This window comes from Saccopteryx bilineata, chromosome 5, assembly GCF_036850765.1.
Source record: "Saccopteryx bilineata isolate mSacBil1 chromosome 5, mSacBil1_pri_phased_curated, whole genome shotgun sequence".
In the NCBI taxonomy this organism is placed as follows: Eukaryota; Metazoa; Chordata; class Mammalia; order Chiroptera; family Emballonuridae; genus Saccopteryx; species Saccopteryx bilineata.
In genome coordinates, this window is record NC_089494.1 from 232,572,558 (window position 1) to 232,644,646 (window position 72,089).

The window sequence follows — 72,089 nt, forward strand, 5'->3', positions numbered from 1 at the left end:
AGAGAAGAACCCACCTGCTTTCCCACCCTTTCCTATCCCCTTTCTCTCTATCTCTCACTTTCCCTCCTGCAGCCAAGGCTTCATTGGAGCAAAGATGACCTGGGCACTGAGGATGGCTTCATGGCCTCTGCCTCAGGCTCTAGAATGGCACCGGTTGCAACAGAACACTGCCTCAGATGGGCAGAGCATCGCCCCCTAGTAGGCATGCCAAGTAGATCCCAGTCGGGCACATGTAGGAGTCTGTATCTCTTCCTCCTTGCTTCTCACTTCAGAAAAATTTATTTAAAAAAAAAAAAGGTATGATATATGTAACTTGACCAGGCTGTGACATAGTGGATAGAGCTTTGGCCTAGGATGCTGAGGACCCAGGTTTGAAACACTGATTGTTGTCTTGAGCACGAGGGTGCCAGCTTGAGCATGGGTCCATAGACATAACCCCATGGTTTCTGGCTTGAGCCTGAGGTCACTGACTGGGCTGGAGAACCTCCTCCCCTCTGTCAAGGCACATATGAGAAGCAAGGCACAGCTAAGGTACTGCAACTATGAGTTGAGGCCTCTTATCTCTCTCTCTTCCTGTCTGTCCCTCTCTCTCACTAAAAAAAAAAAAAAAAAAAAAAAGAATGTATGCAATTTTTTTTTTGTGGGTGTGTGTTTTTCTGAAGTTGGAAACGGGGAGACAGTCAGACTCCCATACGCGCCTTACCGGGATCCACCCGGCATGCCCACTGGGGGGCAATGCTCTGCCCATCTGGGGCGTTGCTCTGTTACAACCAGAGCCATTCTAGCACCTGAGGCAGAGGCCATAGAGCCATCCTCAGTGCCGGGGCCAACTTTGCTCCAGTGGAGCCTTGGCTGCGGGAGGGGAAGAGAGAGACAGAGAGGAAGGAGAGGGGGAGGGGTGGAGAAGCTGATGGGCACTTCTCCTGTGTGCCCTGGCTGGGAATCGAACCCGGTACTCCTGCACGCCAGGCCGACCCTCTACCACTGAGCCAACCGGCCAGGGCTGCAAATTTTTGACTGTACAAGGTAAGCACCCCAAATTCTTCAGCTCTATATTTCCCTTCAAGTCCTTTCCTGGTTCTGGTGTCTCTCTTCAACATTTACCAGACTCTTAGTGTCAATGCCATATTTCTAGACTCGAGTGTTACTCATCAGAAAGTTTATCATAGATACTTTAGCCTGAAAGTTAGCCTAGAAATCCTTGGAACTAATACTTTTTCTTGTTTGTTTCTTAAGTGAGGAGACTAAGTCTAGAAAAATACAGCACTTTGCAAAGATGACAGAACTGTAGGGTTAATAAAAATGGTTGGAGTGGGGAAACGGTGAAGACTAAAACCTGAGTTCCAGAGTCTAAGCTGGTACTTTTACTTTTCTATGCTTTATCGCTTCTTAGCAGACATCAACATGAACCTTTCCACTTTCTTTCTAAAATAAATGTTGATAGATTGTAGGTGTAAGTCTGAGTGTTTAGTACTCTATTTCCATACAAGTTTTTTTTAGAATATTAATTTTGAATGCATTAATAGTTATTGTTCATTTTTACATCTACTTTACTTGCCAGTTTATTAAATCAGCAAATATTATTTATTGAACATAATGTGCTTACTGAGTATGTACAGAAATATATACAGCGTGTGGCAAAAGTAAGTTTACTATTATGAGTATGTGAAACACAGTTTATTATTGCATTATTATTTTTAATTATAATATTCTTTTCTGTATGAAAAACTGTAAGTGTACTTTTGTCCATACCTGTATTTTATTAATCTACTTTTTAAAAAATTTAGTGTTTTAATTACTCAAAGATATAAATTCAACTAACCGTTTAACATAAATTTTCTTATCTTCAAACTCAATTATAAAAGATTGAAATATTTCAGACTCATAGCATATATAAATGCTGGTCAGAGTGGTAAAGACTTTACAAATATTTTCTTATTCATCAAAATAAGTGTATGAGATCAGTACTAATATTATTTCCATTTCATAAATGCAGAAACTAAAATTCAGAAAGGCCAAATAATTTATTCAAAGCCACATGTAGCTTAGTAAGATGTAGAAACACAAAACCTCTCGTTGTGGTGGAAATATCAACTCCCTTTGGTTTATTTCCCCAAAGAGAGCTGATTATTTTCTACAATCTAATATGTTTACTGACTTAAATGTCTGTTGCTAGTAGCAACAACATGAAATAGAAACTGCTTTCTCTAAAGACATTATATTATGTTGAAAAATAGAAGAATTTAAAGAATTTTAAAAATGTAATTTCATTACATAAAGAACTCATACAGAAAAATAAATTCTTTGATAAGCAATTATAATCAACTGGCTCTCAGATCCAAGCCAGTAAGGGAAAAGGTGTAAATTAGGCATATGTCATCCACATTAGCCAATCAAGTTTGCAAATATTTCAACAAGATCAATTAAAAAGTAGAAATGGATACATGAATCATATTTCTTTAATGCCTCTTTTCAAAGGAGTCCTCAAACTATGTTATCCAATTTGTCAATTATATAAATTTTTAAGATATAACACTTTATCTTTACAGGCACAGATTTTCAGTGGAACTTTCTATTAGGTTATAAAGATGTTTGATAAAATATTAAATGATGAAAGATGTAGCAAAAGCCATGGAGAGAGTTCTTCACATTTTGTGGATTTTAGCTTCAGGCTTCAGAAATTGCTTGCTATACTAAGGTTGTTAAATGAGGCATGTTCAGCTGTAGTACCTCCTTTACAATTCCACCCATAGAACCATCCAGTGCTTTTATTAAAAATAATTTGCAATTAGAAAAAAAAAAATTTAGTCTATTGTCTCCTCTGACATTTTTTTTTTTTTTGGTTAGGCAAATAGCTCTGGTCTCTATAAACAATATTTTTTTCTGTTAATGTCTGTAGATGAAAAGAAACACAATGCACAGTAGAAAGAATGAGCTGATGCAGTGGTGTGTGTTGCAGTGAAATACAGCAAGTTCAGGTACAAATTCATCCTGATTTTTGTACTCATGATCACTTACGTCCTATAATTGTTTCATAAAGGGCAGAGCTTGCAGGCAGAATTGGGGTTTAGCATGGGTTGAATATATTTTTTAAAGGACTGCTTTATATTTATATAAACTTTTTAGAGCTCCCTCAACTCTTAAATATGAGAGCTAATAAATCTATACACAAAAAAATAAGGAAACCAGAAGAGAGAGAGAAAGCTGTTGAGAAAAAAAGTATATAATTTCTCTCTGTGATTCTGGGGGGGGGGGCATATTATTTTTCTTTATGGAACAGGAAGGAAAAAATTAGACTGATAAGATTTCCTGTGTCTGGGGAAAATAATGTTATTCTTAAAATCAAATCAGAAGTTGAAGAAAAATCTCAAATAATAGTGCTATATAATTACAAGTGCCATTGCCAATAATATGATAAGCTGTGGAAACTTGCCTTTTATTTAACACTCCGGTGAAATGAAAGCTTATATTATCTACCTCAGCAGTGGGCAATGTTTCAGCTCTGTTTTAATATTTTCTTTTTTAGGAATCAAAAAAATCATGAAAGTAGTATTCACACATACACATGCTGTTAAGACCTTAATAATAGAAAGTGACTCAAAGTTAAAAATATAGTAGTGAATATACTATAAAAATGAATAATTTGTAACTAACTTACTATTGAAATGCCTGTATCTAAATAGTGAGCAACTGTTTTTCAAATACATCTTTTTAAAAATTAACAATTTATCTCATATAAGCTCACTAAGACATGTACATAATTAATGTAATAGTAATAACAGTCTCCAGTATTCACCTTTAGCAGAGTGAGCAACTGACAATGCTCTACTTGGTGTGGGATAATTGACCATGGAAGAAGTATGTTGAAGAACACAATTCATATAATCATATAATCATGCAATGTTGTCTCTTACTCTCCCATCAAATGCATTTTGTAATGCCAATGTTTCTACTAATTTAATGAAACTGTGGCAGAATCTATGTATTTACTGGTAAACAATATAATAACCAAATAGACTTTAAGTCTCAAATCACTGTTTATTTTCAGATATACAACTGTTCAGTATCAATCTTATTTCTATGTGATAACAAAAAATTTTAAAAACTCAAATGATCACTTGTAATCAATAAGCATCAAATAACTACCAAATTTTTCAAATAGTATGGATGACATATATCCTAAACTGTTTAACATTACTGAGAAAAATTCAAACCCATTTAAGTCATATATATATACACCATGCTGATAAACTAAAAGTTACATGGTTAATTCTCTATAACTTACTCTTCAGAGTCAGTGCAATTCCAAATAAAATCACAGCAGGTTTCATTATTGAAATTGACAATAAATTCAGTAATTAATTATGAGGTTTATATGTAAACGCAACTGGCAAAGAAAGAGACAAATTTTAGAGAATATTTAGAGAACTTATTTAAAAGTATCAATAATTAAGGCAGTGGGAACAAATAGAGTGGGACAGAGAGATTGCAGAGAAACAAGAAGATAAATTGAGCAGACCAAGAAGTTCAGAAACAGACCTACACACATGCATGTAATGGGTTAACCTATGTGCCATTGAATGCAATGAGGCAGCAATGATCTTTTCAATGAAAAGTTCTGAATCTAATGGAGTTTCAAATTGAGACAAAAGGTAAACCTTTACCCTTATTTCATGTCATACAAAATATAAATCCCAGGTACTCCATGGAGATAAATATGACAGTAAAATTATTAAGCTATTAAAGGTAAAAAAGGTAATGTCTTCATGAACTTGAGGTAGCATATAATTTCTTCTTAAACCACTTATAAAAATCAATAATATATTGTAAAAACTAATGAATTAGACACCATTAAAATTGGTTGAAATTATTTTTTATCAGATCTCTTTAAATAGTGAAAATATTCAAAGAATGTGAGAAGATATTGAAGTACAGAAATCTGAAAAAGAACTCATATCTGCAATATGTAGTTTTTCAATAAATCAGTTGAAAAAGGATAAACCTTCTCCTCATGCAAGAAAAAATGGGCAACATATTTAAAAAAGACACTTTACAAAAAAGTATATCCAAACGTTCTATAAAAACATCAAAGAATGCTAAATTTCTTTAGTCATAAGGGAAATAAATATTAAAAGGGCAATGAGATGATCCTACAATTACAAGAGTGGTTACAAAAGAGAAAAATACTAGTAATACTAAGTGAGGTTGAGATGTGTACAGTTGCAACTTTCAAACATTGTACTTGTGATTTTTAGACGAGATCAGGGGCGTTTAGGGTGGTATAGCCATAAACATTGTTGTGATTTTTAACTCTTAAAATCCTTTTGGAGCCTGACCTCTGGTGGCTTAGTGGATAAAGCGTCAACCTGAGAACACTGAGGTTGCCAGTTCAAAACCCTGCACTTGTCTGGTCAAGGCATATATGGGAGTTGATGCTTCCTGCTTCTCCCCTCTTTCTCTCTCTCTCTCTCTCTCTCTCTCTCTCTCTCTCTCTTTCTCTCTCCCTCCCTCCTCTCTAAAATGAATAAATAAAAATAAAAAAATACATAAAAATTTTTTTTGGAAATCTATTTGGTAATGCTTATCAAATGTAAATACAAGCATAACTAATATCCCAGCCATTCTACCTTTAACCATTCTACAACCCTAAAGTAATGTTGCCAAGCGTTTACCAAAAGACTTGCAAAAGAATTTTCACATCATTATTATTTATACTAGCTATAAACTAAATATGTTTTAATTGGCTATTAACAATATATTAATAACTTTGTTGTGGAATATTCATACAATTAATACAATACATAAATGGATAAAAATAATTTATTACTACATACAATAAAAATAATAAATCATATTGATAAATACCATCTCTCATTTATAAATCTATTTCTCCACTAATTTTTAAAAATTTTTAGTCACACTTTCTTGTTCTTGACCTGCATAAGAATTTTTGATTAGATACCAATATTGCAAATATTATATTTTTAGTGCTTTGATTTGTGTCTTCCTTTAAAGAGTATATAATTCTTTGTTTTGTTGGAGAATCAGGTTACTCACTGAGTACTTCAATCATTTGAGCTCATTTTAAAGGCTTGGTCTAGAAAAACCTTCACTTCAAAGTAGTTCACTCCCATTACTAAGTCATGACTTATCTGGGCTCTCTAAGAATTTTCTGAGTGATGCCCAAGGGCGTTCACTCTGTCTGGTCAGGTATTAAACATCTTCTCACCTTATACTGAGTTCTGGAAATTTTTCAGTTTATAACAGTTCAGTTTTTCTTTTTCTACCTTTGGATAATTTTACACTTTTCATGTTCCATCCAGTTGTCAGAAAATCTCTAGAATTCTTTTTCTATATAGATCCTCCATAGTCAGAACACTATACTGAAGTTCCCAAGCACCTTAGTTCTCCTAACTGTTATTTCTAATCCCTAAGCTCAGTGAGGTTCCCTTGCTTGTTTGGGATTCCCCTTGTTGCACTGTGGTTTGAAAAATGTCTTAAGGAGGAAAACCAAGATAGTCACAGGTCTTACCCAATTTGTCTCACTTTTCTCAGGGATCATTGTCTTGCATTGCTTGTTGTCTAATATCTGAATTCAGTTGTTTTGCTTTGTCTTGTTTGCTAGTTTTATTAAAGGAGGCTTACTCTGGTTCTATTTAAACCATTATGGCCTTTAGGGTAAGTCCTCATCCTTATTAATAAACATTTTAAATTGTTTAAAATATTTTAAACATATGAAAGTTGTTTAATGTTTTATTTTTGCAAATCAGATGTCTAGTTGATTTCTACTTGATATACCTCAAATAACTGGTTTTGAAGTACCCATAAGATACTCAGACCTTGTGACCTATCTGTCCTTTGTTACTTGTTATTTTTTACAAAGTTACTAGCTTCTTCATTTATTACTGCTCTTATATATTTCTCACAGAGAAACAATGGGCCAAATTCAATTTGTTAAAGATTTAAAACTGTCCAAAGTATAAACTGATAATTAATATAATAATAATTTATATCAATTTTACCTGTAGGCAAGGTAAATAATATTTTCAAAGGAGTATGACATAATTTATGCACACAAACTAAGGTTTGAATCCCAGCTGTTCTTATTAGCAAGTTTTAATCCTCTATAAACCACAATATTCACCTCTCTAAAATGAAAATACTAATCCCTCACTTGATGGGATTAGAAGTGATAAAATATGCACTTAGTAAACAGTCAGTATTATGAAAACACTTAATTATTTTTTTCCTATTAATTCCACTTTTATTAAAAGTTTTTTTAAAAAAAACTATGCTACTCAATTTTTAAGTACAGAATAAGAAAACAAAGCCAGTTTTTATTCCTATAAAATGAGGTTTTAAATTGAATTTTTGGTATCTTATAGATACCACAATAATCAGGGACTTAAAATACATTACAATATTTTTGTCATTAAGACTTCTGTAGGCCAACAAATCAAATTCATAGACTGTGGATAACTCAGTTAGCTGTGGATAACTCAGTGTCGTTTTTGATCTACTTCATGTGTCTTGAATCTCTGCTTCAACAACTACTGTGTGTCGTGAGCATAACAAACAAGACCACTGATACCTCAATTTATTGATAATGTATATGTTGTCAAAAAGATGAATTACAGTATGAGATGAAAGGCCTTGTTTTCAAGGTTTCTAGAAAAATGTGGAATCAGCTACTTTATTATACTGACACTTTCTTTTATTAGCCACATGGTTCAATAAATTAAAACATTCTCTAGTGCGGTGGTCCCCAACCTTTTTTGGGCCACTGACCGGTTTAATATCAGAAAATATTTTCACGGACTGGCCTTTAGGGTGAGATTGGATAAATGCACAAAATAAAGTTATGCGACCTGAGTAAAAACTGTGGTATTTTTAAATATAATTGTTGAACTTACTAGACAAGTGTCAAGAGTGAGTCTTAGACGGATGTAACAGAGGGAATCTGGTCATTTTTAAAAAATAAAACATCGTTCAGACATAAATATAAATAAAACGAAAATAATGTAAGTTATTTATTCTTTCTCTGCAGACCGGTACCAAATGGCCCACGGACCGGTACCGGTCTGTGTCCCAGGGGTTGAGGACCACTGCTCTAATGGGCTACACAACCATTATATTAATGCAGGTATAGAAGTATGATCACAAAAGGCAAAAACTTCGGGAAAGTTGCCTAATATATGTAAAACTAGAAAATGTTAGAGACTATTTAATTTTAACTGACATTTTACTCTATCTTAGTTATATGGTTTATTTTAATATAGAAATAAAACTGTAAAACAAAACATTGCTATATCAAAAGATATAAACATAAACTTCCTTAGCACTCTGCTAAAATCTTGAAAGATTTCCAGATCAGCCATTAGATAGGTTGATTTGTGGATATATGAAAAATGTCTTTTCCCTGGTCAAATGTCCTGAGTCAGGGCATACAGGAGAAACATCCATTTTCTTCTCTACTTTTCCCCCCTTTTTCTTGTCTCTCTCTTTCCTCTCCTCCCACAGCCATGGTTTGATTGGTTCAAGTGCATTAGTTTTGGATGTGGAGGATGGTTCCATGGAGCCTCCACCTCAGGTGCTGAAAATAGCTTAGTTGTTAGCATGGCCTCAAATAGGCAGAGCATTGGCCCCAGATGGGGGTTGCTGGGTGGATCCTGGTCAGGGCACATGCCGGAGTCTGTCTCTCTTTCTTCCTTCTCTCACTTGGAAAACAAGAAAATGAAAATATTTTTAATTTAAAAAATATGATGTATCTTAAATCCCTATTCAATAAAATTATCAATTTTGCTGTAATAATTGTTATAATATTGTTGGCATGATTACTAGATATAAAAGGCATAGGTTTTTTTTCTGAAACCTTTTTTCTAATTATCAGCATTTTAGAGAATAAATCACCCTCATTTTTCCCTGTAATGAATATTAAAAGTGCTTTTATAAAAAATAAAAAATAATTTATTTGTCTCATTTGAATCAGGTAAAACTTCCGATGACCCAAAGGGAAAAGAAAAGAAGAAAAATAAAGGAATGTTAGAATGGGTATTATGAAAAAGACAAGATATAACAATTTCTTGGTGAGACTGTGAAGAAAAGAGAAACCTGTGCCCTATTGGTAGAAATATAAATTGGTTCAACTACTATAAAATAGAATTAAACAATTAAAATTGGTCCCTGGCTGGCTGGTTCACTGGAGAGCATTGGCCTGGCATGTGGAAGTCCCAGGTTCAATTCCCGATCAAGGCACTCTGGAGAAGCACCTATCTATTTCTCCACCCCTCACCCTCTCCTTTCTCTCTATCTCTCTCTTCCCCTCCTGCAAACAAGGCTTAATTGAAGCAACGTTGGCCTGGGCGCTGAAGATAGCTTCATGGCCTCCGCCTCAGGAGTTAGAATGGCTCCAGTTGCAATGAAGCAATGCACCAGATGGGCAGAGCATCAGCCCCTGGTGGGCCTGCCCGGTGGATCCTGGTCAGGCTCATGCAGAAGTCTGTCTCTCTGTCTCCCTGCTTCTCGCTGCAGAAAAATACAAATATATATATATATATATATATATATATATATATATATATATATATATATAATTACCCTATAATTCAGCAATCCCACTTGCAGAAACACATCCATAAGAAATGGAAACAGGTTGTCAAAGAAATATATACCCTCCCATATTTACTGCATCATAATTCACAAAGGCCAAGATATGAAAACAAAAGTCAATGGATGAATAAAGAAGATATATGTTCACACACACACACATACACACATTTACATGTAAAGATAAGCATTGACATAAACAGCAGAATATTAATCAATCATGAGAAAGAAGAAAATCCTGCCATTTGCAGCAATAGTGGTGGATATTGAGGACATTATGACAAGTGAAATAAATCAGAGAAAGACAAATAATGTAAAAATCACTCATATGTGATATTCATCTAAAAAATGAATTTCTAAAAACAGAGATAGATGATAGATTACCAGGGAATGGGAGATGAGGAAATATAAGAGATATAATTTAAGGGTACAAACTTGCAACTAGTAAAGAAATAAGTCTTATAGATCTAATGCAAAGTATATTGATTATAGATAACAATATTGCATTATAAACATCAAATTGTCTATAGAACTAGGTATTATTTACTCTCAGCACAAAAATATAATAATTATATGACATAATAAAGCTGCTAGCTAATGCTACAATAGCAGTCATACTCAAATCAACACACTGTATATCTTAAATTTACACAATGCTATATATATATATAATTATACAATTTTATATATTTTTCAATAATAAAATAAATTTGCACAAGCTTCTTGTAGTCTTTAACTTTTTATTAAATGTCTCTCTTTTTTTTCCTTAAACATTAGTACATATCTCTTATTAACCCATACCAATTACTTGTCTTCTGGTTTGTTAAAACAATAGATCACACAACGTTTGCCACAGTAATGTCTGTCAAAGTGGCTGACCATAAAAACTCCAGCACCACATTCATCTGAAGGGCACTCCCAGCAATGGCAACTGATTTTACCATTCTCATCCACTTTATAATATTTCAGAAGAGCCAGCTTAACCTTCTTTCTCTTATGCTTATTCTTCTTGGGAGTGGTGTAAGACTTCTTCCTTTTCTTAGCAGCACCACGAAGCCTCAACACAAGATGAAGAGTGGACTCCTTTGTTCTTTTTTCTTTTTTTTGCATTTCCCTGAAGCTGGAAACGGGGAGAGACAGTCAGACAGACTCCCGCATGCGCCCGACTGGGATCCACCCGGCACGCCCACCAGAGGCATGCTCCACCCACCAGGGGGTGATGCTCTGTGCCCCTGGGGGTGGGTCGCTCCGCTGCGACCAGAGCCACTCCGGCGCCTGGGGCAGAGGCCAAGGAGCCATCCCCAGTGCCCGGGCCATCCCTGCTCCAATGGAGCCTTGGCTGTGGGAGGGGAAGAGAGAGACAGAGAGGAAGGAGGGGGGGGAGTGGAGAAGCAAATGGGCGCCTCTCCCACGTGCCCCGGCCGGGAATCGAACCCAGGTCCGCCGCACGCCAGGCCAACGCTCCACCGCTGAGCCAACCGGCCAGGGCCTGGACTCCTTTTGAATGTTGTAGTCAGATAAAGTACGCCCATCCTTGAGTTGCTTGCCAGCAAAGATCAGCCTTTGCTGATCAGGAGGAATTCCTTCCTTATCCTGGATCTTGGCCTTTACATTTTCTGTTGTATCCGAGGGTTCGACCTCAAGAGTGATGGTCTTCCCCGTCAGGGTTTTCATGAAAATCTGCTTCCTGATGGCGACTCCACCACAGATGGTGGATTGGAAAGCTAAATTTCTCTTTTTTAAGTAACATTTAAATAGCTAACTATTTATTCCAATGTTATTAATTATAACATCATCATTGTATCCATGGCTTGAGAGATTTTCTTATATGTATTTATGTTCTTTCTTCATAGTACATAGATATTCACATCAAAAATATGTAATTACATATATACACATATATATATATATTAATATATATATATATATGTGTATATATATTAGCAAAAGAAAGAGAGACAGACAGACAGACAGGAAGGGAAAAAGATGAGAAGCATCAACTCATAGTTGTGGCACTTTAGTTGTTCATTGATTGTTTTCTCATATGTGCCTTGACTAGGGGGCTTCTGCTAAACCAGTGACCCCTTGCTCAGTGGGCCCAGCAACCTTGGGCTCAAGCCAGCGACCTTGGTACGACGTCTATGATCCCACACTCAAGATGGCAACACTGTGCTCAAGATGGTGAGCCTTATTTCAAGTCAGTGACCTTGGTGTTTTGAATTTGAGTCCTCAGTATTCCAGGCTGCCACTTTACCTGCTGCACCACCACCTGGTCAGGCATAATATATTTTTATACTGAAAGATATCTCATAATTTAAGTATCTATAATATGACTGAACATGTAGCTTCCCCTTACTTTTTATTTGTATAATTCAATCATTTGAAATTATAAATATTAAATCTAGTAATGGGTAAAATAAAACTAAAGCTCACTCTGTCTTGCGTAAATCACAACTACATATTCACAATAACATTGAACACAAGAATTAAACTGTTCAGGTATACATTAAGCCTCATTTTCAGACACTCATTCAGATATCAGTGTATATTACTTGTGCTGACACACATTATATAGTTTTGTATAAAACTAATAAAATATTTCTGAACAATCCATAAGTTGTATTTGTTAGGAAATAAATGAGTCTTCCTTGCCAATAGTGAATATATAGCAATAGTAACATTTATAACAAAGAATAACTTAATATCAGTTTACTTCTGATAGGAAATAATTTCCATCCAAAAAATGACTCATACCACATAAAAACAGACTATCTGAAATGAAGATAGGTGATTAACTTGATTACTAATTTGACTAGGACTTATAACGATCTATCTCTATTTAGAAATGAAATGAGATCTGTGGGATTCTCAAACACAAGAAGCAATGAAGTAGGTATTCTAAAATGGATTAAACATTGCAAATAAATGTACATAGACTTTGCAATTAATCATTGGAAGGCAGATGACATGATAGTCATGACTTAAAAGAAAAATGTATTCTATTTTTTTGTTGTTGTTGTTCTTTTTTGTGTGTGAATTTTTCTGGTTAGAAGCAGGGAGGCAGGCAGTCACACAGCCTCCCACATGAGATTAACAGGGTTCCACCCAGCATGCCCATCAGGGGGCAATGCTCTGACCATCTGGAGTGTTGCTTCGTTTTAGCCAGAGCCATTCTAGCGCCTGAGGTGGAGATCATGGAGCCATCCTCAGTGCTTGGGCCAACTTTGCTCCAATGGAGCCTTGGCTGTGGGAGAGGAAGAGAGAGATAGAGAGGAAGGAGAGAAGAAAGGATGAAGAAGCAGATGGTCACTTCTCCTGTGTGCCCTGGCTGGGAATTGAACCTGGGACTTCCACACATTGGGCCTACGTTTTACCACTGAGCCAAGCAGTCAGGGCCTGTATTCTGTTTTTATAGGTAACATGTGCCCACTAACAATATCAGGCCCAAATATGAACTGAAGCAACGGTGTTAATCTTATAGGGAGGTGTGAAAAGAATATATATTTTTTCATACAACGCTAGTTTAAAGTAGAGTTGGAGCTGCCATTTCAGAGAAATAGCTTTGCATATCTTCTTCCTCAGAATTTGGAATATTAAAACAGGGTGATATGACCCCTGGAGTGGGCTTAAAGCAACACTGTGTCCCCAAGAACTGTTTGCAAAGATAACAAGTAGCAGATATAGCTGCTGGACTGGTGACTCCCAGATTGATAATTAAAACATTCTTTAGAATTAGTGTCACTAGGTAAGTTTATCTGTACCAATGGAAATGCCTTTCTCTATTGATGTAATTATTCCCTTTCCCTTTTTCATAAATACCCCTTACCTTTGTTTCCTAATCAGAACACCATTGGGGCTTCTGCTTGAAATCAGTGCTTCCCAAGTTCTTCTTCTTATTATTTTTATCTCAAATAAAGGCTTGTTGCCTCTTCCTGTGAACTTTATTTTTAGGTTAACCATCTACTTCTTTGTTGTTGTTGTGGGGAAGGAAAAGAACAAGCAAGTTAGGCTTCTGTTCATTCTGAAAAAATATAAAAGATTTTCAGAATGATATCAAATGTTTAAGCAATGGGGTGTGGAGATTCAGCTCTCTCTAATGGTCTAGTATAGAAATTATGATGGGGGAGCTGTCAAACAGAAACAGTTGTACTATGGATTGTCTTCCATTTGAATTATATTCTCATATGTGAGTATTATCACATAAATTATGGTACCACAATGACAAGTAAATAATAAGAAAACTAGCTAAATAAAACAGACTAACTAACTTAAGCTTTGTCCAACTGTCAGATTAAAACATTATGTATTAAATTTCTATTGCTGCAGCAGCAAACTACTACAGATGTAGTGGCCTAAAACAACACAGATTTATTCTCTTACAGATGCTATAGGTCAGAATTTAGTGTAGGCTGGGGTGTCACAGAGCTGAAAACCCTGAGTGGACAGGATTACCCTCCTTACTGGAGGTTCTAGAGAACAAGCTGCTTCCAAAGTTATTGAAGGTCTTGGCCAGCACTTTATTCCTTTTGATTGTAGGGCTGTGGTCTTCCTCCTCACTGGATGTAGTCAGAGATGTGTTTTTGCTCCTAGATGCTGTCTATACTTTTTCTCATGCTTTTTATGTACCCCTCTCCAACAAGAGTAGATCAAGCTTCTCTTATGCTTTAAATATCTCTGGCTTCAGCTACCTCATCTCTTTGACCTCAGTTTGGAATGTTCTCTGCCTTTAGAGACTAATGTGATTAGATCAGACCCCATGAGATAATGCATGATAAACTCTCTCTTTTAAGGATTATACCCTTAATGACAACTGTAAAACCTTTTTTGCCATATAAAACAACATGCTTAAATTCTATGAATTTTGGTGTAGATATCTTTGTAGGTCCATTCTTATCACCTATAGCAAAGTTCCTAAATGTGTGTTTTAAAGTAAAATGAAATGATCCAAATTACTCATATCAAATTTGAGTACATGTAAAATATATAAATATACATATACTCATGTTAATTTATGTGCACATGTATTTCCTCAAATATCTAAGTCAGTGATGCTAATTTTAATTTTTCTACTTCCTAGTTGATTCAACTTTACAATTTATTTAAATGTGTGTTTAAAAAATTAAAACATTTTAAGAATTCAAATATCGTTTAATCAGTGATTTTAATTTAAAGAATTACCAAAGCAATCTTATCAAAATATCAAAGAACTCTCACAATGTCCACATTTAATTTTGTTCCCATTCAACATAGAAAATAATGTTCCATTTTTCTACTGAAGTATACATTAGTTGTTCCTGAATTGTGGTTATATGTTACTGCTTAACAGGGAAACAATACTGTTTTAAAATAGGCTGTATTACTCTGCATTTCTCTGAGGGATAGTCTAGAAAGAAATGCAAATCATTCTAGCTACTGTAACGCTGCCTACATCAAACTCGAATTATAATTTTGTTGCAGTTGACAAACTACTCAAGGTACCTGCAGAGTACAGATAAAGTGCTCTATTGACTATGGATAATGCATATTAATCCAAATAGCCCTAAACTTCTACCATTTAGAGAAAGCACACCTAAATCTTCCTTTAAGAATAGGCTTTGTAGAACAATTTTTCTGGTTTTAATCATTATCACTGGCTATTTTAAAATTTACCTAGAAACTCATATTGTTACTCTAAAATACTTATCCAGAATTTTTACCCATCTGAGATTACCTTAGGTCCAGGAAGGGAGTAAATATGCCCTGCAAATGTGTCATGTTAGAAGATGTTCTAAGTATCAAATCATGGATAAAAATATGAAAACTTCTAATCTGCAGAATTGTAGCTGGTAGAGAGCTCAAGTTAAGTGGAAAATTAACCCAGTATGAGACATCACATCTTTCTTTAAAAAAAAAAAGTGTCAAGCCTGACCAGGCAGTGGCGCAATGGATAGAGCATTAGACTGTGACATGGAGGACCTAGATTGGAAACCCTGAAGTTGCTAGCTTGAGCTCTAGCTCATCTGGCTTGAGTGGGGGCTCACCAGTTTGAGCGCAAGGTCACTGGCTGAGTGTGGGATCATAACACATGACCCTATGGTCGCTGGCTTGAGCCCAAGGTTGCTGGCTTGAGTGCAAAGTTGCTGGCTAAGCAAGGGGTCACTTATTCTGCTGTAGCCCTCCCCCACCTCGGTCAGGCACATATGAGAAATCAATGAACAACTAAGCAAACTAAGGAGCAACAAAAAATTGATGCTTTTCATCTCTCTTCCTTTCTGCCTGTCTGTCCCTATCTGTCCCTCTATCTGTCTCTCTCTCTGTCTCTGTCTCTCTCTCTCTCTCACACACACACACATACACACACACACACAAAAAAAGTGTCAAAAATAAGAATATAGCTTGCCCATTCCTAGAAAAACATATATGGTTTCTATACTAAACTTTCAAACATATTTTAAGATACTATGACATTATGCCAGATGGGTTTGTTTGTTTGTTCTGTTGATTACAAATCATGTATGATGTGATGGCAAGCACTTGTGGCTTAGAACACAACTGACAATCTAACAAGTAATATGATGCCAACTACCATTTATAAATCAATGTTAGCTCTAATTCATTGATATTTACAGTTGGCAAAATTGTTCTTACAATTTAACTAATTATTCCTATGTATTAAAGGTAAAATATTTATGTAAGTTACATAATGCTCAACATTATTCTTAATACTTAAACATTTTTTGAATTAATCTATAAAATGAAATAAAGTCTTTATAAAATTAAATACATTTTATCTGAAAGAGAATTCTAAGAATAATTCCTAACAAATACATTTATAAGTCTCACATACTATTTTATGATTTATAGTCAAAGTGAGATAAAAATTATTTCAGTTACTATGAAATAAATAAATTTTCTTATATCAACCTTGAAAACTATGTTAAAAAATATAAAAATTTTTATATAAATCAAAAAGTATCCACGAATCCCACCAATACATAAAAATAACACTTTTGGCAATGATTAGCCATTCTTATTTCCTACTCAAAGATTTTATATTAGGATGGAAATATTAATTATGGTTTATAATAAACTATCTTTCATTAATAAATATATTGTAATTGTCAAACAGGTACATATTAAGTGTAATTTTTTTTCACTTGACTTGAGGCAACACTCTTATTAAACTTATTACTTTTAGTTCCTGCACTTACTTATTCCTTTGGTTGGTTTAAATCTTTACCCAAATAATTAATGATTCAAAAATGTAATGCTTTATTTAAGCTTCATATTGGTTCTTCTTAAGTTAAAAACAACAACAACAACAAAAACTAGCAGTCTCATTTTATTCCATCAATTTTCCAAGAATAAACTTTCTATAAGTGATCACACATATTGTAGAATACAAAAGTAGATTTTAAAAAATTAATTTAATTCTTATTTTTGTTCTAATCTATTTTGAGAACTAGGACAAAACAGAAAAATAAGTTCATGAATAATTGCAGGAGAGTATTGTTACATATAAATTAACTAAGTATATACTCTGATGTTCAATTTTTATTTTCATACTTGTATATGAGAAAAATCCAAAGTAATCATTAAGAATTTTTATAGCTTTTATTCTTTGCTGCATAATTTGAGGGTCATTTAGAGTATTTGAGTGACAATGAATGGGCTCCCTATATCTCCATCTAAAAGGTAACGTTTTATTTGAAGTTAAATACTGTTAGCTCTAATCATAGGGTATCTGTCATTTACAATTTAATCAACTCAAATTTGTAAAATAGATTATTTCAATGAATTTTGTTTACAAAGAAAAAAAATATAAGCTAATAGAATTTTGTGAACATAACAAAGGGCTTCAATATTATAAATACTGTGTCAGTAAGAACTGTACTGAAATGATTATTTTCCAGTATGTGCCAGGGTTTCTACAAACAGTGACAACACTTTCTCTGTTCATCTGACCATCTTTCAACACTATCTCTAAGCTTTTAGGTTTCAGTTCTCCTTCCTTTCTGTTATATCACAAGAAAGAAGTTGCTTAATTTATTTTCGAACTCTTTCCTCATTATTATTAAGGCATATCTAATCGATAAAAATCTTTAACAGACATCTCCATCATATCATATATAATTAGTTGAGACAAAAATACATTTTGAATACTTATTAATGTTTGGCATCAGTGAAATATTTCATTAGATCATTATCCATGACACAGTGTCTAAAATTATTACTCCAGAAACACCAGTGAATTACAAGCAAACATAGAAGACTCTTCAAAATGGTAATTTCTAATACTATTCTTTCTGTTCTTTCTACAGGTATGATCTCCATCATTAAAAATTATTTATCATAAACATTATGAATCTTTTCTATAGCTTTTTTGCATATTAAGTTAGGTCCAAAGTGTTTATGGGTGTTATTTTACAATTACTTTTTCTTTAAAATATTTTATTTATTGATTTTTAGAGAGAGAGAGAGAGGAGGGGGAGGAGCAGAAATCATCAACTCCCATATGTGCCTTGACCAGGCAAGCCCAAGGTTTCAGGTCGGCAACCTCAGTATTCCAGGTCGACGCTTTATCCCACTGCGCCACCACAGGCCAGGCTACAATTACTTTTTCTAAATATTTATACAATTAGAAGTATCTCCCACAATTTTCTAATTTTAAAATTTTCTAATTTTAAAAATGTCTATAACCTTGGTATATAACTATATATTTTTCATTGTTGGAAATTTAAAAGAATTGGATCTGATTTAATATTAACAAATATTTTGTTTTAAATTTAAGGCATAAGTCTCATGTTTTTTCATGATTATATCTATTTATTGGTGAGAGATACATATGTATTCATCATATATAAAGCTATTTGTTTTAAAAATTTAACTCACATGTTTATAGTGACTGAAAAGTCTCATGAACTACAATTATAAGCAGTAGATCCTGGAGAGCTGACAGTGTGGTTACAGTTTGAGTTCTAAAGCCTGAGAACAAGGAGAGGTAAAATTATACATTCTAGTCTTTTTCCAAATTCTGGATGAGAACAATGTTCCAGCTCAAAGACAGGCAGTGAGTGTGAATTATTCTTTTCTATTACATGTTTTGGTTTTTTCAAGCATTCAGTGGATTGGATGAAGCTCACTCACCTTGAGGAAGGCAATCTAATTTACTCAGTCCTAAATTTCAGACATTAATCTTATCCAGACACACCAAGAATAATGTATAACCAACTATAAGTGCCCACTGTGGTACAGTTAATTTGGCATATAAAGTTAACCACCACATGCATGGAAATCATTGGAAAATGATTTGACTATGTGGTCTGGACTATAGAGAGAACAAAATTGGAGTACTGAGCTCAATAAGATCTAGAGAAGAGTGTAATTGAATCTATAGGATTTGGCATAAAATGTGAGGATCTTTGTTTCATATGTTAGTGTTCATCAGAGAATATCTCTATACAAAAATATGATTGGAAAAGCCAAGACAACAAACTGTAAATAACTATTAAAATAAACTCTTTAAGATAGTATAAAAGACAGTATATGGTATATCAGTGTTAGAAATCAAAAACTTTTATTTATGCAAACAATGGAGAGAAGACATAATAAAAACTCCAGCTAAAATAACAATAAGAAGTTGAAATATTAGAGAGAAACTTAAAAAGAAATATGCTAAGTTTTCTAAAGTAAAACTTTAAAACAAAAAATTTAAAAACTGAGCAAATTGAAAAGTTTATTTTTTTGGTTGTTATAATTTATAAATTATTTCCACCAAATTTTTAATTTTCATTGCCTCACTCTTCATGTCATAGCATCATCATGACTGTTCTTTCCCATTGTTTTGACATCCTGATTGCTGTAGTGACATATTTGCCCTTCTACTAACATTATTATAGAAAAATACTTGGGCTAGACACCACTCAAGGAGTATGAGCTTTTTTGAGAAGGGAAATTGACTTCTTAAAGAAAAATAAACCCCAAAGTATCATAATATTATCAGAATACTAATAATTAAGTCCAATGAAAGTATGTTTCAAAAAAATTTATGAATATGGCTTTAGCCATATCAACTACTTGATGCCCTCAGACACATAAAATCAAACAAAGTTTTAAAGGACATCCATCTACACGAAAATTAAAAGAACCTGGGCCTCAAATTTTTTACTTCTTAGAAGTAGGATATGTATGCTGGCAACCAACAAAAAGGATGTAGGTGCCAATTCATCCTTCAGAAGTGGCTACATAGGATGAAAGGAAAGGAAAATTTTTCCGTGAAGTGAAGCCAAGAGCTTTGGGAAACAGTCCCAGTAATTAGAACTGAATGCCTAAGCAAGTGATATCCACTACACAAGAGTTTGGGTTCTTGATAACATTTGCCCAGTATTTCAAAATCAATTTACAATAGTGACCACTGAGTGTCTGATTATTTTTTCTTAAAACGAGAGTGTGTATTGTGTGTGTATTTTTTTCCTGTACAATCCTTTTATATATGGTATGTGTAGTCTAGATAATTTATTTTTTAGTTCGTAGTTCTATGTACCAAGATGTACTGTATTCAGGCTCCATGAAAACTATAACATCTTAGATTTTAAACCTGATGCCATGATTATATGAGATATATGGTGTTGCTGGAATGGAGATGAATGTGTTTTGCATGTGAGAATGACATGAATAATTGAAACTAACAGGGTAGGATTGAATGCTTTGATCCAATATTATATTATTCTTGCATTCACATCATTGGCATATCCTTAAAGTGGTCATAGAGTACTTCCCTACCTTTTGACTTCTAGCTTAACTATGACTTGCTTTGGCCACTGCCAAAGTGTGCTAGTTCTAAGGTCAGAAATTAAGTGATCTTTTACTTTTCCACTTGCTTTGTTGTACTTCACGCCACTGTCCATGAATGAAACATATCATGGCGTCTTTGTCTGTTCAGATTGTTATCACAAAATATAATTGACTGGGGGACTTATAAACAACAGAAATTTACCTATGAGTTTGTTTCTGTTTTGTTTGTTAGTTTATTTTGCTCATTATATTCCACATATAAGTGAAATTATATGGTATTTGTTTTTCTCTAGAAAAGAAACCTACAAATACAGACAATAGTGTGGAGATTTCAGGACAGAAACAGAGTAGATGGAGGTGAAGAAGGGGGTATAGACAAATGATGGAGGAAGACTGGACTTGGGGTAGTGAACACACAATGCAATAAACAGATGATGTATTGTAGAACTGTGCGCCTGAAACCTGTATGATTTCATTAACCAGTGTCACTCCAATAAATTCAATATAAACTTAAAGAAAAGACAGGTTTAGTCTGTAATCACTGAACACAATCTTAAAGATTCATAAAAATACATGATTTTTGTTTTAAACAATCAAGAGTAAGAGTTGCCGTATATCGCTTATATGACAGCCTTTCATAGAAATGTACAAAATGTCATTAAAACACAGTAATCCTTATTTATTTTTCAAAAGGAATGTAATCTTAAAAAATACTAACTTAAAAAATGGTGTCAGAAAACCCTGGCCGGTTAGCTCAGTGGTAGAGGGTCAGCCTGGCGTGCAGGAGTCCTGGGTTTGATTCCTGGCCAGAGCACACAGGAAAGGCACCCATCTGCTTCTCCACCCCTCCCCCTTTCCTTCCTCTCTCTCTCTCTCTCTCTCTCTCTATCTCTATCTCTATCTCTATCTCTATCTCTATCTCTATCTCTATCTCTATCTCTATCTCTATCTCTCTCTTCCCCTCCCGCAGCCAAGGCTCCATTGGAGCAAAGTTTGCCCGGACACTGAGGATGGCTCTATGGCCTCTGTGTCAGGTGCTAGAATGGCTCTGGTTGCAACAGATGGGCAGAGTATCGCCCCCTGGTGGGCATGCTGGGTCGATCCCGGTCGGGTGCATGCAGGATTCTGTCTGACTGCCTCTCCGTTTCCAACTTCAGAAAAATACAAAAAAAAAAAAAAGTTGTCAGAGAAACTTATGCTAATAATGATAGGGTAAAAAAATGAGCAAGTCACTATCTAAATGAGTTCTTCAGAAGAAGAGTGAAATGGGTAAACTAGCCCATAATATTATACATCCAAGTGTAATTACTCCAGTTATTAAAAGTATGAAATTACCACACAAATAAGCAGATAGATCAACAGAACACAAACCAAAGCCCAGAGATGAATGAAATATATACAAAAATTAAAAGTATAATTAAAACATCTTAAATTAGCAGGATAATTAATTTTGTACATATTTGTTAGACTTATTCAATTTAAAGTTTAATTCAAGTCCAACTTTATTTTTTAATTTTATCTCTGGATACTCTATCCATTGTCTAATCTGGGGTATGAGGTATAGCAGTCCCCTACTATTGTGGTCTTATTGTCTATTTCTTCCTTCATATGTGTTAATATTTGTTTTATATATTTAGATGCTCTGAAGTTGGGTGCATAAGTATTCATGATTGTTAGATCCTCTTGGTAACCCTTTTATCATTACACAGTGACCTTCCTTATCCTTTGTCACAGCTTGAATCAAAGTCAATTTTGTTTGATAGAAATATAGCTACCCCTGCTCTCTTTTTGTTTCTACTTTGCATAGTATATATTTTTTTCCATCTCTCTAATTTGAGCCTACATATTCTTAAAGGTGAAGTGAATCTCATGTAAATGATATATATTATAATACATAGTTGGATATTGTTTTTTTATCCATCTAGCAACCTTATTATTATTTCAGTTGAAAAATTCAATACATTTATGTTTTAGAATAATTATTGTTAGGTTGGCACTTATAAATAACTTCTTATTATTTTCTGTTTTTGTAATTTTCTTACTCCTTTCCACCTCTCTTGCTGCCTTCTGCTGGCTAATCTCATAGCATCTTCTGTACCCCAAGTCAAACAGCTCATGACTCAGTACCCTGGACAGCATGGAAAAGACATTGCTCTTTCACACTGTATCCAGAATGTCAGTGGAATCTTGATGCTCACTCACATGCTCTCATTTCCCTGAGTGAGAAATAATGGGCTAAAATGGGTTGTTGTTTTTTTTTTTTTGGCACTAATTTGTGTTGCCCTAGGGGAGAAATTGTGCAGGGAAAGTCTGTCTGCCTACCACCTGAAGCATGGGCATCAACAATTTATGGTGGTTGATGTGTTCTGAGTCTCTATGGTACTGAAGTTCTAAACAGACTACAAAAAAATCAACACACTTTGGGTTTTCTTTTTTGATTTGTGATTGATTAAACTCCATTTATTTGAATAATATACTTGTACTCATTGAAATTAATTTTCCATGGATCCTTAAAAAAACAAAAGAAAATCAAAGTTTAAACTATGTTATTTTTTATGTAACAGTCTTATTGGTAATTGACCTTAAACATATTTAGATTATCAAAAATAAAAAAGTATTTTTAATCTCGTTTTTGTATTTCGTGTCTGTATAACTATTATTGACTCCATATAGATTGGAATAAGAATGGTAAATATTCTTTATAGGGTCCCATTGTCATTGATTCAGTACATTTATTAGAATTTAGACAATGTTCATTTCTTTTAATGCATTATGCTGCTAGAATATCATGTTAGGTATTATTCAGTGTGTTGAGGGTGATATTCTTTCTTTTACTCACTTTGAAAATAGAAGAAATAAATGATGCTGAGACTATAACACACATTCCCCAATGTGTTTCTTCTGACCAAACAATTAATGAGCTGTCCAGGTTACTCACTGCATGCATAATTATAACATTGACATATGATGTTTAATTCATGAGTAAAATCAGGATATGTCCCCTGGAATACAGTGATACACACACTTTGGCCTTCAAAGTAATCTTTACAAAAGACTCCGAAAATCCTAAGGCTTCTGCACTAATCTTATATGGAATGCACCTATCACATTTGAAAGGGTGTTCTGCTTCAGGGCAAAATATATTTTATCTAATGCCATAAAAGAACTTCAATACAAACACTGGAGTGAAATACTTAAATAAACACAGAACAATAAATGTCATAGATTATGGATATGCTTTAAATGTCTATATATAACATTAAGATGTGACCTTAAATTGTTAAAATCAATTAGTTCACCTCATTTCTACATTTTAGAACAAGACACATCTTGAATATATATTGGGTATGGGATTTTAATTACTTTGCCTCCAAGTCAAATGCTATGATTGTAATTTTTCTATGGTAAATAATGCTATTCTAAGTTATATTTATATATATTTATATTAAATTATCAATATATTTATAATCCTTAAAATATTATATTATGATAGCAGATAAATTTGTCTTTCCATTTATGCATGTATCAGTTAGGATACTTACAGTTATAAATGACAGCACTGAATTTCAAACCAGCTTAAATGAAGTCAATAATTTCTTTGTATTATGACAGAAATTACTACCAAAACTTTTAGACTTATGATGATATTTTTGATGACAGTTAAAGAAGAATAAAAACTAAGATCCTTCTTTAGCATCCATCTTAATTGCTCTAAATACCTCTGCTTCTGTTTAATTTATGTGTCTACCTCTGACCTAATCTTTGTGGATACAGTGATTAGCCAATCTGGCCTGACCTGTGGTGGAGCAGTGGATAAAGCATTGATCCTGAATGCTGAGGTTGCTGGTTCGAAACCCTGGGCTTGCCTGGTCAAGGCACATATGGGAGTTGATGCTTCCCATTCCTCCCCCCATCTTTCTCTCTCTCTCTCTTCTCTCTTTAAAAAAAAAGTCTTAAAAAAGTGATAAGCCAATCTGGGTTTCTGGATTTCAGGTTCATCTTTCTATGCATGAGAGGTCAGAGTTCTATAACAAATGAGTGTGTGGCTCTTTCAAAAAAACAAAAAAAACAAAAAAACAACAATCCAAAAACAATGTGTTATTGCTTAAATGAGATTTAAAAAATATAATGTGCAGAGTGCTGGTATTTATATAAATTTACAGCTTGATGAAACATAGCTTTTATTACTACTGCTTCTTAACATGCTTCATTATGTTAAAAGGCTTCCTTGACTTTTTCAACAAAACATCTCGAGTTAACATATTGCATTATGGTTGAGAGAGACTTAATCAAAACCATTTTTATTCTTAGTCACAAAGCTAAGCTTCTTGAATGATAGCAATGGACAAGCTTTAGATGAAAAAGAAGCAAAAGCAGTACTTGACTGTATAAATAAAAGATTAACATGAAATATCAAAAGAAAAGATTGCTGAACAAAATTAACCATTCAGGGAGATTAATTTACATTGTACAAGTGTTTTTTCTTTTAAACTCTTTGTGTTATATCATGGAAATTTTCTTTAAAAAAAATAAAAAAGTTGTGTATACTTCACTTTATTGTTGTAGAGTTTTTAAAAAAATAGATATGGTTGTTTACTCAAACTCTCATCCAGAGAATGATAGACTGTTACAGACCCTAGGACCCTTTTGAACAATTTTAACAAAATCAAAATTATATATACATTATGTTTTGTTAATGTGAATTGTATTTACAGTCAATGGTTAATTTAAAAGATGTTACCTTAAATTATATTTGAAAAGCTAAACACAAATATAAAATAATCTTTTTAAAACAATCTTCTAATTGCAAAATAATAGCTATGACTTTCTCAATATGCTATATGATTTTCTTTTTGCCTGCTTACTGAGCATAATATTTGACTATAATAATAAAGTGCATTATAAAGATGATTTCCATAATTAGATGCAATGTGGCTAGTTTGGAAACCAGTCATAGATACAGCAATAATCACAGAGTCCAGAGCACTTAATTTAACATTAAAATATTCTAAGTCTTCACATTTAATCTAAACTGAATTTATATGGTTAGAGTATACACATGGCATTTCATTCATTAAACTTTTCATTAACTTTAATTTTTAAATATTTCCCCTGTCTTATGCCAAGAGGTCTCTGTCCAGACTTCTTCTGTAAGCCAATATTCATACCACAGCCATGATTTATAATGGACATGTTCTAACTAAACTATTGTAACTGCATTGCACTTGACAGTGTCAATGTGATTAGAGCTGACAAGGGCTAGTGTACATGCTGTGTCTCCTGATGGAAATTCCTATATACTGCCAGTGTAGCATAACCTTCCGCTTAAGTATAGATCTGTGGGAAAATAGACATAAATATAAAATAAAATGAGATAAGGAAAATGGAATAAAAGTTGAAATAGAAAAGAAACAGGAACAAAAAAATCTTTAATGACTTAAGACAGGAAACACCAAGCATATGATTTACAGAGTTCAAAGTCTGACTGTAGCTATAAAACCACATGGATTGCATAAATTATATTAATTACAGGTTACATTAGTCTAACTTAGATTACAAGTAAATGGAAGGTATATGTTTGAGCAGACTTACACAATGTCAATATTTATGCTATAAAAGCATTTCCTGGCCCTGGTTGGTTGGCTCAGTGGTAGAGAGTGGCCCTGCATGTGGAAGTTCCAGGTTCAAATCCCAGTCATGGCACACAGGAGAAGCATCTGTCTGCTTCTCCACCTTTTTCCCTTTTCTTCCTCTCAATCTCTCTCTTCCCCTTCTGCAGCCAAGGCTCAATTAGAGCAAAGTTAGCCAGGGCACTGGGATGGCTCCATGGCCTCTGCCTCAGGTGCTAAAATGGCTCCAGGTCACATCTGAGCAACTGCCCAGATGGGAAGAGCATCGCCCCCTAGTGGACATGTAGGGTGAATCCTGGTCAGGCACATGCAGGAGTCTGTCTTCCTGCTTCTCACTTCAGGAAATAAAAAAATAAAAAAATAAAAATGTAGCAGCATTTCCTTAAAGAAGAATACAAAAATGAAATAATTTTAAACTCTTTAAAATGTGCCTTTACTTATGGCTTAAATAATGCTCTCAGACATAACTCTTAATTCTGTGTGTGTGTGTGTGTGTGTGTGTGTGTGTGTGTGACAGAGAGAGATAGACAGAGAGAGGGACAGATAGGGACAGACAGACAGGAAGGGAGAGAGATGAGAAGCATCAATTCTTCATTGAGACACTTTAGTTGTTTCTTGATGCTTTCTCATATGTGCCTTGATTAGGGACACGGTGAGTGACCCTTTTCTCAAGCCAGCAACCTTGGGCTCATGCAAGCGACCATAGGGTCATGTCTATGATCCCATTGCTCAAGCCAGCAACCCCTCACTTAAGCTGGTGAGCCCACGCTCAAGCTGGAGACCTCAGGGTTTCAAACCTGGGTCCTCTGCATCCTAGTCCAGTGCTCTATCCATAGTGCCACCACCTGGTCAGGCATAAATCTCAATTCTAAGTTCTGAAAGAGCTTTAATATTAAATGCAATATCAAAAGACCCTTTATCAAGGCAATCAAAGTTTTATATCAAAGTCTTTATATCATAAATATTTTGTAATTTGATAAAATTTTATTATATATCATTTAATATAACTGTCTGATAGAGAGAGGGAGGATGATCATGAGAAGGATATCATATACTTATGATAAAAGCTAAGTTTCCTATTTTACAAATGTTCTAAGAAAATTCTGTACAGATTTTGTTTCATTCTTTTTCTTCAGATCTCCCCAGAGTTTCCTAAAATACCACTAGCCCTGTATTTTCCTAAAATATTGAAATTTTTGTTTTAATATTCTAAGAAGTTTGGAACATACTACAATAATAAAATAATATTTCTTAGAACATGTCACTGAATAATAGAGATATAATTTAAAAATAAAATGGCTTCAGGCTTTAATGTTGGTATTAAAGAAAATTCCAGATATTTACAGCACAAGACTTACGAAGGTAATAATTAAATAATGCATCCAGTCTTGCATTACATAAAATGTTTTCATTCTTCTACTATTATCATAATATTTCTGACAGCATAATGTAATAAATAGGTTATAAAAGTTGGCATCAGAAAGATCTGTTAGTATCTCACTACTGCTATTTGTTGAATTCATGAACTTTGGTCAAGTTACTTATGCTATTTGGAATCTTTCTCTTCAAATACAAATCATAGTTAATAAAAACTAGGCTATATGGAAGATTAAATGTGAAGGGGATAGTATGTAAAAATGTGTTTATTTCCATCTCTTTTTTTTCTTCAGTGAAAGATGGAGTCCTTGTAAATCTTTTTTTTTTTTTTTTACAGAGACAGAGCGAGAGTCAGAGAGAGGGATAGGTAGGGACAGACAGACAAGAACGGAGAGAGATGAGAAGCATCAATCATTAGTTTTTCGTTGCAATACCTTAGTTGTTCAAGGATTGCTTTCTCATATGTGCCTTGACCATGAAGCTACAGCAGACCGAGTAAACCCTTGCTCAAGCCAGAGAACTTGGGTCCAAGCTGGTGAGCTTTGCTCAAACCAGATGAGCCCACGCTCAAGCTGGCAACCTCGGGGTCTCGAACCTGGGTTGTCTGCATCCCAGTCTGACACTTTATCCTCTGTGCCACTGCCTGGTCAGGCAAGGCCTTGTAAATCTATAAAAAGATATACCGTTTTACTTTATGTGGCATATAGCACAGTCTTTAGAATTATATTTGTGCCATGTCTTCCATCTTATTATTGGGCAAGGAAACATAATCAAATCTGATGTGCGGTGTAAGATAATGAAAAGCATCTGCCTTGAAAAACCAAGGGAAATATTAGGAATAATAAGTCAAAATATTTATATGAATAAATAAAAAATACCTCCTACCCATCATTGGAAGACTTAAGTCATAGGATTCACCTGCAGAACTTGTTATATATGAAGATTTGGACCTCACCCAAGTCTCTTAACTGCATATGGAAGGAATAAGTAGCTGAAAGTGCTTACTGATCAACTCTAAAGCAGGAGGACCATAGAGGTGTGGGAGGTGGGGCAGAGTCTCTAAGACATATGCATTAAAAAAAAAGCTGTAGTGCCTAGTTATACTTATTCTGTTGTTTCTGACTCCTGGTATGGTACTGAAATGGTTAAAATTTAATTTGGAACAAAGGTTATCAAACATTGGTATGCAAACTAATCATTTGAGGGAGCTTATAACACCTGAAACTACTCCCAAATTGCTGAATAAAAGCCCAAGATATATACCTGAAACCTATATAATTTTATTAATCAATGGCATCCCAATAAATTCAATAACAATTTTTCTAAAAGCACAATACATTTATTTTTAAAAACATTGAGTGAACACCTAATATTTTTTGAGGTTCTGAAATAAATTTGATACAAGTATATATACTGGTGTACATGGAACATTCTCAAGAATTGACCATATGTTGGGCCATAAAAATAATATCAGCAAATTCAGAAAAATTAAAATTGTACCAAGCATATTTTCTGATCACAAAGCCTTGAAACTAGAATTCAACTGCAAAAAAGAGGAAAAAAATCCCACAAAAATGTGGAAACTAAACAACATACTTTAAAGAAATGAATGAGTCAAAGAAGAAATAAGCACAGAGATCACAAGATATATACAGACAAATGAAAATGACAATACGACATCAGAATCTCTGGGATGCAGCAAAAGCAGTGATAAGAGGGAAGTTCATATCACTTCAGGCATATATGAACAAACAAGAGAAAGCCCAAGTGAACCATTTAACTTCACACCTTAAGGAACTAGAAAAAGAAGAACAAAAACAACCCAAAACCAGCCTGAGAAAGGAGATAATAAAAATCAGAGCAGAAATAAATGAAATAGAGAACAGAAAAACTATAGAAAAAATTAATAGAACAAGGAGCTGGTTTTTTGAAAAGATCAACAAAATTGACAAACCCCTGGCAAGACTTACAAAGGAAAAAAGAGAAAGAACTCATATAAACAAAATCCAAAATGAATGAGGAGAAATCACCACGGACATCGTAGATATACAAAGAATTGTTGTAGATTACTATGGAAAACTTTATGCCACTAAATTCAACAACCTAGAAGAAATGGATAAATTTCTAGAACAATATAACCTTCCTAGACTGAGTCATGAAGAAGCAGAAAGCCTAAACAGGCCTATTAGTAGAGAAGAAATAAAAAAAAAAACATTAAAAACCTCCCCCAAAATAAAAGTCCAGGCCCAGATGGCTATACTAGTGAATTCTATCAAACATTCAAAGAAGACTTGGTCCCTATTCTACTGAAGGTCTTCTAAAAAATTGAAGAAGAAGCAATACTTCCAAACACATTTTATGAGGCCAACATAACCCTCATACCAAAACCTGGCAAGGACAGCACAAAAAAAGAAAACTACAGACCAATATCTCTAATGAATGCAGATGCTAAAATACTAAACAAAATACTGGCAAATCGAATACAACAACATATTAAAAAAATAATACATCATGATCAAGTGGGATTCATCCCAGAATCTCAAGGATGGTTCAACATACGTAAAACGGTTAACGTAATACACCACATCAACAAAACAAAGAACGAAAACCACATGATCTTATCAATAGATGCAGAAAAGGCATTCAATAAAATACAACACAACTTTATGTTTAAGACACTCAACAAAATGGGTGTCTTAAATCCATTTTGAATAGAAGGAAAATATCTCAACATGATAAAGGCCATATATGATAAACCATCAGCCAACATCATATTAAATGGCATAAAACTGAGGACTTTCCACCTTAAATCAGGAACAAGACAGGGTTGTCCACTCTCTCCGCTCTTATTTAACGTGGAGCTAGAAGTTCTGGCCAGAGCATTCAGACTAGAGAAAGAAATAAAAGGCATCCATATTGGAAAAGAAGAAGTAAAGGTATCACTTTTTGCAGATGATATGATCCTATACATCGAAAACCTGAAAGACTCCACAAAAAGATTACTAGAAACAATAAACCAATACAGTAAGGTCTCAGGATACAAAATTAACATACAAAAGTCCATAGCCTTTCTCTATGCCAACGATGAAATATTAGAAAACATATTCAAAAAAATAATCCCCTTCACGATTGCAACAAAAAAAATAAAATACCTAGGAATAAATATAACAAAGAATGTAAAGGACCTATATAACGAAAACTACAAAACATTGTTAAGGGAAATCGAAAAAGATACAATGAGATGGAAAAATAATCCTTATTCGTGGGTAGGAAGAATAAATAATAATATAATCAAAGTGGCCATATTACCCAAAGCAATATATAAATTTAATGCAATTCCCATCAAAATTCCTATGACATTCTTTAAAGAAATGAAACAAAAAATCATCAGATTTATATGGAACTATAAAAAACCCCGATTAGCCAAAGCAATCCTAAGGAAAAAGAATGAAGCTGGGGGTATTACAATACCTGACTTCAAACTATATATATTATAGAGCCACAACAGTCAAAATAGCATGGTGTTGGCAGAAAAAAAGACACTCAGACCAATGGAATAGATAGAAAATCCAGAAATAAAACCACATATATATGGTCAAATAATTTTTGATAAAGGGGCCAACAACACACAATGGAGAAAAGAAAGCCTCTTCAACAAATGGTGCTGGGAAAACTGGAAAGCCACATGCAAAAGAATGAAACTCGACTACAGCTTGTCCCCTTGTATGAAAATTAATTCAAAATGGATCGAAGACCTAAATATAAAACCTGAAACAATAAAGTACATAGAAGAAGACATAGGTACTCAACTCATGGACCTGGGTTTTAAAGAGCATTTTATGAATTTGACTCCAAAGGCAAGAGAAGTGAAGGCAAAAATAAATGAATGGGACTACATCAGACTAAAAAGTTTTTGCTCAGCAAGAGAAACTGACAACAAAATAAACAGACAGCCAACTAAATGGGAAATGATATTTTCAAACAACAGCTCAGATAAGGGCCTAATATCCAAAATTTACAAAGAACTTATAAAACTCAACAACAAACAAACAATCCAATAAAAAATGGGAAGAGGACATGAACAGACCCTTCTCCTAGGAAGAAATACAAATGGCCAACAGATATATGAAGAGATGCTCATCTTCTTTAGGTATTAGAGAAATGAAAATCAAAACTACAATGCGATACCACCTCACACCTGTTAGATTAGCTATTATCAACAAGACAGGAAATAGCAAATGCTGGAGAGGCTGTGGAGAAAAAGGAACCCTCATTCACTGTTGGTGGGACTGTAAAGTAGTGCAACCATTATGGAAGAAAGTATGGTGGTTCCTCAAAAAACTGAAAATAGAACTACCTTATGACCCAGCAATCCCTCTACTGGGTATATACCTCAAAAACTCAGGAACATTGATACGTAAAGACACATGTAGCCCCATGTTCATTGCAGCATTGTTTACAGTGGCCAAGACATGGAAACAACCAAAAAGCCCTTTAATAGAAGACTGGATAAAGAAGATGTGGCACATATACACTATGGAATACTACTCAGCCATAAGAAATGATGATGACATCGGATCATTTACAACAAAATGGTGGGATCTTGATAACATTATACGGAGTGAAATTAGTAAATCAGAAAAAAACAAGAACTACATGATTCCATACATTGGTGGGACATAAAAACGAGACTAAGAGACATGGACAAGAGTGTGGTGGTTACCGGGGTTGGGGGGGAGGGGGGGCAAGGGAGGGAAGGAGGAGAGGGGGAGGAGGAGGGGGAGGGACACAAAGAAAACTAGATAAAAGGTGATGGAGGACAATCTGACTTTGGGTGATGGTTATGCAACATAAGTGACTGACAAGATAATCTGGATATGTTTTCTTTGAATATATGTACCCTGATTTATTGATGTCACCCCATTAACATTAATAAAAGTTTATTAAAAAAATTATATTTAATAATGTGGCACTCAAATGAATAAAAACTGGTAGTACCTTTGCTGTTTCAGTAAAATGGTTTCCACCTTTAAGTAATTATTGTGTATCTCTTTTTTTGTTAAAAAGTATGTAAAATAGGTAAAAAGACACCAGCTTTTGTTAGTGCAACCTCAAATTAGGGCACAGAAACAAGTGGCAACCTGCTTACCCCTCCTGGCGAGTGATATAAGTAGTTTGAAATCTACACAATTGCACTGACTGCTGGTATTCAGGGAGATTAAAAACAACTGTTTCAGTATTTTTATTTTTTATTTTTTTGCATTTTTCTGAAGCTGGAAACAGGGAGAGACAGTCAGACTCCCGCACGTGCCCGACCGGGATCCACCCGGCAAGCCCACCGTGGGGCGACGCTCTGCCCACCAGGGGGCGATGCTCTGCCCATCCTGGGCGTCGCCATGTTGCGACCAGAGCCACTCTAGTGCCTGGGGCAGAGGCCAAGGAGCCATCCCCAGTGCCCGGGCCATCTTTGCTCCAATGGAGCCTTGGCTGCGGGAGGGGAAGAGAGAGACAGAGAGGAAGGTGTGGCGGAGGGGTGGAGAAGCAAATGGGCGCTTCTCCTGTGTGCCCTGGCCGGGAATTGAACCCGGGTCCTCCGCACGCTAGGCGGACGCTCTACCACTGAGCCAACCGGCCAGGGCCTGTTTCAGTATTGAGGAGAGACTTAGGAATTCTGTGATGTGTGTGTCTCTGTGTGTGTGTGTGCACTCACATGTGATTATAATGTAATATTTATATATTTGTAATTTTGTGAGGAACACCTGAGGCCCTACTATATGATAGTTTCACTTAACTAATGAGTAAACCTGAGCAACATCAGTGTTTCAGTATAGCTTTGCTTATTTCAACTATTCATTCTATATTTAATACCCTGGGTTAGAAGAAAAACATAATAAATAATACTAAGTATTTTTAAGAATTACTTAGAAAAGCAAGGTAGCCTTTTTTGCAAGATATGAAAATTAAACTATGAAATCAAAGCTTCTTAAATAGAATATAGATTCAAATAGAACTACCCGCTGGCGCTAGCTGCAGATTCAAAACTGATGAATAATATTCTCGCTTTCACACCCCCACACCCCCTCCATGAACTGAACTGGGGTCTCAAAGGACTTTGGAGGAGTGGCCCCGCCATTCCCTGTGGCCTTGGCCTCTGGCGTGGGAAGGCGAGGTTGAGGCCAGCTGAGCTGTCCTCTGCTCCCACCGCGACGCGGCCCGCGCAGCCCCGCCTCTGGCCCCTAGTCCCAGGCAGCCCTCCAGCCCAGGAAAACCTCCCGGGGCTGTTGGTCGACAGTCCAACATTTTTGCCCAGTTCCGTCGGAACTCTGCGGCAGGGGCCTTGTCTCACTTTGGTCCTCGATGCCGCCAAGACCCCGGGTTTTCAACACTGGAATCCCGCTTCTGGCCCCAAAGGGACCTGACTCCTGAGGATCCAGCTCTATTAGGCTCTTTGCACTAATTGCCAGAATGTCTGTTAATGCCTGCAATTGCCCAAACGGCAAGCTAAGTGGGCTAGAGGAGGAAAACAGAGTTTGACGAAAGCAGAGAAATAGCTAGAAATTGTAGTTTTGTGTTCAGGGAGTCACCTCTTTACTGACGCAGTTCAGGCCTACATTCCCCCTGTTCTCCTGACACACACCCTGGTTGAAGAATAAAAGTTATTGGAATGAATGAATGAGATTTTACTTGACTTGATGTCCTCAGCTTTTCCACTAACTAGTGATATGGCCTTAAAAGTTACTTCTTTTACGGGATTCAGGCAATGGTTTTCAAAGTGTGTGGGGCGAGGGGAGAGGGGTAGACAGTGTCACCTCTAAGGGATGTTTGAAAATGCCCCATGACAGAATTGTTCCTGTAATTCAGTAATAGGAGGGGAAAAAAAAAAAGAAATAGAATATAGATGGTTTTGATAAATTTAGTTGTGACTCACTCTACATGCTCTATCTAGAAATTGATAGACACTATTTCATAAAGTGACAGTTAAAAAGATAATATGTGGTATGAAAAAGGGAACAGGAAATATGTGATTCTGGGTGTAAACATAATTTAGGAAGAAGCCAGAAGCCTGTCAAAAAAATGTTTCCATGTAACCACAGGTGATGAAGGTACCAGCACATCATTTGAAGCAACCAATTTTGTGAGCAAAGATTAGTTCAAGAATTAAAGAAGCATTTTGATTTGCATAATGTGAAGTTAATAGGATAGGATGCATCAGTTGAATACATAACTGAGGAAGTGTTTCCAACCAAAAAATACAAAGGGATGAGCCCTAGGCCGAATACATTTCAGTTAAGATCAAACCATTCAATAATGGAAGAAAATCTGTTTCTAAATATACATTTGTGTTGCTTGTAGTAAGAACACACAGGATACAACAGCAATTACAATTATTTACTGTTACTGTTTTAGCTTTTTCAATCAGTTTAAGTTCCTAATTGAGATCACTCTTATAATGATACATTTATTATAGAATACAGTGTATTTTATTAGAAAAATAAATGTTCATTGCAATATGAACTAAATCAGTTAATCTTAGTACTTTCTACCCTGCTGTTTTGAACTTAATGAAAATGTTCATAAAATAATATAATATTTTATTAAAGGGTTTATATATTTTTGTATTTTTTTCATAAATTTGGAGATCTATAAAAGGCTTATAAACAGTTGCTCACAAAGGTTCAATTTTAATGTCTCTCTTTTAGCAAACTTGATATGCAAATATTGTCAGTTCATTTTTTTTAAGATATGAAAAACTAGCAGACTTTTACCTTAAACAGTATGTCATTTTATGTGACAGTTTACACATAGATAAAGGTGACTTCCAGAAGGATGCAGGAAGCTTTGGGTTCCGTTGTTGCATTATACATGAGATTCTTCATTAACTTTTGCTACTAAAGAATTTCGCCAGTTTAATGATTATTTGAGTTCTGTAGTTAATTTTTCTCTGAAACATGAAGGTGTATATACCTAGTCTTGCTCTGCGGAGTGTGTTTCAACCTCTAGATGGTGTATGCCAATGTCGGCTACCCTGTAACAGGGATCCCCAAACTTTTTACACAGGGGGCCAGTTCACTGTCCCTCAGACCGTTGGAGGGCCAGACAATAAAAAAAAAAAACTATGAACAAATCCCTATGCACACTGCACATATCTTATTTTAAAGTAAAAAAACAAAATGGGAACAAATATAATATTTAAAATAAAGAACAAGTAAATTTAAATCAACAAACTGACCAGTATTTCAATGGGAACTATGGGTCTGCTTTTGGCTAATGAGATGGTCAATGTCTGGTTCCATATTTGTCACTGCTAGCCGTAACAAGTGATATGACGCAATGAAAGAGGTGCCCCTTCCGGAAGTGCGGCCGAAGTGCGGCGGGGGCCAGATAAATGGCCTCAGGGGGCCACATGCGGCCTGCGGGCAGTTTGGGGACCCCTGCTGTAACAGATATCCCCGGAAACCTCAGTGATTAGAGAAAGCACAAACTCATTTTAAGTTCAGTGTGGTGTCAGGTGTTTCTCAACCAAAGCCAACTCCCATGTAGAAACTTAACTATTGAAGCCACTCTCATCTAGTAACTCTTTATTTGGGAGGTAAAGCCTTCCCCGTTACTGTTCCAGCAAGGGTAGAGTGACAGAATAAAACTCTCTAATGATTTATTTTCTGTCTTAGTTTAGAAATGACACATTTCTTCCATTCATATTTTAATGACCAGAAATGCTCACATGACTCTACCTAATTAAAAAAAAAAGTTAAACATTCAGTCTCTTTTGTGCAGACAAAGAAAAATAGATATAATGATGAGCGCTAGTAATCTCTAATTCAAAAAGTTAATCCAAATTTACAACATTTTTGTTTACTATAGTAAAAGTTGTCAAATGCTAGGGCAATGACATTAAAAATCACATAAAACTGTTATTTGTAAAACCATTTAGTTTATTGACCAGAATGAATCTAATAGTTTTGCAAAAAAAAAAAAAAAAAGAGGGGAAATATCCTATTTAAAGAAAATAGTGGATAGTACGATTGACTTCTAAATACATAAAAACTTCCCACACAACCTCCAAATCAATAAAACCGACTATGACTTATACACAGAACATAATGAAGAGATGCAACTTGCTTAAAACTCCAGTTTATATGTTTAAGGAACAAAACATCTAAAAATCATTAGAGCCTACTTTGTAGCCCTTTTCTGGGTACATAAAGCAACAAAGTCCTTATCATCCTTGAAAGAGACAGTCTGACTCTGAGCTACAAGAACTGAAACATGTCAAATGCTTGTTGATCCAGAACAATGGCTGTTAGGGGACCAAAAGGAAAGGACTGAAACAGGTGTGGAGTCAGAAGTAAGGAGCAGAGAAGCCTAATTGCGGGGATGATAGAGGCAACATGAACACACCGTTATTGGAAGCTTGGTGGTAAAGGGAGAGAGAAAAAAAAATGAAAAATACAGAACCTCCAGAAACAAAAGAATATTAAAATATCAGAAGATTCTTTACACTTCCCCAACCCCTAACACAAAAAGGAAAAGGCAGTAAACAAAGTTCCATGTGCTATCAGAATATTATAAGCTTGAAATAAGAATCTTAGTAAGCCATTCAAACCACTGAACCTCACCTACATATAATTAACTATACTTAATGTTTGATAAAAATTAAAGTTACTTAAAAATATACAGAAAAATTTACATAGCATCCACTTCAAATTTACTAAAATAAGAAAGCAGAAAATAGTAGTTAAAACCTTTCAGCAGATGAAAAAAATATGCCAGCAAAAACTATGAAACAGAGAAAAGTTATAATAAAACACTCTGATATAAATTAAATAACATTAAACAAGCAAAAGTAAAAACAAAATACTATGAATCAGAAATTCAGTTCAGAATATAAATGGATCATAAATAAGCTTTTAAAGAAAATACTAGAAAGCCTGACCAGGCAGTGGCACAGTGGAGAGAGCGTTGAACTGAGATGCCGAGGACCCAGGTTTGAAACCCTGAGGTCACCAGCTTGAGCGTGCAGGCTCATCTGGTTTGAGCAAAGTTCACCAGCTTGAGACCAAGTCGCTGGCTTGAGCAAGGGTTCACTCACTCTGCTGTAGCCCCCCGGTCAAGGCACATATGAGAAAGTAATCAGTGAACAACTAAGGTGCCGCAAGGAAGAATTGATGCTTCTCATCTCTCTCTCTCTCCCTTCCTGTCTGTCTGTCCTTATTTGACCCTCTCTTGTCTCTCTGTCTCTGTCACAGATAAATAAATAAACAAAAAACAAACAAAATAAAACCAAAACCACAATAACATATCACTTCACAACCATAAAGACAGCTAATATGAAAACAAACAAACAAGAAAACCCAGAAAATAACAAGTGTTGGCAACGATATATAGAAATTGGAAGCCCTCTGTATTGCTGGTGGGATAGAAAATGGATCAGCTTTGCGGAAATGGATATTGAAGTTTCTACAACAATTAAAATACAGTTAACATGTGATCCAGAAATTCCACTTCTGGGTACATGCCAAGAAGTACTGAAAGCAGGGGCTCTAACAGAATTTGTACACCCTTGTTCACAGCAGAATTTTTCACCGTAACCTAAAGAAGGAGGCAAACCAAGTGTACAGATAAACAAAATGAAGCATATACATACTACAGAATATTATTTAGCCTTAAAAAGGAAGACAAGTCAGTGTAGACACAGATGTCCTTTTTAAACATGATAAATGAAATAAGTGAGTCACAAAAGAGCAAATGCTGTATGTTTCTACTTATATGAGGTACCTAGAGAACCCAAATTCAGAGAACAGAAAATTGAATGGTAGTTTCCAGGGTGAGGTGGAGTGGGTAATAGAGACTAATTGTTTAATGGGTAAGGATTCAAGTTTGAGATGACAAAAAAAAAAAAAAAAAAGAAAAGAATAGAGATAGAGTGTTATATTTTAAAAACAATATATACATTTAAGACCACTGAAATTGTTGCAGGAAACAACACCGATGGAGGATAGTAGATGCTCAGGCAGCTTAATAAAGGAGGAAGAATTTATTGGCAGCCAGCGGAGCATGTGGGTTAGTAGCACCAAAGCACGAGCTCCTGAAGTTAAATTTCTTACATCTTATATACCATTTACAGTCTCCATGTAAGGGCAGGCGATCCATTTGTCTGAGGTCCTACATGCACCTCATGACTCAAGGTGGGGAGGGGTAGTTTCGGTGGGACGGCAAGGGTGAAGAGGTTTCTGGACCACTAGTCTTATCTATTTTCAGATTCTGTTTTTTCTTATGAGTATTGTAACAGTCTCTAGGAGATTAGTTAGATATATCTATAGGATGTGGATAATCTTTAACTGGCTGATTCAGTCATTCCTGCAGGCACCTTCTCCTGCGTTCTTCTGGTTTCTCCCCTCTCAAAATGTATACTTAAAAATATTTAGCATGGTCAATTATTTGTCATGTACTAAAATAAAAAATGCAAAATCTAATTTATATATAGAGGAGCTATAGTGAAAAAAATTAATTAAATAGACTAAACTCATGGAATACTATTTCTAAAAGATTTTCTAAAAATATCTATAAGAGACATAATCTTTTCAATTAAATTCTGGCAAAACAACTGTGTTTCAATGTTGAATGTATTAATTATATATTTTTAAAAATGGAACAAAATTTAAGAATAGCTTTGTAAACATTTTTGATAAAATGAAAATCAAATAAAATCTGAGTCAGCAGAAGGAGAAGAAAAATAGTATATTCTCTCTAGTAGTAAGGAGTCAGAGAATTCATGTAAAACTTTTGCTAATAATTCAAATATTAGAAATATAGAGAAAAATTATAATTTTTAGTATTAAATATTTGTCTATTTAAGGAATGAATTAATGTAATTGAACAGAATCTCATGCAAAGTGTTGAAACACACACACAGAGAGAACTATAAACATATAAACATAAAGAACAGGCAAAGAAAAAAAGGGAGACATATAAAGGAAAGTAGAAATTGACTAAAAGAAAAAAGATGTAGGAGTATTAAATACACCAAAAACTAGTTTTTGTTAAAAAAGAAAAAAGCAAACATTGACAAGAAAGAAGAACTCAATCACAAATATAAAAATAAGAGGGAAATGAGAGGGAAAAACACATGGAAAACTAATATTAAGTGATGAAAAATATTTTTTAAATCATGATGGAAAAGCAAGCGGGAAAGTAATATTGAGTAAAAGGAAAACTTTTTTAATCAGGAGATAAAATTGTGCAATATTTATAAGTAAACATGAAAATTTAGATAGCAATAAATAACATCTAAGAAATTTATTGGTGTATATTAGAGAAATTTGTCACAAACACCTCATTAAAAAACACGAGACTAGGCTGTGGCTGGTTGACTCAGCGGTAGAATGTCAATCCAGCGTATAGATGGCCTGGGTTTGATTTCCAGTCAATGCACACAGGAGAAGCCATCATCTGTTTCTCCACCTCTCCCCCACCCCTTCTCTCTCTTTCTTTCTTCTCATCCCACAGCCATTACTTGAATGGTTTGAGCAAATTGGCCCCAGGTACTGAAGATGGCTCCATGGCCTCACCTCAGGTGCTATAGCTCGGTTACTGAGCAACGGAGAAATGGAGCAATGGAACAACAGCCCCAGATGGGCAGAGCATTCTCCCACAGGGGACTTGCCCGGTAAATGACAGTCTGTCTCTCTTCCTCCCTGCTTCTCACTTAAGGAAAAAAAAAAAAAACTAGTTTAAATGGTCTCAAGAAAGTTTTATTGAACCTCGAAGATTAGTTAATTCTTAGTTTACTTGACTTGTTTTCACTGTCTAGAAGACCAAAAATCTAGTTCTATTCCATGTTAGACAAGAATATTTGACAACTAAACCTTATATAAAGATTGCATAGCCTGACCAGGCAGTGGCACAGTGGATAGAGCGTCGGACTGGGATGAGGAAGGACCCAGGTTTAAGACCACTGAGGTTGCCAGCTTGAGTGCTGGCTCATCTGGTTTGAGCAAAGCTCACCAGCTTGGACCCAGGGTCACTGGCTTGAGCAAGGAGTTACTCTGTCTGCTGAAGGCCCCTGGTCAAGGCACATATGAGAAAGCAATCAATGAACAACTAAGGTGTCGCAATGAAAAACTAATGATTGATGCTTCTCATCTCTCTCCGTTCCTGTCTGTCTGTCCCTATCTATCCCTCTCTCTGACTCTCTCTCTGTCTCTGTAAAAAACAAAACAAAAACAAAAAAAAAAGATTGCACAACATAGAAAAACACACATCAATTTTATTTGTGAATATCAAAGCAAAATTCTTAATAGAAAAAAATAAACAGATTCTAAATGTACATTGAAAATACAGTACTTATTCTATGATGTTTTGTTGATGAGCGCCATTCTGACTGGTATGAGGTGATATCTCATTGTGGTTTTAATTTGCATTTCTGTAATGATTAGTGATGTTGACCATTTTTTTATATGCCTATTGGCCATCTGTATGTCCTCCTTGGAGAAGTGTCTATTCATTTCTTTTGCCCATTTTTTGATTGGATTGTTTGTCTTCCTGGTGTTGAGTTTTACAAGTCTTTTATAAATTTTGGTTATTAACCCCTTATCAGACATATTGTTGAATATGTTCTCCCATTGTGTAGTTTGTCTTTTTATTCTGTTCTTATTGTCTTTAGTTGTGCAAAAGCTTTTTAGTTTGATATAGTCCCATTTGTTTATCCTATCTTTTATTTCACCTGCCCGTGGAGATAAATCAGTAAATTTATTGCTGCGAGAGATGTCAGAGAACTTACTGCCTATGTTTTCTTCTAAGATGCTTATGGTTTCACAGCTTACATTTAAGTCTTTTATCCCTTTTGAGTTTATTTTTGTGAATGGTGACGAGTATATAGAGAAAAGGGAACTCTCCTGCACTGCTGGTGGGAATGCAGACTGGTGCAGCCAACTGTGGAAAACAGTGTGGAAATTCCTCAAAAAATTAAAAATCGAACTGCCTTTTGACCCAGCTATACCACTGTTAGGAATATACCCCAAGAACACCATAGCACTGCTTCAAAAGGAGAAATATACCCCACGTTTATGGTATCACTGTTCACAATAGCAAAGATCTGGAAACAGCCCAACTGTTCATCAGTGAACGCGTGAATTAAAAAGCAGTGGTACATATATACAATGGAATACTATAGGGCCATGTAAAAGAAGGAAATCTTACCTTTGTGACAACATGGATGGACATGAAAACTGTTATATTAAGTGAAATAGGGCAGGAAGAAAAAGAAAAATATCATATGACATCACTCATTTGAGGAATCCAATGAACAATGTGAACTGAGGAACGGAATTGAGACAGAGGAGAGATCAAAGGGACCAGAGGAAAAGAGAACAGAGGGAAAGGGGATGATAGGATGGGATAAAGCTGAAGGGAAGGGGGGAGGGTGCTATAAGAAGGGGGACAAGGGGGATGTTGAGTGGAATATGTGGGAGGAGGGATGCATTCCGGGCAACACTAGAATCTATGTAAACACAATAAATTAAAATCAATTAAAAAAAAAGAAAAGAAAAGAAAAAAATACAGTACAACTATAGCAACTAGTCAATTGTTATTATAGTTTGGTTTTATGGTCACCAAACGTCTGTTTTATCTTCCTTCCCACATCCCCTTCTCAAGTGATGCAACTCTATCAGCTAGTTATTATATCCAAATCAAATTTTAAGATTTCTATGTGATTCACAATCATTTTTTAAATATATTTTTTAAAGTTTCAAAAAAACTGTTCAAGGATTTATTTCCTCATTTTAGAAAAGAGAGAGAGAGAAGGGGGGAGGAGCAGGAAGCATTAACTCCCATCTGTACCTTGACCAGGCACGCCCAGGTTCTCAAACCTGTGACCTCATTGTTCCAGGTCGATGCTTTATCCACTGCGCCAGCAAAGGGCAGACTTTTTAAAAGTTTTTCTTATAAATTTAACTTTTTTAAATATCTGAAGGTTGTTCTTTTCTCTAGAACAGTGTTCGGCAAACTCATTAATCAACAGAGCCAAATATCAACAGTACAATGATTGAAATTTCTTTTGAGAGCCAAATTTTTTAAATTTAAACTATATAGATAGGTACATTGTTATTAACTTAATTAGGTTACTTCTAAGCTGGCCAAAGAGCCGAACTCAAAGGCCAAAGAGTCGCATGTGGCTCGTGAGCCGTGGTGTGCCCACCCCTGCTCTAGAATAACCTATGTATGCTAAAGAAAACTTATTTGCCCCCATGTCTTTTAACACATGCCCAATATAAATGGCATAGCAATAATGAAATAATTGTCATTAAAATAGTTACTCAGGAGGAAAAGAAAGAAGAGAAGGAAGGAGGGAGCCGGGGATAGAGGTTGAAAGGAGGAAGGAGGAAGAAAAGAAGGAAAAAATAGAAATACAAGAAGTCATTGGATATAGCAAGACTGTACAACATAGAAAAATACATATTGATTTTATTTGTCAATATCAATGCAAAATTCTTAACAGAAAAAGGTAAACATACTAAAAGTCATTTAAAAATACAGTATATACAACCATAGCAACTAGTCAGTAATTATTAACAGTTTTGGCTCAATACAGTTCTGGGCTCAACGTGGAAAATCTTTCAGCCTGGTATGGCTGGATCCTGACTGCTTTGTGAGGGTGCCTCTCCTGTACACTGTTCTCCAAACTCTTTACTGCCACCCCGAGGGACAGTTTCATTCCATTGTTATCCGAATCCACATTTGAAGTAACTGTTGGGTGCATGCATTATTTGGCAGCTGCCCAGTTTTTATGGTCTACTTTTTACTGATTCAAGTTTGGTGGTATAGTGTTAAGATTGAAATAAGCAATGATATTTTTTAGTTGGCTTTGGTCTATTGACCAGGGCAATTCCTTGAAAATTTGTAGAGCTTCTGATCTATTTATTTCCTGTTTATTCTATATACCTGATGATGGCAACCTCCTGGTGCAGGCTCAGTCTTAGGAAAGGTCTATGTACCTAGCCCATGGGGAGAGATAGATAGCATTTTCTCAGGTCTCTGGCACTCTTCCTTATGGCAGCAAATTGTTTTCTGTCTCTAGTGGGTTTTAAGAAGAAGATAATTTCCTGCCCCTCCCTATGTAGTAGTGAAGTTTTATTTTAAACCAGTATAAGTATAAAATCTAAGTATAAAATCTTTTTCTAATTCTAATCCTAAATCCTGTTTTGTTTATCCCCCCCCCCACAGGTTAGTCTCTCTCTCTCTCTCTCTCTCTCTCTCTCTCTCTCTCTCCTTTTCATGCTGAACACCTTTGAACACCTTGAGGTTATCTGAAATAATACGCTTATCTATTATTAAAAAACTTTTACTCTGAGCTTTGCACAAGGCTATGTTATTGTGTTATTTTGCCTTCCTGAGAAGTCTGTTGCTCAGATCTAACTGTTGGAAGTTCAGAAGCAGCTGTTTTTTCCAAACGTTTCAGTCTCCAAATGTGAGGATTATTTGTTTGCTTTCATTTTATTTTGGAAACTGCTTAAGTCTTTTCTGAACTCGTATCTTTCATGAAATATCTTTCTGGAAGCATACTATAAAAGCCAATATACACTATCTCTTTAATTTTCACATTTCTTAGCACTACAGATCAGTAGGCATGTGGTCAGTCTACTAAGTCATCAAGGGCAACAGCTTTGAGGCATTGCCACTGCCTGAAGGGTGACATGTTTCTGAGCTCTGATATCAATTGCTTTAGACACTACTATCTGACTGCTAAGCCAATCTCAGATGATGTATGATCATAAAGGCATCGTCATACTTCAAAGCACCACTTCTATATTAAGAAAGTGCTGCTGTTTTATAGCAGACAAGAATATGTAGTGGCTCAATCCTAACAGAAGTTTATTTCATGCTCATATGAAGTTCAGTTAGTATTCCTGATCTATTGGTTCTTCTCTTCTGAGAAATGACAAAACATCAAGTTCATTCTGATGGCTGTGCCATCTCCTCCAGTTGTCTTTCAGAGTCACTGTACTCAGGAGAAAGAGAACTATGCATGGTCAATTTTTATGGCCATTCACATACTGTTGGCTCAGAGCTTTTCATTGGTAGGTTATTGTTACCTTGTCCTGAGTGTTAGACCTGTGATGGCTGGAGGGTTTTCTCTGTGTTCCTGGTTCACCTTCAACTTTCAGCTGCATCTGCCCAACATTGCCTCAGAGCTCTTCTCTTTTCCTGCTCATGCCCTGCAGTGGAGCATTGATTTAGTTTGTGACTCCTGCTGACATTATAATGATGGCAACCTACTGGTGCAGGCTCAGTCTTAGGAAAGGTCTATGTACCTAGCCCATGGGGAGAGATAGATAGCACCTTCTCAGGTCTCTGACACTCTTCCTTATGGCAGCAAATTGTTTTCTGTCTCTGGTGGGTTTTAAGAAGAAGATAATTTCCTGCCCCTCCCTATGTAGTAGTGAAGTTTTATTTTAAATCAGTATAGGTTCTAAGTTCTGAAGGTTTTTATAGACCTTCCCTAGACACAAAGAACTTTTACTTTTACTCTTCTGGAAGCTGTACCCATTTGTTTACTTTAATTCATCAGCAAAGATAATTTTTTTATCCTAAGACAGATTTTGCTTTTACCACTCATGTGAAGGCTTTAAGCTTAAAAGGGTTTACTGCTCTCACCTCTACCTCACAGGCTAAAGAGGTTAAATATTTCCTTTCTCTGAGAGGATGGTCCAGGGGAGCAGCTTGGCCATGAATCATCTCAGACTTGCTTGTATCACTGGGGACTTCTTCTACTCTCCTCAGTCTTTTTCCTGAGCTTCTGGAGGAAGCTTAGAGCTCCCAGTTATAGAAGACTGATGGGCCAGCTCAACTCAATCTTACATAATTCATCAACATTTTTGCCAACTCCTCACATGCTTCTGTTGAAACCATCAATTTTTTTCTCTGCTCTGACACAAATTGAACAAGTTTATTTGCCCCTTTTCCCTTGGGAGAGGATTGTCAATATGAAATTCAGTTCCTTTGCTGTCTTTTGATAATGAGTATTCCATACTTTCAAGAAAAATTATGTTATTATAAGTCCTTTTGTCTTTTTTGTTTTTAGTTGCTAGGGTGTCACATTCTCTTACTTTCTACATCTTATGTGAAAGCAGGATTGTACTGATGTTTCATTGTTGTCTTTGTAATTATGCTGTTAGCTCCATAAAGGTTTTATCCATTACTGTAAATTGATGTATGTAACACAGTACCTGGAAAACAGTAAGAATTAGACTCAGTTGAGATGAACAAATATGAAGTAAATTAACTGGTGTATATAATATTCTAAATGGTAAATAATATTTAATTATATATACACATAACCTCTCTTATTTTCTCCTAAAAGCTACATACTTTTATTTTATTCTCATATCACTGAATTTTATGCCTTTATAGGATTTGTCACATCATCTGTGTTTGTGTGGCAATGTGGATGTAAACACTTGGCTAATGTTTATTTCTCCCATTAGACTGAAAGAATCCTAAGGATATATTTTTAGTTTATTATCATTTTACTAATGCCTTGAACACTATTAAATGCAGGCCCTAAAATAATTGTTGAATAAATAAAAAATGAAAGACATTAAATAGGTGAGATCAGGGAGATAGAAGAAAAATTATGAAATAATACAAATTTTTTATTTCAAAAAAGTTTAGGCAACTATATTGGAAAGGTGTGTTTAAAAAATTCATTTCAAATTCTTTGTTGCATAAAAGAAGAAATTAAGGGCTGGAGAAATTAAATGACTGTCCCAAAGTCACAGGACTCATTAGTGGCTAAGTCTGGTATAGAAACTAGGTCTCCTGGCTCTAACTCCATTATACAATTGACTTGAATGCTCTGAGAAAAACACTATAAAACACTGGTTAATGGATGTGAAAATGTCCATGTTGAGAAATAGGGGGAAAGAAAGATAAACTTCTAAAATATGTCTTAGCCAAACAGATGGTCATGTTGCAGCAACTGTCTCAGGGAAGTTACGCTCAGAAACGGCAATGTATCTCCAGGTCTTACAGTCCCCATAGACAGTGATTTCACAGTGTGTCAGGCCCCACAGTAACCAACATTGCAATATTTCCTTCTGAAGGAAAGATAAATGCAAAATAGCTCTACCTTCATGTTCCAGCTGCTGATTTCTTTATTGCGCCCTTTAAAACATTGGTAAGGAAAAAAAGAAAAAGGTTGCATGAATATTCTGCCAGCCATTCCAGGTATTCATAAGTTCAAAAAAAATCTAGTTTCTGCTAATATCAATAGTAGCAATAATAGCTAATAATAACCATTTCTAAATGAACTGAATGTAATACAAATTGATTATTATTTAAATACTTAAAATCATCAATCAATAATAACAAAATACCAAGATTTTCTTTTTTTTTTTTAACTAAATGTTGGAAAACATAAGCTTAGAAAATGTAAAGATCTCAGAGAGCTAGGAAGTGGTTGGGCTGGAATTTAAATCTAAGTTGTTCAAAGTGACTACATATATAGATAACTTAGGAATAGAATGTAAAAAGTAATCAGTTTGAGCTCCAAACTATTATTCAGACATCTTTCTTAATTACTTGATTGTTATGTCTGAACTTCTTCTCATGAGAAAAATAAATTTACAATTTTTTTAAGAATATGTGAAACCATTTTCTAAGAAACTTTATTATGGTTCTTAAACTCTCATCTCTAGCAGCTTTGTCCAGTAGAAATATAATTAGAGCTACCCAGTTAATTTTCCCATTTTTGTTAGCCATATTTTTAAAAAGTAAAAAAAAATGGTAATGTTAAATTTTGTAATATAATTTATTTAATTTAATGTATCAAATGTATTTTCAAATCAAGAAAGGACTATAAATGGAATTTTTAAAAAGATTTTATTTATCCATTTTTATGAGAGAGAGAGAGAGAGAGAGAGAGAGAGAAGAAAGAGATAGAACAGGGGGAGGAGCAGGAAGCATCAACTCCCATATGTGCCTTGACCAGGCAAGCCCAGGGTTTTGAACCAGCAACCTCAGCATTCCAGGTCGACGCTTTATCCACTGTGCCACCACAGGTCAGGCTTAAATGAGATGTTTTACATTTTTTCATAAGTCTTTGAAGTTTCTTGTGTATTATTTTGCAATGATCTCACCATATTTTACTTCTCAAGTTATTGATTTCTAATATATTATTCCCACTAATGTATGTGACATTTGTATTGTAAACATTATTGCAACAACAGTTAGGTGTCTTTAAAATGCAGGCGTTTGGGAGAAATATCAATATTTAAATATACAGTTGTAGGAGATTTACCAATAAACTCTGCTTGAATTGTGTTTCGATCTGAATATTAGATTTTTCACTGCTATGTTTTCAGAATAAATTTTATTCCAGGTATTTTTCATCTTTCTTTTGTTCTCATATATTTTATAATTAAATAATAAAACTGATTTTGAATGTTTTCCTTCTCTTTTCGAGTACATAGCAGGTCATACTAACGATGCTGTCTTCTAGTAAGTATAATTATTTCCATTACCTGGTGTCTAAGTTATTTTCTGTGTCACTATTCACTAGGAACTGTGTATATTGACTTTGTTACCACTTGTTTGTTTTACATAACATTGCTTCTAAGCTTGCTTAATCATTACACTGTATATCATATTTATTTCCATGCTGTGAAAGTTTTTTCTGTACTTCTATTTGCTCTAATAATATTTTTTTCAATCACTATAATTCTTTCATAAAGTTTATTGGTAATTATCTTCTAAAATCTACTTTTCAGTAGTTTTTAATATCTTTGGTTTTTAAATGAATCAATACTGTGTATGAATCATGTATTTTTACATCATATTGTTGTTTGAATATATTTTGTCACATCCTCATAATCACATTGAATTTTTCCAAAAAAAGAAGAGTTGATCTTCTTTAGTGAGAGAAGGGGAAATAACAACAGACTCCTACATGCTCCCGGATCAGGATCAACCTGGCAACTCCTGTCTGGGGTCATTGCCTAACCATCTGGGCCATCTTGAGCCATGTTTACAATCAAGCTATTTTTAGTGCCTGAGATAGAGGTTCCATGGAGCTATCCTCAGAGCCGAGCCATGTATGTGGGAGAGGAAGAGAGAGAGAGAAAAGTGAAAGGGTGAGAAACAGATGGTTGCTTTACCTGTGTGCCCTGACTGGGAATCGAATCCAAGACTTCTACACACTGGGTAGATGCTCTTTTACTGAGCCAACTGACCAGGGCCTAAAAAATATTGATTTTTTTCTAAGCAGAGAAGAGCCGTATCTTTCAACATTCTGGTATGTACTTTTTACCAAATGATAAACATTTAATTAAGAAGAACCTTAGCCTGACCAGGCAGTGGCACAGTGGATAGAACATCAGACTGGGATGCAGAGGACCCAGGTTTGAAACCCTGAGGTCGCCAGCTTGAGCGCTGGCTCATCTGGTTTGAGCACAGCTCACCAGCTTGAACCGAAGGTTGTTGAATTGAGCAAGTGGTAATTCACTCTGCTGTAGCCCCTGGTCAAAGCACATAAGAGAAAGCAATTAATGAACACCTAAGGTGCCGCAACAAAAAATTGATACTTCTCATCTCTCTCCCTTCCTGGCTGTCCTTATCTGTCTCTCTCTCTGTCTTTCTCTCTGTCTTGTCACACACAAAAAAGAAGAACCTTAAATCACAAATAAATACCTCTAATAATATAGTTATTTTTATGCCAAATAGTATTTTTGTGACAATTTTTTATAATTGTCAAAATTATTTCATAGCAATAAACAAACCATGCAAGGTAGAAACTATATTATTGATTAGTAGTGACTGTGTTAAGATGCTGAAACAGTCAAATCAAGTTTTACTCAAAGGCAAGTGAAAATCAGTTCAGTAATTTTTAAATTTATTCTATTACCATTTTATGTTTCACAAGTAAATAGTCCATCTTGTGAAATGAATGCTGAAAAATTCAGAAGTAAAAATTCTGACCAGGTGGTGGCGCAGTGGATAGAGCCTTGGACTGGGATGTGGAAGATCCAGGTTTGAGACCCCAAGGTCACCAGCTTGAGCGCTGGCTCATCTGGTTTGAGCAAAAAGCTCACCAGCTTGAGCCCAAGGTCTCTGGCTCGAGCAAGGGGTTACTCGGTCTGCTGAAGGCCTGTGGTCAAAGGCACATATGAGAAAGCAACCAATAAACAACTAAGGTGTTGCAACACGCAACAAAAAAACTGATGATTGATGCTTCTCATCTCTTTGTTCCTGTCTGTCTGTCCCTGACTATCGCTCTCTCTGACTCTCTCTCTGTCTCTGAAAAAAAAAAAAATTCTGAGTCTATAAGACTGTAACTATATGAAATCATTCATTCAACTTTATGCTTTTTTTTCCATTTGAGCATTTATTTTCTTTTTACTTTTCTTTGTTTCTTTTCTTTTTCCTTCAATCTCTGACTCTAATGTCACAAATCTTAAACTTACCTAATCTTACACTCTTCTCAAAGAGTCTTCAAAAGTTTTCTAAGTTTACTATCCTTTTTTCACTCATTATTTTAGAAGAATCCATTACATTTATATATTCACTTTCCACAGAACTAAAAAAATAAATAAATAAAAGTGACATGTCATAGTAACAAATGCCCTTCATCTTGCTGAACACAGTGAACATTTATCATAGATACAGTTAACCACATATCCCACTATAACTATAACTACAACTCTTTTGTGTGTGTGTGTCTTTTCACTAAAACACATTTATAGTGTTGTTATCATTTTCTTTTCTCTCATTTTGTCTTGATCCTATTTTAATAAGAATTTTAGCCTCATTAGTACAATGAAATATACTTTGTCAATATTAACAATGATATTTGTGTACATATAGATATATACACAAGTCACAGAGTCAAGTTTTAGTCTTCATCTTATCTACCTAAGTGTAGCAAATGAAGCACATACTTAACTTGGCTTCTCAGATGTTACTCCCAGCCCTCTAATAATACTAGCCTTCTCTCTTAATTGGTTTGCTTATTTTTCCAGCTTCTTTATATATAATAATATTCTGTCAGGTTGCATGACTGTACATATTATTTGTATGGTAATGATTGCCTGTATTTTCTCCATAAATTCAAGTTTATACTCAATTATTATTTATTGTCCTCACTTGATTATGTTATAAACTTCTTATACTAAACACATTTTAAATCAAGTGAAGATCTTTCCAACTCTTGTCCCAAAATGTTCTATGTGTAGGCTTAATCATCTCATCTCAGTAAATTTCTCCAGTCTTCATCCAGGTACTCAGCACAGAAAACATTATTCAATTTATTCAAATCTAAAAACTTGAATATAAAAAACAATGAGTACAACCAGTTAGGTCTATAAGAAAACTTTATACAAATATAAACCCTTGAAAATGAAAGTTGCTTGTAGTTTGGTAAAAAAACAAAACTAAACTAAAACATACCCACTTAATTTTTCTCTTCTGTAACACAAACTAAACAAGCAAAACTTTGACCTAAAACAATGAAATATTACATGTTAGAAATATTCATGTTTCCCGTGATAGAAAAGTTTTGAAAAAATAAAAATAAAAAAAAAAGAAAGAAAAGTCTTGAGACCAAATATGGGTTTATATAGAGAATAATGTTTTGGGCCAAGATGATATAAATAAAAGGTTTTTCCTTTGGTAATGCTGTAGTTATTTTGTCTATCTCAAATTCAGTAACATTGGATTAATTTCAGATAACTATAAATGCAATTCTGTCTTCCATGTGTAAATAAAGATATTACAAAAAATTATCTAAATGCATCATAAGACCTAAGCTCATTAAAACAACTGTAACTTAAAATTTATTATAGCTTACTTATAACAGTATAACTTTATTTAAAACTTTAAATAATAAGAAAAGTCAACAAATTAACAATATTTAAGAAACCAAACAAATGGAATCTATTAGGTAGCTACAAAATATTAATTTCTGTATTTTTACAACCTGTAGTTCTCACTCTGTTTCTATTCTACTTAATTATTTCTATGTAATTATAAAAACAATTATATGAAACAGTTATGGAAAATCATTGGAATCTGAGTTATTATGTTTCTAATCAAGATGAATAAATAGTCAAAAAGCACCATTTCATATATTTGAAATAGTGACAAAATATAAACTGGCCAGAATTCTAATTTTCCAAAATCTCCAACATTAACATATTAATAATTATTTGAAAAAAATTTCAAAATTTTCTTATTTAAAAATGTTCATGGAAATTCAAAACTTTAAATACCTAATACTAGTTTTTTAGAGTATTTTTTACCGTGATTCTATTGTAGGCAACCTCTAAGAAAGTCCCAAATAATTCCCACATCCTGGTTTTTAAGTCCTCGAAAATCCACTCCTCTTAACTGTGGCTTGGTCTTAGTGATTCATTTTACATATTAATAAATACAGCCAAGTTATGGGATTTATTTCTGAGATTAGATTAGAAAAACTCTGCCTTCTGTCTTGCTTTCCTTCTTCTACTTTGTCATTCTGAGGGAAGTCATTTGACATATTGTGAGTTGTTCTATGGAAAGGCTCATAGGGCAGGGAACTGACATTGCTGGCCAGCACCCAATGAGGACCTAAATTTTGCCAGTAAGTCTGCTTGGAAGTGCAAACTTGGATAAGATTTCAACCTCCAGGCTTGCAGCCATGTGAGAAACCTTGAGATAGATAACCTTTGCCCAGATTACTGACCCAGGAAAAATGAAATAATTGCATTTGTTGCTTTAAGATGCTAATTTTGGGGGGGGGTAACTTGTTATGCAGCAATACATAATTAGTATAACTTCCAGCAGAAATAAAATTTCCATATCTGCCTTTAATTTATTAATTCAAAATAAACATGTTTGTAATGTTTCAGATAGTGTTATTTTATATTGATTACATTAAATTTCCTTGTATTTGTTCCATAGCACTGAGTTCATAATCAATAAATATCATTGTTATTTACTAAACCAAAACAAACAAACAAACAAAAATGTTATTTAGATGAGATGAGGAGGGACAAGTTTTACTTTCTAGTAGAACACAATTTTTATCTATGACATTGGAAGGGTTGAATCACTTTTTATTTAAGAACTGATATTAAGACCCTGGCTGGTTGGCTCAGTGGTAGAGCATTGGCCTGGCGTGCAGGAGTCCTGGGTTCGATTCCCAGCCAGGGCACACAGGAGAAGCACCCATCTGCTTCTCCACCCCTACCCCTCTCCTTCCTCTCTGTCTCTCTCTTCCCCTCCCTCAGCCGAGGCTCCACTGGAGCAAAGTTGGCCCGGGCGCTGAGGATGGCTCCATGGCCTCTGCCTCAGGCACTAGAATGGCTCTGGTCACAATAGAGCGATGCCCCAGATGGGCAGAGCATCGCTCCCTGGTGGGCATGCCAGGTGGATCCCGGTTGGGCGCATGCAGGAGTCTGACTGCCTCCCAGTTTTCCAACTTCAGAAAAATACAAAAAAAAACCAAAACTGATATTAAACTTAGAGAGTAGATAAGTAAAAAGTTTTAAAAGAAACACTCAGTGATACTATTAAGAAAATAATTTCTAGGGATGAATTTGTACTGCATTTAGGATGGACATAATAAATACCTTTGTAATTAGAATTTTTATTTTATTTTCTCAACATATCATGGTTTGTGTAGTTTATTAATTATTCATGTATTAAATAAGGATCAAATAAGCCAACTTTTCTTTTGTTTATTTTTTATTATGTTTGTTTATTTGCTCTTATTATAACTCAGCAACTAAGAATTACTACACATTTCCTGGCTTACAGACTTAGAATTTTGTACTTGTTATGATTATGTCTTTTTGTTCAAATTCATGGCACTTTAAAATAGCAACAATTAAAAAATGATGAATACATTTTACAAACACAATTTAGAAAAGTGGGCTAAAATTATTCTCTGTTTAAATCTTTCTGGGTCCTTGATTAAAACAATATGATTGGAGACTTTTTCTCTAAGTATTAAGTATTAGAAAAAAAATTAGGCCAAATTGAAGCAGTAGCAGTGAATGCACATAGGCAACATAAGATTTAATTTGTTTCTTGGTAAACACAACTTCCTACTTTTTATTTCTGATATAATTTTTAAAAGGTTACTTGTAAACACTTCTTATCATTAATAACTATGGGTTAGGATTTATTTTCTTTTAAGTATGTAAAACTGAAATATTTATCTTTTAAGATATTACTGCTAAATTAAAAGGAAATGACATTTAGATGACTAAGAAGGGAATATTTTCAGTGAGACCTGGGTAGGATTCATTTTAGAATATTTCACACAGAATGCAGCTGTTGGTGATAGCCTAATGTGAACACATGGCATTTAATTTCTATGAAAGCTTCAATAGTCTGAGTAAAATGTGGTTATGAGCAAAGTAATAAAATATAAGTGAAATGGCATGACGATAGTGCTCTACTGGGATTTAGGCGCCCACAGTGGAAGGGGCTATTCCAAGAACATTTTTCTCATTGGCAGTATTCAAAGGCAGCTGCTGTGGTTACTTTCATAATGCTCATGAGATTTCCATTTGATTACAGAAATGATGTCTGTCCTCCATTGTTAGACCTGAGTCATTGGCCCTACTGATGCTGAGCTATTTGTTTAATTGCTTTTGATGGGGAAAAATAAATTCTTCCTGAGAAAAGCCCAATGAAAAGCTTTAGCACACCCTTATAATTTAACCCAGCTTTGACTGCACATAGCCTTTTTCCAAACTCATTCTTATTTGTATTCTCAATATGATGGATGGCAACAGTTGCAAGCTCATAATATCACTGTTCTTATCATGCCATGGTCTCTTGTAAATGCTGTCCTTTTGTGAGGTGACCTATTATATCTCTCTGTGCTGTCCAATTTTTTTTCTGTAAAGGATTGATAAGGTAAATATGTGCCTGTTATTTTTCCTTCCAAGAGTAGTTGCTCTTCATTTTTTTTAACAAGCAATAGAAAATTCAAGACATTCCTATCATAATAAAATGGAAGATTCACTAATATGTTAACCTCTAAAGTGAGATTGTAAGCATCTGTGTACACACACCTTAAATATTTATGCAGTGAAGTGCACGTGAACTATGGAGTCAGTAAAACTGACTGGAAATGCTGTTTTATCATTTTTTAGCTGATGAACTTGGGCAATATACTTAATATTTCTGAGTCTCCATTTATTCATCTGTAAAATATTGATAACACATACATTAGAAGTTACAAAAAATTGTCTAAGGCTCACAAATAATCTTTAATAAAAATAATAATGTGAAAAATATAAAACATTCTCATGTATTACAATCCATTAATTTCCTATTGCTCATGTTCATGGTTGCGGGTGGCTGAAGCCAATCACAGCTGTCCTCCAGGACAACACCAAATTTTTATTGGATAATGCATAACATACACATGTCATTGTATGGCTCTCACTGAATCACATTTTTATTTATTTTATTTTATTTTTTTATTTTTTGTATTTTTCTGAAGTTGGAAACAGGGAGGCAGTCAGACAGACTCCCGCATGCGCCCGACCGGGATCCACCCATCATTCCCACCAGAGGCGATGCTCTGCCCATCTGGGGCGTTGCTCTGTTGCAACCAGAGCCATTCTAGTGCCTGAGGCAGTGGCCATGGAGCCATCCTCAGCGCCTGGGCCATCTTTGCTCCAATGGAGCCTCGGCTGCAGGAGGAGAAGAGAAAGACAGAGTGGAAGGAGAGGGGGAGGGGTGGAGAAGCAGATGGGCACTTCTCCTGTGTGCCCTGGCTGGGAATCGAACCCAGGACTCCTGCACACCAGGCCGATGCTCTACCACTGAGCCAACTGGCCAGGGCACATTTTTAAATATATGGCATTCATGGCTCTCTCTCCCCTGCGCTATCCACTGTGCCACTGCCTGGCCAGGCTAATGTAGAAGTTTTAAAAAGATATTCAGCAGAATAGGAATAGTGTTGGAGGAAAATATTATATGATCAGTGTTTTATTCTTCTGGGTGGCCTCCTCTTCTTATGCTCCTCACTTTGTGTTCCTCTGCAAATCTCCTCTTTTATTCGCTTCTCCTTTTCTCTCATTTCTTTCTCATTTCAATTTTACTCTTTACATTCAGATTAATCCCATCAACTTTCAATGCCTCAATTAGCTATATACTGAATATGTAGATAGATAGATAGACACTTAGAGTTAGATGTATAGACCCATCCAGTTCTTTTCTAATTTATGAACCTATAGATCTAACTAGCGTCTCCATTTAAAGGTCTTCGGTACCTCTGAAACAGCATGAGTCAACTGAAATCCTTTTACCTGAATATACTATATTGTGAATAGTATCACTCTGACTCCACTGCCAAGTAAGAAAAATTCAGTTCCCCTTGTTTTATTCCTCTCTCTTTTTTTTTCCCACAGCCAGTAAAACAATCCAGCCCTTTAATCATCCAAATCCTACCACTCAAATATCTTTTTGAATCTGTTCATGTTCCTATCTCTCCCCCATCTTACCCAACATTGCCACTATCATGATTTTTCTATCACATCAAGTATAAATTCCTTGAATTTATACTTTCTCTTATTAATAAGTCTCCCTACTTTGAATTTTGTCAATGTCCACATATTCTCTACACGAGACCTATTTTTAGTGTGTTTTTTTAAATTGTTGTCTGTTTGTTTTGAACTTAAAAAGAGATCATTATTGGAATTTAATATCTCCAGTTAATATACTCTGACCATTAATAGAGAAAAATTGGTCAAAACTCATATGTAAACTGATTTCCAATGATTCTCATCATAAGGGATACCACAAAGCCTATTAAGAAGTTGTTGCAAGGTGGGAAGGGGTGATTGTGGGAAAAGAATTCGAGTATTTGAGGTACTCAGTTCTCCATCCCTGACTCAACTGAATACTTTGGCATTTTTCTGTTTTATATATCATAGTTTATATTATTTTTATAGAAGGAAAAATGTAACAATGTTTGAAAACCATTATTACGTTATTCTTCTATATAAATATTTTTTCTTTCTAATCAATACAAATGTGCTTACTACAGAATATCCTAATAAATTTAAAAAGCATGTTCAATACCTCCAAAATTAAAAATTCTTTTGAAAAAAAATTTTTTTTTTCTTAGTAGAATGTGGTTTACACATTTACTTGTTTTGGGCCTTTCTGTTTTCTGATGAGGAAGTTTAGCAGACCCAGAAACAAGTAAAGTTTTCAATCAACTTAAACAATTAAAAAGTAATATAACTTGCTAAATGTATTTGTAATAAATAACACAAATATATATTATATATATTTTTTACAGAGATTGAGAGTCAGAGATAGAGATAGATAGGGACAGATAGAAACAGAGAGAGATGAGACACATCAATCATCAGTTTTTCGTTGTGACTCCTTTGTTGTCCATTGATTGCTTTCTCATGTGTGCCTTGACTGTGGGCCTTCAGCAGACCGAGTAACCCCTTGATCGAGCCAGCAACCTTGGGTCCAAGGTGGTGAGCTTTGCTCAAACCAGATGAACCCACACTCAAGATGGCGATCTCGGGGTCTCCAACATGTGTCCTCTGCATCCCAGTCCGATGCTCCATCCACTGCACCACTGCCTGGTCAGGACACAAATATAATTTAAAAAAATTTTTTTTGCACAGCATACACTCAAAATAGAATAGGAGCAACTGACTTTTTAGCTGTTAATCCAAGTAACCTAATTTTGTATACTTTCCCCCTTTCTTCAAAATCAGAAAAATTTTTGTTTGTGTGTGTGTTTGTTTGCTAGTATTTTGCTTATGAATAGGTTCCGGTTATGAGGACTGGTTATAGATTGATTATACTAACTTGCATGAGGCTTTAGAAACTTGCATATACTATTACTTTGGTTTCCCTGTGGTTTGTTTGCTTGATTGATTTGTTTTGTTTTTACTGAAAAACTTTTTGATGCTTGAATGTGCTTTCTGTTTCATGTTCTAAAAGCAGAAAACAAGAATACTTGCCACTTTGTCTCCTAAAACTAGAGAATTGTTTCTTCGCTGTATTTTTTAAAATGCTGAATCCAGGGTAACTGCTGTAATACCACTCCAGACATCCATGGCTAAATCAGTTATAGAATGAATTCAAGATGAAATCTATTTGCCATCTTAGCTCAACTGTTATATTTTGACTGTTTGCTCTGTCAATTGGATGACATAGTTTGAGTCACCCTCTTTTAATACTACCTGGGTTTAATAAGAATTTTCTCATTTGTAATATCTTCATGTCAGCCCTGACCTACAATCTCTCTATCTTTTAGTAGGACAGAAAAGTTGTAGAAAAGAAAGATTCCTATAAATATCTATCCTCTGTAGCCTATGTTAGTTTGGAGATGTATGCCTTTCTATCAACACCAGACTGAATGTATCTCGTTACTATGGCAACTGTCTGCTTTCAGTTAAGTTATTTCTACTATCTGATTTTCACTAAAGACTCTATTTTAGTAATTTTTTTTCTACTAAATTGAGCCTGCCATATTTAGCATATTCCCATCCTGGGTCCTCTTATTCCTTAAATCTGTTGCTTTCTGCTTTTAAGCCATTTAAAATATAATTTTACCTTGGTAACTCAAGAAGATTTAAAACAAACCATAGTATTTTGTCAAAAGGCCAAATTCACTGTGCAATGGCAAAAAGATACTTGCTAATTAGATTTATAAAGCAATATAAAGTCAGTGTTTTATTGGAAATGAAAATGTTCAAAATGCGCCTTGCTTGGTTTCATTATGCAATTGTCCGAACTCCTACACTAATATTTTTGTAACATTGGCCACTCCTCTCAGTGGTATGACTAGATTTATTGGATATTTATTGATTGGTTAGTGACTGATATATCCAGGTAGTTCTTAAGAGTATAAATTTATGGCTTTTCATAGGAAGTTCGAAACAGTTGTTAGCCAAGTAAATAATAGTGAATAATAAATTATGTCCAGTACAAATATTTAATAGTATAAGTAAGCTGTACATATCAAAATGTATATAAATCATGCATGTGATTATTTTTATTTGAATGAATAATGGAGAAAAAGAAAAAGATAATCAATATATTTTACTATATTTAATCTTTATAAAATTAAGTTCTCTTTGGAGCCTTCATTTTCTCTAACCTCAGGATTGATTGATACAAAATTATCAACATCTCTCTTTTTTTGTTACCAAAAATTATAACAATTTTTAATAGCATGAATTTGTTACTTAATGATTGGAATTCAAACTTTTCAAAAGCCTGTTTTTTTAAAAAAAATTAGCAAATGTATATTATTTTGGGGGCTAGGGAAAAGAGTGCAGATGAATCCAGCAAGATCTGGGTCACATTCTTTATTTAAAAGTTTGATACTTTGCTCATCATTGATTTTTTTCTGGCTTTAAGATTGATTTTAAAAAAATTGCATTAACATATTGATCTTGAGTACTGCATTATTTGCTGCACTACACCCTCCATTCTGTACCTGAAGTGAATGCCTAGCTCTTCTTGCCTAACCACGGTCCTGTTTGTTACCAACATTCTTTGAGAAAGTTGACATAAAGTTCTGCTGCTAAAAATGCTAAAGGAAACATGTATAATTCCATGAAAATATGGTCTTTTTAAACAATATCTCCACTTCACAATAAATAATGCAAACTGTTCATAATAACATGCTGTTATTAGGGCTATTTTTATGATTTCTTGAGAAATGTGAAATCAGAGTAAGCAGATAAAATTAATTGCCTTATGTGAACATTCTAATTAGAAAAATTTATATTAAATCTAATGCATTTTTTAAAGATAAAAACTGTTGCCTGACCAGGCGGTGGCACAATGGATAAAACATTGGAGTGGAACGCAGACGACCCAGGTTCAAATCCCAAGGTCTCCAGCTTGAGCCCAAGGTCGCTGGCTTGAGCAAGGGGTTAGTCGGTCTGCTGTGGTTGCCTGGTCAAAGCACATATGAGAAAGCAATCAATGAACAACTAAGGTGCTGCAGCAGAGAATTGTTGCTTCTCATCTCTACCTTCCTGTCTGTCTGTCCCTATCTGTCCCTCTCTCTGTCTCTGTCTCTGTCTCTGTCACACACACACACAAAAGATAAAAACTGTTCACTTATAGAAAAAGATGTATTTTTATCTAAGGTGGACTTTTCAAAATAAATTAGTCTAGATATCAAGTCAATTTTATTTCATACAACAGATGTTTATAAAATAAATATAGTTTTAATTATGATTTACTCTAATTAAATTATAATAAGTTTTGGTGATCCTCATTTATAAGGAAGACTTCCACATTTAGTTGCATATTTGGCTAGCCTTCCCTAAAATGAGAATTAGGTAAGAAGAGTTTAAAATATGCTGAATTATGTGTTTGATTTGTCTACTCTGTTGGAGTGACAGATGGAGAAAAAAAGAAAAACAAACCATCTTCACATAAATAAATATTTCTCTTTTATAGTTGAAGCTTTATATTCATGGTTAGAAATAATTATGAAAGACCATAATGCCCCTGTTGAATTTTATGAGTCTAAATATAATGTGATTTAATTTTAAGAATATTTAATGTATTGCTTGGTCTCACTGGGTAATTGCTATGTACATTGGTATAGTTGTAGCATTTTTAATTCTTGGATATCTGTATTAAAATATTTTCCATTTGTAGCTAGAAATATGCCATGAGCAAAAGTCAATGAGAAGAAAACAATTTTATTGAATAAAAGATTATTGAATTCTTTTTCTCTTAGGCAGTGTTTGAGATATTTGATTTAATAGTAAGAAATCATTTAACTTAAGTGAGCTATGTAAGTGAAAGTAAGTTACTTTAGCTTCTGGCTCTTATAGTCCTTATATGAAATTACATGCTCTGCTTTTCTTCAGTGTTTCTTTAGTGTTCTTTTGTTAATTCTTCAGGGATCAACTCAGTGTAAATACATTTCTCAGGATGGTATGCTATAAGAAATAATGACAAATATATGACAAGTAAAATTAGTAATTAAAATTAGGCATATATTAATTATCACAGTTTGAATTAATATATTTATATTTTTATTGGCAAGTATTGAAAATAACACTGAGAATCAGTGAAAAGTATTTCGTAATTCAAGACAAATGTAGTCTTTGCTGGGAATCTCCATTACAACTGAGAGACTTTGCCGTGCCGTGTGTGTGTGTGTGTGTGTGTGTGTGTGTGTCTTGGTTTTCATAAAGGACAACAGTGAAAGTAGTTGCTTGATTATACTAATTTATGATGCCACTAAGCACAGGTCCTTTACACAAAATGTCTTGTATTTATAAAATATTTTTATGATATATTTATTTTCTAGCTAAGTGGAAACTATTACCACACCAAGCCCTGGCAATTATTGCTCTAGTTGATGCCTCAGCAAAAATACCAATCATTGTAGGATTACTAACATAGGAATTTCTCAGAATAGTCAAATCATTGAATATTAAATATGCAATTCCACAAGTATATTCTATCATCATCTTTTGGACACTGCTTTTTAAAAAAATCACAGTGCATATTATTTGATATATACACACACACTATGTGAGAGAGAGAATATTAATAAACAAAAATTCAATAATGATTATACTCATCATTCTTCAGGGGACAGATGTGGCTAACTCTACTGACTCACTTCTTGGAAACCACACAAATTCTTCTTCAGTTCATCAATAAATATTTGATTATCTATTTTGTGCAACTCAAAAAGATTTAGAATTTTGTTTCTGTTTAGTATTTTTATTAATAAATATTAAGAGCTTATTCTGAGCCATCTTGAGGAAATATATAAAGAAACCCTGAAAAAAATATCTGAGAGCATTTGAAAGGCAAACTGGTAGGATAATTTGCTCATTTTGATATACCCATTATGTATTTGATATATACCCATATACACATACACACTTATAGAAATACATGAAAGACAAGTCCTCTATATACACACAGAAATATTAATACTTTGCATTTTCTACATCACTTGAATTAAAAAAAAATTCCCATCACTATGTCATACATTTGACCTCACAACCTCATGTAACTATCTCAGTAAAATAGTTTTGATTTCTATTTGAAAAAAAAAGGGTTAGAATTTTTAATCATAGATTGAACTGCACGATGGGAAACAATTCTAATCTTGGCCACAACTGAGAGATAAGAGTTTATAAGATAGGCGCATACAAATGAAAGAAAACAACAGCAAAATATTTCTTCCTATATGCCACTGTAGTGTTATTAACTTAGTTTTTTAGCTGTCAGCAGTAATTGGTTTAAAGTACAATAGAAATAAAATTTAATGTATAACATTTACCAGTATATAAATATCTAGTAAGAAAATAGATATTTTCATCAGATATGCTTATCTGATGAAAATTATAAAGGTTTATGTGCAACAGAGACAAATATTTATAAATGACAGAAGAATACCAAGATAACTCACAAAATAAATGCATGAAGCTTAAGGGATAAACCTGTAAATTTACTGCAATCTTAATTACAAAGGTATTTTTACTTATTTTTTTTTCAAAATTTATGTGGTGGAATACATACATGAGAAAAACCTCAAAAACTATGGTTTTTAAGAATGATTAAGCCCTGGCCGGTTGGCTCAGTGGTAGAGTGTCGGCCTGGCATGCAGGAGTCCCGGGTTCAATTCCCGGCCAGGGCACACAGGAGAGGCGCCCATCTGCTTCTCCACCCCTCCCCCTCTCCTTCCTCTCTGTCTCTCTCTTCTCCTCCCGCAGCTGAGGCTCCATTGGAGCAAAAGATGGCCCGGGCGCTGGGGATGGCTCCTTGGCTTCTGCCCCAGGCGCTAGAGTGGCTCTGGTCAACAGAGCAGCGCCCCTGGTGAGCATGCCGGGTTGATCCTGGTCGGGCGCATGTGGAAGTCTGTCTGACTGCCTCCCCGTTTCCAGCTTCAGAAAAATACAAAAAAAAAAAAAAAAAGAATGATTAAATGCTTTTTCAAATATTAAAATGCATTCTGTATCAATGATAATCAATATATAATAACTCTACTATCAATATGACAGAAACAACAGTATGGGGATTGCAGCAGGGGAAAGAGGATGGGGTAGGGATCGCAGAGTAGAGGGAAAATTGATGGTGCTGGAGGGAGACTTGGTTTGGGGGAGTAAACACACACTGCAATATACAGATGATGTATCGTACAATCATATACCTGAAACCTGTATAATATTTTAACCAATGCCACTCTAATGTATTCAATAAAAAATTTAAAAATATATACATGATCAGATTAATAAATTAACATAAAATCTAGAAACAAAATCGTGTTCATGTAGAAATATAATAAATAAGGCATCTTCTTAAAATATGATATTTAGTATTTGCATCATAAACTAATACTAAAAATATATTCCTGTCTTATTTTAGGAAGTACCAAAATTATGCATGATGGATAAAAATATGAATATAAACACTAATTTTGATATGGTATTAAAAGAGTATCTTTTGAGTGTGACAGAAAGAGAGAGAGAGGAGAGAGTCAGACAGACAAGAAAGGAAAGAGATGAGAAGCATCCATTCTTCATTGAGGCACCTTAGTTGTTCATTGATGGCTTTCTCATACAAGCCTTGACTGGGGAAGGTGAGGGGGAGGGGTACAGCAAACAAGTGACCCCTTCCTCAAGCCAGTGACCTTGGGGTCAAGCCAGCGACCATGGGGTTATGTCTACGATCCCATGACCAAGCCAGCAATCCCATGCTCAAGCTGATAATCTGCACTCAAACTGATGAACCTGCTCTCAAGCAAGCAATCGCGGTGCTTCAAACCTGATGCTATGTCCACTGCGCCACCACCTGGGCAGATAAAAGCATACTTTTAAGAGTACTTAAAAGATATATAGTACTAATTAAAGGAGGTGAAATAGAAAACATAAATAAAAACTGACATATTTTGTACAGAAAAATTTAATACCACTAAAATTAAATAAAGTAAGTAAAGTTTGATACCAAACAATAATTTGGAAAGTTTTAAAATTATAATCTAAAACAAATTAATAACCATAAAACATAAATGTTATAAATTAATATAAAGCAGATATGGGCACTTCACAAAAGAAGAAAAATAACTGTGTTATTTCACTTAGCATAATACTCTCTAGGTCCATCATTGTAACAAATAAAATTTCCTTCTTTTAATGGCTGAGTAGTATTCCTTTGTATAAATGTACCACAACTTTTTATCAATTCACCTCTGGCAAACACTCGGACTCTTTCCAAATCTTGGCTATTGTAAATAATGTTTCAATGGATATAGGGGTGCATATATTCTTTTGAATTAGTGTTTTGAGGGTTTGGGGGGTATTTTGCAGGAGTGGAATATATAATTTTACTTATGTGTTGAAACTAAGAACAAAATAAACTAACAAATAATATAAAAACAGACTCATAGATACAGAGAACAGACTGACAGCTATCAGAGGAGAGGGGGTAGGGGGATGGCTAAAAAAAGTGAAGGGGCCAGACCTGTGGTGGTGCAGTGGGATAGAGTGTTGACCTGGAACACTGAGGTCACTGGTTCGAAACCCTGGGCTTGCCTGGTCAAGGCACATATTGGAGTTGATGCTTCCTGCTCCTCCCCCCTTCTCTCTCTCTCTCTCTCTCTGTCTCTTACTCCTTTCTCTCTAAAAAAAAAATCAATAAATAAAAAAAAGGTGAAGGGATTAAACAAATAAAAGTACTCATAGACACAAACAACAGTTTGGTGAGTACAAGAGGGAAAGGGGGTGGGGGAGGCAGAAGAGAGTAAATGGAGGATAAATGTTGATGGGGGGAGACTTGACTTGAGGCGGTAAACACACAATAGAATAAACTGATTCTATAATAATCGAGTTGTACACCTGAAACCCATAGGATTTTATTAACATGTCATGTCAATAAATTCATTTAAATAAATAAGGAAAAAAATTAAATAATCAATAAAAATAAATTTCAGCATGGGTGAAATAAATATACAGTTAAAATACTGACAGAACATTTCTTACATTATAGGAAAGACTTAAAGGGAATGAGAATAAGCAGTCTAGTAAGGTGGAGAAAATGAATTTATAATAACTGCTGAAAATATAAATTATGAGATCCAATCTAGTTATCACTGTCAGTAAATTAAAAATATACTGTACATATACTTATCTAATAATTAATGTTTTAGAAATGTATCCTTTTAAAATGCTATTCATATATAGAGGTAAAATAAGCTTAAAAATTTTATATTAATATACAAGCATAGAGGTTTAATATTCAAATAAATAATAGAATTACATAAAGAAATAATGAAAACATTTTAAACCTGAGAGACTGTTATAAGGAAAGAGAAGACATGAATAATAGATGCTCTTTATAACTAAGAGAATAATAATGTAAACTAAAACATAGAAGTTTTTCTTTTATTCTGAAAAGGTATCTCTGCTTTCATCCACATTGTGTGTAGTATGAAGGGTCTGCATGGCATGATGCCATGCAGTGCATGCAGAAGTATTTATTTACATATCTATTATGAACCAGTGACTATGGACAATAGTTATCATTTTAGAGAAGCAAATGCAAAATCTAGCTTTACCGAGTTGCTTTCTGAATATTTAACTCTAACAAAAAAAAAATGAATTCTGATTATTGGAGAAAAAGTATCATCCCAGTGATTACTTACAAGGTTTGTAATAACTATCATCCACAGGGGTCACACTGTTCTGAGACTGTAGTAAGGAGAGAAATAGCAGTGCACAATGAATCTAACCCTTGAAAACCATTGGTTGTAGATGGGTCTATTGACAACCTTTAAGAAGTCAAAGCTGGTGCTGTTAATCTTCTGCCAAATCCCACTTCTTTTTCTGGCTCTTGCTGGATGAGATGAGAGAATAGGGAGGATGGAGATAGTCTCTGTGGTCCAAGGGCTGTGTAATGTTGAGAAACAGAATGAAACCAAAGGGATACTAGTGACTAATACTCTGTTTTTCTAGTGTCAGATGCAATGGTCCATTAGCTGACAAATCAGATTATTCCCAAATGAAGATTTGTGTCATTTATAATGGGTAACTATATAATAAAATAAATACTGGAGCAATAAGAGTAATCAACTAGAGAATTACTTTCAGGACCTACTGAGGAACAAACAAAATAAGAAATAACCTAAAAGAAAAGGAAAAAGATGAGCTCAAAATATTTGTCGCTAAAATTTTGTTATATTCTCATAAACTTTATGAAGGTATTATTTTACCAAATATACAGATAAAATGAGCAATTAACACATGATAACCATATATTGTAGTTTAAATACAAAATAATTTTTAGAATTTTATACATTACAATCAATAAACAATTCATAAATATTCAAAGTGAAAATCAGAACCAGCATTCTGAAGAGCAGCTATACTCCCAAGAATAATAATATCCTCCTGAAACTGTCAAGTAAGAGGAATTTTGCTCACATATATATGTTTATGAACAGTTTTTCAGCATATAATGTATAAAAAATTTTAGAAATAGTCAATTTAGAATTGAATAGATTTCATGTCAAAGCATTTTAAAGTTCTCTTTACTTACAATCTATCAAACTTTCATTAGGAAAGTGGCCCACCAAATTAAACATTATGCACAAATATTTCAGAACAATTAATGAAGAAAACTATTGTAACATAATTGATCTTTTTATGGATTTTATTAATAAAGGAAACCAAATTTGGTACAAAATCAAAATGTGCTGGATTTGTTAGATTATTTATAAAGGTTTAGTCAATGTACATAATAATTTTTAGTTTCATAAGTAAAAAGTCTTATCTGAAATGTATTAAAGTATAATCCAGAAACTGAGTAATAGCAGTATGATAAATGTACAGATCTAAAGATTTTCACTAGAAAAATTTTTGTAAAAATAATATAGTTGAATCCATTTAGAAAGTAAAAAAAAAATTAAGACAATATTTAACTTTTCTATCTCAAAGAACTGCTCTATAAAGAGGCTAAGATTACTATAACAAGTCTCATGTTAATGGCACATATACTATACATTTATCTTATAAAGGTATAGCTTTTCACACTTTGCAAAGCACTCCTCTAAACAAGCAATGAAAAGTCAAAGATGAATAAATTTTCATTCTTGTTCTCAAAGAACAAAAGTAGAGCTAATGCTATACATTTTCACATAACTGGATCTAATTTAGAAATATGTAAGTTATAAAGCTAAAAACAATTCCTTTCATAGTTAATAAATAAAAGAACTTACAGCCTGACCAGGTGGTTTGAGCAGTGCATAGGGTGTCAGACTGCGACACACAGGACCCAGGTTCAAAAATCCAAGGTCGCTGGCTTGAGCACAGGCTCATCCAGCTTGAGCACTGCGTTGCTGGCTTGATCGTGACATCATAGACATGACCCCATGATCACTGGCTTGAGTGCAAGGTTGCTGGCTTGAGCAAGGGGTCACTCACTCTGCTGTAACCTCCCTCTTCCCTGTCTAAACACATATGAGAAAGCAATCAATGAACAACTAAGGTGATGCAACAAAAATGTGGTGCTTCTCATCTCTCTCCCTTCCTGTCTGTCTGTGCCTATCTGTCCCTCTCTCTGTCTCTCCCTGTGTCTCTTTTATGCCTGAGCATTTCCAAAGAAGCTCAATAATGTGGAGATGGAGTCCATTTCAACAACCTTTTTCATCTTCCTGCAGCCTTTTGAATTGCAGCATAACCTACAAAACCTTCAATAGCAGAGGAGTATGAACAGGTTTAAAAGTGACCAAAAAGAGACTAACATAAATAGAATACATGCTGCTTAGTGTGAATTAGTGAAAATTACTATCCTTGAGCAAGGCCAGGGAAAAATGGAGGGCACTGAAGTCCATTAGTACAAGATTGCTTTAAATTTATGCTGATTCTATGTTGTACCCAGTAAGATAGTGAGGTGGCTATATAGACACATGTGATAAACTTGGTCTTAGCCAATTTTAGTTCTAAACTCAGTGCTGTCACATTGAACATTTATTATGACCTTATTTTTATTCTGAATTTCTGGTTATAGTCAATTTGTATTATCCAGACCAATGGAGAAGTGGCACAGACAAAGCAAATTTAAGAAATGCAAACTTTTTTAATACTTAGTTTTAATACACATGATTATATTCCAACCGTAGCTGAAAATTTCTTATTTATATTTCACTTAGACAAAATTTAAATTATGTGACATTGACTGGAAACATAAATCAACCACGGTAGCCATGAAGGTCCCTGGGAGACAGAGGGAACCCAGTTATTATTGTAGGGTACTCTACAGATTAATTTCAAGGCAGAAAATAGAGCATTTTTTTTACCATTAATATCAGCACAAATTCTATTTGTGTGCCAGTTGCAAAAATATTGATTACATGAACAGTACCTTTTAGATTACAAAATTTAAACAGTAGTCTTTTTTACCTGACCAACCTAAACAACCAGCAGCAGATAACTTAATAAGTTATGCAGCAGCTATAACACAGACCAGTATGAACTTGTTAAGTATTATACGTATGAAAACAATTTATATACACGAATAATGAGAAACACCTGTTAAACACTGTTAGATATTAATTGGATAATAAAAAATAATATTCAAATATGACTGCAACTACATAAATGTTTCTGTGGCACATATGGAGAAAGATGAAAAAGAACTTGATAAGAAAACTAAAACTGAGCTATAGCAGTATTGCTGATGTTTCAGCTTTCCATTAAATGTTTGCATTTTGGGGGGATAGCATACCGCTTAAGATATGGACCCACTGGAAAGAAAGATACAGATATAATTAATCAATGATTTTGTATTCTGAAATATGACTTTACTAAGTAGTAGTTCTTTTATGCTCATAATGCCTTATATCTTAAATTGCGATAGTAATACACATTAAGCAGATATTAATACACTAATGTATGTGTCTTTTTATACAAAATTTTGTTATATACATTGAAAACTATCCAGAGATAACCAGAGTAAATTAATATAAGTAAGTAAAAATGTAGTGCAATTTTGATCAAAGGAAACATAAATGTGACTCATAAAATTATTTTTTGACTAGTCCTATGTTTGATACTATATTTTGGAAAAGAGATTATTTGGTGAATTACAATCTCTTAAGTATTTCTAAAATGAATCAGAAGGTAGGGAGATAATTATTAGTTATGGTTATAATGCAAAAGTAAAGATTCACTCATTCATTTTTTCATTCATTCATTAAATTATTTATTTTATTTTTCCACCCATTTATTTATTACTTGACTGTCCATTTATTGAACAGGTATAACTGAACAAAAAGCTAGTGCATGAGAGTTATATCCTTGTGTCAGCAAATTTCATGACCAAAATTAATTACTATATAACCTCTGAGATATCAAAAAACATCCATATAACTACATTGTATCCTAAATAACATTATATTTAAAATTATTCAGGGAAATTCTTTGCTTAAAACAGCATGAAGAAAGTATATTTTGTAATGCAATGTGTTATTCCTTAATTTATCAACATAGAATATGCATATGAGACATTTTTAAAATATAGGACATTTATTTTTATTGTAAAAAATGACAGAAAAAAGAAGCAACTTTTCCCCTTAAAAATGCTTTTTTAAAAATATTTGAGGCCCTGGCCGGTTTGCTCAGTGGTAGAGCGTCGGCCTGGTGTGCAGAGGTCCCGGGTTCGATTCCCGACCAGGGCACACAGGAGAGATGCCCATCTGCTTCTCCACCCCTCCCCCTCTCCTTCCTCTCTGTCTCTCTATTCCCCTCCCGCAGCCGAGGCTCCATTGGAGCAAAAGATGGCCCGGGCGCTGGGGATGGCTCCTTGGCCTCTGCCCCAGGCGCTAGAGTGGCTCTGGTTGCGACAGAGCGATGTCCCGGATGGACAGAGCAACGCCCCCTGGTGGGCGTGCTGGGTGGATCCCGGTTGGGCGCATACGGGAGTCTGTCTAACTGCCTCCCCGTTTCCAGCTTCAGAAAATTACAAAAATAAATAAATAAATAAATAAATAAATAAATAAATAAATAAATAAAATAAATTTGAATGTATCATACAAACTTAATGGCTTAAAAAACATTTTTTTTAAAAATTCTAAATATCAAAAGTATGACAGGGGTCTTATTGGGCTAAAATCAAAGTCAGAGGGCTGCTTTCTTTCTGAAGGCACTAAGTGATACTTCATTTCCTTGCCTTTTTCATACTCTAAAAACCTCCCATCTTTTACTCATGGACCTTTTCCCCATCTTGAAATCCAACAGTCATGTATTTCTCCGATCTTCTTCTGTCTCATATCTCTGTCAAAGACTGAAAAAGTCCTCTGTCTTTAACAATTCATGTCATTTAATTGAGTCCACATAGATAATGCAGGATATTTTCCCATGTCAAGGTCAGTAAACTTAATCATATTTTAATATCCTTTTTTTGCTTTGTAAGATAATATATCTGCAGGTTGCAAAGATAGAGCGTGGGTGTCTCTAAGGGACATGCATTATTCCACCCCCCCTCAGGGGATAACACAGAAGAATTGAGATGATGGCTCTTTGGAGAACTGGGCATTTTATCTTGATCTGAAAGTGTACCCAACCACTTCAGAAGGAACTCGTGTAGACACAAAAAAGTCCTTTGGATAATGGAGTCTACTGTATTTTAACAACTATCTGCTTTTGCATAAGCTTTCATATATAGTAGCCATTAATTCTTATTTGTTTTCAAAATACTCTGACATTTCTTGAGTGTGGTTATGAATGTATATTCTTTATCTATAAAGTTAGCATTCTGTCAAATTGATGTCTGTCTGAGGGAGGAAAAAAGATGTTTCATTACAGGTCTGGTATAAAGAGCAGGCGTTTCTTTACATTGAAGTTCAAAGTGAAGACTTTTTATTTTTTAAATTTCTTAATTTAAAAATGCTCTGAATACTCCCCATGGATTAGAAGAGACACTGACTGTTCTTTTCCTCTACAAATTATTTTGCAAGTCCTGTGTGCATGTCATGTATACCAGTACTCCCTCTTTTCTATGCAATAGAAAACACATGTCACAATGCTCGTGTGCCTTGTTTGGATATGTAAACTGCGCACTACCTCATCCTAGGAACTCCATGTATATGGGCTGTGTAAATTTGTATGCTTGGTTATTACCAAATTTCAACAAGTGACTATATATATTTGGAATGTAAATACTAATTCTACAACAGTTTTCTCATAAAGAAAGAAGAGACATAGTTTAAATTCAAAAGTACAATATTGACTGGTGGATTTCCTGTCCGAAGTCACTGATCGTGTATTAAAAACCCTTTTGTTTTCACTCAACTAGAAATTATTAAATGTCAGTGTTACAGTAATATAATGCTTTAGTAATTAAATATATAGAAATGTAAAAATATGTAGAAATAAGTTAGGACATAGTATTAAAAACCATTTAGACAAATGAATAAGGCTATGCCTTCTTGGCAAGAGCTAACCTAGTATGTAGAGATATGATAGGCAAGGCCCAGTCAGTATATGTGTGAAACAATATGTAAGTAGAAAAAGATCCCTGAGAGGAACTCCCTAAAAGTGGCTTAATGTGATAATTCTGTAGATTGACACCTGTTAGAAGGCATACGCCAGAAAGGGTACTAAAGCTGAGGGGCACCCAGCTGCAGTTAGTCGTCCAGATTCCAACACTGAACGTGGACTGTTCCATGCTGCTCTGACCAAGGACAACTGAGAGGAGCATGCTAATGGAGCCTCATTAAGCTGTACCAGGCATGTTGTAGGATCTGTGAGTAATAAATTGCCTGTGTGATTCTTGCAAGTAACTTGTATGTCGGTCGTGTCTTTCCTCCAGGGGCGATTGGTCTCGATGGTGACTGGTTTCTGTACCTATAAGTAGAATCCTCATAGCCGTCTCAAGAGTAGTCTCGAAGAGGCTGCCATTCTGCTGTGAAGCAGGAGTGTCCTACTGCATGGGGAAGTCGAATCAGGTTCACCTGATCTATGTAGAGTTTGGGCTCTAGTGGGACACAGAGCTACTGCAACTCTCATAATTTTGAATGAAAAATTTTAAAACTACTCTGGAAAAGTTTGAGGATTTCTTATAAAATTATATACATATGCACTTAACATATGACCCAGCAGTCTCACTTTTATATGTAGAAGAGTGAAATTAAAGTTATTTTTATAGGAGACTATAAACAAGGTTTATACCATCTTTATTCCTAACCACCAAAAAAACTGGCAACCGTTAAAATGTACTTTATTAAGTGAATCGATAAAGTAACCGGTACATTCATCCAATAGAAAGCTTAGTCTACATGAACAAAATGAGCTGTCAATAACATGTAACATGTGGGTGAGTCTGAAAGGCATTATATTGAATGAATGAAAATATGTTGTCTCCACATGTTATATACTGTATGATTTCATTTTCTATGACAATCTAGAAAAAAGAAACCCACAGGAACAAAGTGTTAGAGATTACGGTGGGAGAGAGTGACTACAAAATGAAAGCAAAAGGGAATTTTTGGAGGTAGTGGAAATGTTTTGTATACTGACTATGCTGGTGTTTATACAAATCTCTATAAACTCAAATAACTGCGCAGCTCAAAATGTTAATGTCACTGCATGTTCCAAGATAACAAGGTGCTCTGCATTCCGCATCACTCTGTGTGTCCATATTGAGAGCACAGCCACCTTCTCTAATGTTGCCAGCCGCCATTCAAGG

The 72,089-nt window shown here is 34.7% G+C and overlaps 1 protein-coding gene and 1 non-coding gene across 2 annotated transcripts; both read right to left on the minus strand.

The window, feature by feature from the left end:
• Positions 1-10,410: 10,410 nt before the first annotated feature.
• Positions 10,411-44,557, minus strand: LOC136306661 (ubiquitin-ribosomal protein eS31 fusion protein-like). Its single transcript, XM_066233096.1, has 5 exons — positions 44,480-44,557; positions 37,863-37,976; positions 33,656-33,865; positions 11,102-11,340; positions 10,411-10,696 (listed from the first exon to the last, which is right to left on the minus strand). Exons 1-5 carry the CDS (start codon positions 44,555-44,557, stop codon positions 10,411-10,413), a joined length of 927 nt encoding a protein of 308 aa, XP_066089193.1.
• TRNAA-AGC (transfer RNA alanine (anticodon AGC)) lies at positions 32,950-33,025 on the minus strand. The gene has a single exon. It is a non-coding gene; the product is annotated as a tRNA-Ala (tRNA).
• Positions 44,558-72,089: the final 27,532 nt, after the last annotated feature.

Bases quoted from the DNA above. Each gene is read 5' to 3' on its own strand.
- LOC136306661 (XM_066233096.1), bottom strand. From the start codon at position 44,557: ATGCAGCTGAAAGTTGAAGGTGAACCAGGAACACAGAGAAAACCCTCC. The intron at 33,866-37,862 runs GTATTTTAATTG...GGGCAATTGCAG, and splicing joins TTCTGGATCACATGTTAACT to GCATTAACAGACATTCTGGC. The intron at 10,697-11,101 runs GTCCAGGCCCTG...AAAAGAAAAAAG, and splicing joins GACTACAACATTCAAAAGGA to AACAAAGGAGTCCACTCTTC.